Raw genomic sequence first — 72089 nt, 5'->3', positions numbered from 1 at the left:
TTTTGAGTTTATTCAACCTTTTTTTTTTTTAACAATGTAGCCTACATCAGAAGGATCTTTTTTTTTTTCTGCTCAATATTTTTGCCAACGAATCACTCGTATTATAATAAAGTAACAAGAATATTTCACACATGACACGATCCATTTGATGGATCTGGTGGGCCACTGCCCCACTTGCCCCTATAATGCTAAATATCCACTGATGGGGATGAACATGCACTAAATGTCGGCATCATCGCTCAAGGGCATTTTCATGTCTCATTATGAGGTCTGTTAAGGCCGATGTTATATCTGCTTGACTGAGCTGCTTTAATAAGGAAAGTGACCCAACACCAATTTGAGCAGCAATATTTTACTCTCCTACTTTCAATATGCTGCTACTTCTGTCCACGCTCATATCCCCCCCCCCCCCTTGTCACTTTTGCCCCACACCCCCACTCTCATTTCTCATTAAACCATAGCACCCCATTACCCACTACAACACCCCCCTCTGTGTGCTTGGCAGTCACACAGTCAGTCATGTGTGCGCCCAAGACGTTACATAATGCTCGCTTTCCTGCACTACAGATCAAAGAGAACAATCCTGCATAGGATTGCTCCTTGCTAGCTTTCCTTCTTTTCCACTATCCCATTGTTGAAACACATCCTGGTGCTCAGAGCTGTTATAGTACGAGGCAAACTTCAAATCTGCTTGGCTTTTCCACTTCAATTTGGAAGCCCAGTGCGAATTATCACAGGTTCAGTGTAGAAGATTTGATGCCTCAAGTGCAGTGACTTTGGACTTCACTATTGATAAGCTCTGCTTCTTTTATTTGTGCCCCAACATACAAATGTATGTCAAGTCAGTCTTGAGAGGAATCGAGCAGGTGGTGGGTAGAGGCTGATTTTAATACATGAATATCAAATTCTCCCTCTTGAGTAAAGCGACAATCTCAACTTTGAGTTTTCATCTTTGATGTGCTGTCTCTCCTGAAACTGCTATTGAATAACTGATGCAATCATGATGAATTTTTTTTTTTCTCCACAGGGTTTCCGCTCAGTAGTTTTCACACAAGAAGGCCAAAAGATTGAGTGAAAACAGTAGCACAGTTGAAAGCTTTTTTTTTTGTAGCAGGCAAAGACAAAGGTCTCTATAACTGGGAGAAATAGTGACATAGAAAAGGGAGGAAGGCATTATAAAAAGAGAGAAAGAGTATCAAATGCTGTCAGAGGGGCTGGGCCTGTCGACTGCAGAGTGAGGATTGAAATAATGAGTTTGTGCTGGAGGAAAATGCACCTCCAATGTCAAACGCACAGCGGAGGACCAAAGGGTACAGATGACAAAATAAAGAACAACAAATTGTTAAAGCCTTTGTAGTGTGCAAATGTACAGTGGGCAAATAAGTATTTAGTCAACCACTAATTGTGCAAGTTCTCCCACTTGAAAATATTAGAGAGGCCTGTAATTGTCAACATAGGTAAACCTCAACCATGAGAGACAGAATGTGGGGAAAAAAAACAGAAAATCAAATTGTTCGATTTTTAAAGAATTTATTTGCAAATCATAGTGGAAAATAAGTATTTGGTCAATGTCAAAAGTTCATCTCAATACTTTGTTATGTACGCTTTGTTGGCAATAACGGAGGCCAAACGTTTTCTGTAACTCTTCACAAGCTTTTCACACACTGTTTCTGGTATTTTGGCCCATTCCTCCATGCAGATCTCCTCAAGAGCAGAGATGTTTTGGGGCTGTCGTTGGGCAACGCGGACTTTCAACTCCCTCCACAGATTTTCAATGGGGTTGAGATCTGGAGACTGGCTAGGCCACTCCAGGACCTTGAAATGCTTCTTACAAAGCCACTCCTTTGTTGCCCTGGCTGTGTGTTTGGGATCATTGTCATGCTGAAAGACCCAGCCACGTCTCATCTTCAATGCCCTTGCTGATGGAAGGAGATTTTCACTCAAAATCTCTCGATACATGGCGCCATTCATTCTTTCCTTTACACAGATCAGTCGTCCTGGTCCCTTTGCAGAAAAACAGCCCCAAAGCATGATATTTCCACCCCCATGCTTCACAGTGGGTATGGTGTTCTTCGGATGCAATTCAGTATATTTTCTCCTCCAAACACGAGAATCTGTGTTTCTACCAAAAACCTCTATTTTGGTTTCATCTGACCATAACACATTCTCCCAGTCCTCTTCTGGATCATCCAAATGCTCTCTAGCAAACCGCAGACGGCCCTGGACGTGTACTTTCTTCAGCAGAGGGACACGTCTGGCAGTGCAGGATCTGAGTCCCTGGCGGCACATTGTGTTACTGATAGTAGCCTTTGTTACTGTGGACCCAGCTCTCTGTAGGTCATTCACTAGGTCCCCCCGTGTGGTTCTGGGGTTTTTGCTCACCGTTCTTGTTATCATTTTGATGCCACGTGGTGAGATCTTGCATGGAGCCCCAGATCGGGGGAGATTATCAGTGGTCTTGTATGGCTTCCATTTTCTAATAATTGCTTCCACAGTTGATTTCTTTACACCAAGCGTTTTACCTATTGCAGATTCAGTCTTCCCAGCCTGGTGCAGGTCTACAATTTTGTCTCTGGTGTCCTTCGACAGCTCTTTGGTCTTGGCCATAGTGGAGTTTGGAGTGTGACTGACAGAGATTGTGGGCAGGTGTCTTTTATACCGATGATGAGTTAAAACAGGTGCCATTAATACAGGTAACGAGGGAAGCCTCGTTAGACCTCGTTAGAAGAAGTTAGACCTCTTTGGCAGCCAGAAGTCTTGCTTGTTTGTAGGTGACCAAATACTTATTTTCCACTCTAATTTGGAAATAAATTCTTTAAAAATCAAACAATGTGATTTTCTTCTTCTTTTTTTTTTTTTTTCGACATTCTGTCTCTCATGGTTGAGGTTTACCCATGTTGACAATTACAGGCCTCTCTAATCTTTTCAAGTAGAACTTGCACAATTGGTGGTTAACTAAATACTTATTTGCTCCACTGTATACTACAGCTAGGGAAAGAAGAAAACCATTAGTGGTATTGTAAAAGCTATCATTCGGCGTACCATTCCATATCTTATGTTCGTTGCACTTAAGGCTAAACACGACATTGCCTTGGCCTAACAAAGTGCACTCAAAGGAGAGATGTCTTTGAATCTCTTGAACAAGCTTTGCTACTATCTCTGTTCAACGCTCAGTGATAATGATCACTTCACTGCTCCAAGGAGACAAGTGGCTGCAGTATCAGTAGTGCCCTGTTTGGGTGAATGCAGGTAAACCAAGAGGAAAAAGCATCTTACAGTGATGGTGCACAACCAAACTGAGACTGCGGCCTCAGAGTAATTGTTTAGGGGTGGGGGTTCAGACGCTTCAGAGAAGGTTTGCCTCTTGTGCTGTTATCACACCTGACAGTGTCTGGTTTGGGATCCAGCAGTGCATGCGGCATACGTAAGCGCTGGTCATCTGTGAGGCAGAGTGATAGGGTGTGATGTGTCACACGCGATATAGCCCCCTCACACACTTTCACACACTTCATCTCAACCTGCCCTTGGCAGTTTGCAGGAACTTTGAGCGCATAGATTTGTCCCAAAAAAATAAATGTAGTGAGAAATAACAGAAGATCATGAGCATTTTTAAAATCCCTATCTTTTCAAGTTTCACTTGAAATAGATAGACCCATGAGAAATTACACAGAGAATTGTTAAATTGAGTGGAAATTTTCTTGACCAGTAGAACCTGTTCAATGAAAGGCACATGGCAAACGTTTTGATTCAACTAAATTGATTCTTAAGTATGGGCTATCAAACACACCTCTAAAATAAATTACAAGTTACAATATTAAATTTCATGTTTGTCTCAGGGCTGATGAATTAGATTAGTTACACGCTACACGTCACTTCCGCTCATTAATATTTTTGACGTTAGCGACTGTGGCTCTGCTGTTAGCTAAGGGGGGGACAAACGAGAGCTTGTCCTCAATAGTAAATAAATGGAAATAGTGTACGAAGGAGATGTTTATAGAGCTAAACATACCAATTCTGTCTGAAAATGATGTCTCTGGTGCCAAATTCACTCGTAAAGATGTGGAAGAACATACAAATGTTCAGTTAAAGAAATGGCTTGAGTGTCGAGGGCTGAAAAAACGTTCTTACACCACTGACAATGACATTCTCCTGTTTCAACAATCTATCCTCTACCACCAAAGCCCTGTCTTTCTTAGATATTATATCCTCTGGTTGTATTACGTCTCTGACCGTTCTTTTGGGCAATTTACATTGCTATTTTTGTGTAGCGGTCGCAAATGCTACTCGTTGACAGCCAACGAACAGTTTTAATTTTTTCATTAATAACAAATCTTAATTCTATTAATTTATTTACACTTCCCCCTTACTAAAGTTGTTTCTTTACAACAGAAAAGGTAACAACAGTGGCAGTCAGATACCACTTTAATTTTTTTTTTCAGGTCATTCATTGTCAGACAGAAGCAGCACAGCAAAACGTCATGTCTAAAAAATAAGTCAAAATATCAAAATGGCTTACCTCTTGGCCCAAACAAAATGTTTACTGCATATGAAATGTGAATGGCTTCACCTTGCTGGCATGAAACTGGTCTTTTAGACGTCCGCGCCATAGAAGCGCCTAGTATTATAGCTCCATTCTTAACATTTTTTCCTCTGAGTTTTTGCTTCCAGGAAATGTATGAAGAAAACATCCTTTATATGTCGAAATGTCTAGAATCGTTTCTTTAAGTCCCATAGTAGCAGTGAATAATCGGGATGTAATTTTTTGAAAGATTACCGGAGAAAGAACGCCGAAATATAATGGTTTGCATGCGAAGGCGTGTATATAATGTCCCACTTCCGCTTTACGATGCGACATCACGGTCTAAAAATAGCCTGCGTGCGGTACGCCATTGCAGACTAATTGTTGCCTGTAAGTTCCGAGTTTGGCAGTAGAAGGCATGCACACTCTTCGATTGTGCTTTCATGTTTCTAGGCTGATGAAACGTTCAGGGAGCGAGCCCTGCGATGGTAGCTCGTTTTGAACTTGATCAACATTTTAGCCCGAAATGCTACCGTACAGTTTATTATTGTGGGCCATTATCTGGAAGGCCATGCATTTTTTTGAGGTGGTACTTTGTGTGAAGTATTTGAGAAGCTTATTTGAATTTAAATGACTAGATCAATGGCTATACAGTGATCCCTTGCTACTTGGCGCTTCAGTTTCTGCAGCTTCAGTGCATCGCAGGTTCTTCAAAAATATTCATCCTAAAATAAAAAACATAGAGATTAAGAAAAAATAGGGAAAAGGTTCAGCAAAATTCCGTGAGGTTACTACTGCCTCGGGATTGGTACTCAGGTCGATATGGCTCTAAAATCTTGCAAGCTGATTGGTCGGGACAAATTTCTCAGCATCCCTTCTTGTGGAACATAGCTAGTGTGTGGACGTACCTCTGTGGTTTATTACTATGATATTAATTTGTGCGAAATAAGTAATTGTGACATCCTTGAAAATGGCTCCTAAATAACATCCTTCAATATCTTCCGCTGAACCGAAGAAGCGGAAGATGATGACAATGAAGGAGCAAGTCAAATTATTCGATCTGATTAAGGAATGCCATTGCTATGCGGCCGTAGCACACCATTGCAGTTTAAATGAACCCACATCGCGCTACATCAAGAATGATGACGCATAGATCTGCAAAATAGCTTCGATATCTTTTAATAGAGATACAAAGTGTGTTGTGACACTGCAGAACCAGACAATTGTGAAAAAGGAAAACACGTTATCATTATGGATCATGGATTCCAGCCAAAGAAGACGACGACGGAATGGACTTACCTTGGAGAACCTGCAAGAGCTATGCAGCATGGTACAGTCTTTTCAACAAAAGGTCCTAGAGCAGTGGTTCTTAACGTGGGTTCGGTCGAACCCCAGGGGTTTGGTGAGTAAGTCTAAGGGGTTCGGCGAAGGTAAAGAAATTTAGAGCCCTATTTTCATATGCTAATTAAATTTAGGCAAAGTAGGTTTTTAGACCAGATTTTGGACTGGTTTGCTCCCAATTTACAGGCTTAATCTATTTCCTTTAACTACTGGTACTCGATTTGATGGGAGGAGGAACTGGTTTGCTCAATGGGAGGTTGACTCGCACTTAGTAAGAGGGAATACAACAGACCAATTGGCAGGTTTAAAAGTTTGACCTGTTTATGAAACATACTTTCAAAATGACAAGAATTTTGAACAGGAATTTGCTAAATTATTAGCTTTCTAGCTTAGATATATCGGTTTTGAATTAAAGAAAAAAAAAAAATTATTATCTAATTCCGAAAGGTTCGGTGAATCCATATGTTAAACTAATGGGGTTTGGTAGCTTTAGCAAGGTTAAGAACCACTGCCCTAGAGATTGACAACATGGTCTGAGCTGTTGAGTTAAGTAACCATATTGAGTAGGACATGGCATTATACAAGAGCATCTTGACTCAAAGAACAGCAACTACTCCCCATCACAATGTTCCACATCCGTCGGAAACATTTGTCAGAGCCTCCTGCAGAAGCATCAGCTAGTCAAGATAACCCCGCGACTCTACCACAGTAAATTTACAGTACTTACATATTTACATCTTATGTGTTATTTTGGAATGTTTGTTATTATAAGGATTTGTAGCATTGAATATGCATTAATGTTATATGTATAGACATCCAGTACGTACAGTATACGGTATGTCAGTCGGGGGGCCGATCCTTTTTAAAAAAACATTTATATTTTAATAGGGCTGTCAAATTGATCGCGTTAACGGGCGGTTATTAATTTTTTAAATTAATCGCGTTTAAATATTTGGCGCAATTAACCCATGCACGGAATGACCCGTTCATGCGTTGCCTCAAACAGTTTACAATGACGCTGTTTCAGCACATTGAGAGTATAAAGGCAGAGAAATGCGAGTGGACACAAGTGTTCATTAGACCGCGCCTTTTATTGGCTTAAGCTTTGGCAGCCACTACTAACAGTCATAGTTGCCCAACTCCCCATCATGCATTTGTGCGGAACAACAAACGATCTTCTTCTTAACACGCTTAATTGAACACAACGCAAAACATATTGTATACCATTTGCAGCCACTACTGACAGTCATGGTTGCTCAACTCCCCATCATGCATTTGGGTGGGCAGGAGACGTTCTTTTTCTCAACACACCTAATTGAACACAACGCAGCACATACTGTATACCATTTGCAGGCACCACTGACAGTCATGGTTGCCCAACTTCCCATCATGCATTTGGGCGGAACAGTTAAGTGCTACAGTATCATTTAGTGAAAGCACAACAAAAATAGTATTCCTATGTCTCAAAAAATATAAAATTACTATAACTTGTACTCATATTTATCTTTTAAGAAGTGCAAGTCTTTCTATCCGTGGATCCCTTTAACAGAAAGAATGTTAATAATGTTAATGCCATCGTGTGGATTTATTGTTATAATAAACAAATACAGTACTTGTGTACAGTATGTTGAATGTTTATGTCTGTCTTGTGTCTTATCTTTCCATTCCAACAATAATTTACAGAAAAATATGGCATATTTTAGAGATGTTTTGAAATGCGATTAATTATGATTAATTAATTTTTAAGCTGTGATTAACTCGATTAAAAAATGTAATCGTTTGACAGCCCTATTTTTTAATGAGATCAATCCTACTTTGCAGAAATTCAATATTTGCAGAGGGTTTCATCCCCATAAACCATGAAAAGTAAGGGTTCACTGTACTTTTAAAAAAAAAATCCTCAGAGGAAAATGTGTACTTTGTCCTTGTTAGCATCTCAGCTGTGTGCCCACTGTCACAGCCCAGTGAGTGTCTCACCTGTAAGCTCTGGGTAACGGGGACAGTCTCTGAAGCCTGTCGTGGCCCTAATTGGCCCTGCTCACTCATAAGTGAACACTGAACATGGCTCCCAAACTTCCCTGACAGATCCGAATAGAAAGCATGCGCCACATCATAGCTATGATTCACAGCAGCCTGGAGTCTGAGTCTCCCCCGGGGGCCTTCAGACCTCTTAATCATCATATGCATGTTTGTGCGCCGTTCAAGGAAGAGAGTGAGCCAGACGCAGAAATGAATGAGCTTGTTTGCATATGACAGTGCCTCTCTAACAGCAGCCTGTGTGCGTACCATGTGTCAGGCAGTGTAAACTCCATCTTATCAGAGATTCAGAACATTTTCCAGAACACAGAACTACATCACGGTATGCTTCATGTGTTGCCATTTTCAAATGTTTTTTTTTTTTCTTTCTCATCTGTGTTTGTGCCATTATATATCACTGATGTGATTTACTAGCAGTGAGCGTTGTGCACAATTGGAATTCTTATGGCTGCAAAGAAATACATTGTTAGATGTTGCTCTATGGTCAAGTTAAAGTACATTTGGTTAAACCTCTGCTACATTTCTGGTTATTATTTTCTGTCTGATAGAATATAAGCAATTCAGGACCCTTGGACAGGAACTCCAGTAGGAGGCCATTCAGGAGGTCCACTGCAGACTTTGGTTCCTCTTACAGCCTTGATATGACATAAAACTTGGGCAAAAGACTGGAATTTTTAAGCCTTCACAGACATTTTGGCTCAGATTAATTTAACGTAATAAGGGGGTTGCACAAACCGGATTGCTCGTACAAAGTGAGGTTGAAGCGAATATACTAGGTTGGCGCACCAAGGATTGTGTCTGTCAAACACTTAAAATTGCAGAGCTTTGGGAGGACTGTATGTGAAAAGATGTTTTTGTAATGCTCAATGTATTGTCATGCCAGAGATAAATTGAGATGGCTGATTTTGCGTCTTTAAAAATGACATCTGAATGGAAAGTGCATCTTTTAATGAATGAGGAAACAAAAATGATCATCTATGTAGCAGCCATCGAAAGATTTGTAATTGACTCAGAGCCAATCACAATAAGGGGTCATGCTGTAAAAATGATAAAACATTTTATTTCTAAAGGGGCTGTATTGACACCCAAGGTCACAACATATGTAAAATACAACACAATAGCCACTTTGACTCCAACCAGCTCTGCATCCTTGCGTCATGGCCTTTTCGGTGCCTGGTGACAATCGGTGCTGGCCTCTACTAGAGCAGTTTTTCAGGTGGGCTGTCAATGTTAAGATGTAATCTTTTGCTGGATGGAGTCATAAATCCAATTTCTATGCATTCAAAAACAACTTATTTTTGTCTTTGCCGTTTTTCTCTCAATATACCATTAAAGAAAACCATCTGTGCTACCTAAAGTGTAGAGCTCTCCAATGTTGCTCTCAACCAGTTTTACACCTGTTGCTAACAAGGGTCCCTAGTGAGCATTCAATTTAGCACCATCTGTTTAAGGTTTTAATAAATTAGGCCTTTATGAATTAAATGATTTATCTACATACGTTTTACATAAGGGATCCATCCAATAAGAAAATGGACACTGTACACAACCACATTCCTCTCTTTGCATAATACTTTGCCTGTACCTCAATTTTAGGCTAGGTTCATACTGCAGGTCTTAATGCACAATTCCGATTTTTTGTCATATCTGTTTTTGGGGTGTGCCCGTTTAGACTGCCTTTGTCCATTGAGCCCATTCAAGTATTACGAATGCACACTAATTCGCAGTCTGACACACGCTGAACAAACTGACCCGCATGCGCAGAAGCATAAAAACAAATAACTACTCACTGTGCGTGGATGACGCACACCCATAAGCCTTATGTGTGTGCGTCACTTTGCCCCGACTCGGCCGTGTAAGCAAGACTAAAATATTGCTCATTTGGCGCTCAGTAAGAAACCGAGCATTATCAGGTTTATCCTTTTTTTCATTGTTAACAGTAACTAATAGAAGAGAGCACATTACCCCTGTACTCCAGGCCCTTCACTGGCTTCCAGTCGAGTTTAGAATTAAATTTAAAATCCTCCTTTCTTTTAAGACCATTGATGGGTTGGGGCCATCGTATCTCACCGATGCTCTGGTTCCATACTTCCCCAACAGAACATTCCGCTCTCAGAATGCAGGTCTACTGGTAGTTCCCAGGGTTTCTAAAAGTACTGTCGGAGCTAGAGCCTTTAGTTACCAAGCCGCTGTTTTATGGAATCAGCTTCCAGCTAGTATTAAAGAAGCCGAGATAGTCTGTACATTTAAGATTAGACTAAAAACGTTCCTATTCGACAAAGTTTATGGTCAGGCTAGTTGAAGTCGGACTAGACTCACAGTTCAGTCTAAGCTGCACTAGCTGGGGGAAGTACAGCCACTGAGTTCTATCTCCTTTTTCTCACTCTACCTACCACTTGTCTTACTTTATTTCTATTTTTCAATGTTAATAACTAGTTGACTAGTCTGTTCATCACTAGTCACCCGGTGTCCCCTTTTTCTCCTCTGGGGAGGGGCTATTTTTCAGCTGCAGCCTCCTGACTATCCAGACCCCTGGCTGGATGGACGTCCTCGTCGCCACCACCGTCTGATGTGGCTAGATGGACCTCTTCTTGTTTCTTTACTCTATTGCATCTTTACAAACTGTAACTCTGTCTGCTAATTCCCATTGGCAGTCCGGATGCATCCTGTCTATCCATCCTGGGAGTGGATCTCTCCTGACTGTGGTACTCCCCAAAGTTTCTCATTTCTCCCAGAGAGTTTTGGAGTTTTTCCTTGCCGACATTGAGGGTCGAAGGATGGGGGATGCCCAGGACTTGACCTTTATTTATTTCATCTCTATTTATTTCATCTGCTGTTTCTGACTGTGTATCATATTGCCTCTGCAAAGCCCTTTGAGACAACATTGTTGTGATTAAGGGCTATACAAATGAAATTGAATTGAATTGAATTGTATTTTTTTATGACCGTGGTCAAGCCAGCCTCCTGCTTATTATAGGCAGAGTTCAAGCTAGGCACTAACACTAATGAAGAGCTACATCGCAGCTTGCGTGCTGCTCTCGCTTTCACTTTCCTCACTTTCGTATGTGGTTTAAATCTGATCTGGGCCACATTTTTCCAGAATGCGGTTGCGGTCTGAACTGTCAAGTCTTCCAAATCAGAATTCATGCAGCAATTACGTCAGCAAAGAGTGAGAACGGCAGGCAGGACGGCTGCGATCAGCGATGTAGCTGTGCTTTAGCGTTAGTGCCTAGCTTGAACTCGACTTTTACGCAAGAGGCGGACTTGACCATGGTCATAAAAATATAAAATGAAATTCTTTCAGTGCGCCAAATAAGCAAAATTTCAATATTGCTATTGCAAGTCTGGGCAAACTGGCGCGCACACGTAAGGCTTATATGCATGCGTCATGCACGAACAGTGCGTGCATGGGTTGTATGAATCAAAAATCGGAATTGTGCATTAAGACCTGTAGTATGAACCTAGCCCAGTGTTTCTTAACTGGGGTTCGGTGAGTAAGCCGAGTAAGCCTCAGGGGTTCAATGACGGTTAAGAAACGCAGAGCCCTGTTTTGTATGCTGACTAAATCTAGGCAAAGTGGTGTTTTATACCAGGTTTTGGACTGGTTTGCCCTCAATTTATAGGCTTTATTCCATTTCTTTTAAATGCTAGCCCTCTGTCTAATTGGCATGAGGAAGTACAGTATAACAGACCTACAGACAGCATGAACGGCGTAGATAAAAAAAAAAAAAATTTACGACATGAAAATAGTATGCAATAATATGCAAGGTTGCGGCAATAAAATGAGAATGTAGACATGAAAACAAAAAAAAGAAACAGTGTGTAACGAAACAAGTTTAATTTCATTTACCAACATGAAAATCAACAGCAAAAGGCAAAATTATTTGTAGTAAATTAGAAATTGAAGAAATTTAAACAGGAATTCACTTAGATCAGGGGTCCCCAACGACCGGGCCGCGGACCGGTACCGGTCTGTGGCATATTTGTTACCGGGCCGCGCAGAAATAATAAATAATTGATTGACGACTGCATTCTGGCCAATTGACTTTGGCCTGTGCTGCTTAACACACCAATATCCCTGTCTACTCTTTATATACAACTACAGGATAGGAGGTTGTCATAGAAATGCATTGATTGGACTGTTAGCAATAGATCTTGTTTTGTATATCTATGTGCGCTTGGTCTCTATAATAACGTAGGGCGGGCACATCACATTTGTTCCCGGAAATAATTAGCCCCCACACTAGAATGACTGAAAAACAGACGTCTTTGGACAGATTTTTTACTGGGAAAAGGGCACCTGACGAGCCAGAAGATGAGCCTAAAACCTCGAAGAAAACAAAATCTATGCTACTTCCCAATCACTAAACCCACGAACTACAAAGGCGTGGATTCGTGACCTGTACGTGAATAAACCAAGTGATTTTAGCATGTCTGTGCAACAGGAATATCTGCTTGTAGTGATCACAAATCACGGCGAATTTAAACGTACATTTGAGAAAACAACTCTACCGAGGTTCTGGATTAAAGTCATTTCGGAATATCCTGACATCGCTAGACTGTGCTACAATTTCCAACATCGTATCTTTGTAAAGCTAGCTTCTCTCACTCTCACATCTCGGGACCATCTCGTCTCAACAAAACAAGTTCAGGCCTCCCACTGACTCAGCGGGTGAGTTGTATTTTCCCTGCACTTAACACGACGGGGCTAAAAACAAATGTTATTTTATATTTGCTGTATTTTTCTGCCGGTGTTCTGACAAATTTGGCATGCGCGCAACGTTAAAAATGGAGTGGAATGGAATTGGAATGGAATGGAATTTTTATTCATCGGTATCATTGGCAATCATTGACAATTACAAAATGTGATATGATTTGCCCGAAAGAACCGAAGAAGAAGACAAAGGCGGACGGGATGAAGCATATGCTTATCAGTTTCCCGTCCCCCATACAACTAAAGACGCACATTCAGGCATGGAACATACATCAAAACTGTACAATTACACAATCAACAATCTGAATTTAGTAACTTGGCGTCCAGTCAAGCAGCTCGATTAATTTCAGGGTGTACAAGGTTATGGCTTAGTCATGTCCCTGACATTTTTGCATCTGTTTGAATCAAGCCAGTCAAGGAGACCTCCAACCTCTGTATGGAGGATTTTATTTCATCCAAGTCTCCAGGTTTCAAATTCTTTGGAGCCATACTGGGAGTCGAGCTTGCTGGCCCTGAGCGCTTATCGGTTAAGATAAGAGAGTGCTTCAGGAGCTCAGAGAGTGCGTCTGTACGCGGTGAAGGCTGAGCAGCGAATGACCGCGAAATGGCCGCGAATGCAGCGATTCCAAAGTACACACTACCAGTGTTGTTAATAACGGCGTTACAATATAACGGCGTTACTAACGGCGTTATTTTTTTCAGTAGTGGGTAATCTAATTAATTACTTTTCTCATCTTGGCAACGCCGTTACCGTTACTGAGGACGGAAAGGCATGCGTTACTATGCGTTACTATATTGGTCGAAAAGTCTGAGGGAGACTGACTCACCGAGACGACAGAGCAGAGCAGGAGTGTGGAGGAGGCAAGAAAGTTGTGACGCCGAACAAACGCGATGCTAGGTAGCTCCAATAATACATGTTGTTGCCGATAGCCTTCAAACTACGCCCGCATGTTATGGTAGATATGGTAGACATGGTAGATATCACATGTACTGTATATAGATATAACTAGATGCATAATGACAGACACTAAATGCGTTAGTAGACAGCCGCCATCTTGAAGCAGTAGACTTTTTAGGATGGCTCTGTTGTAGAGAACCTTCCTAGCAAACCTAAGAAACTTCTTATATAAAATACTTCTAAATCGGCAAAATCTTGACTTGAATCCATCTTTAAATGATGAAACAGTTTTAAAACTTTCATATGTCGAAAGTAGAGAGAAGGGAACTAATGCAATAATGGGAGCAATTCTAACAACTTTTAACAGTTGATTCAGGGTAAAGAGTAAATTAGGGTAAAGAATTGGGCTCGGGCCAATTGTACCAAAAACCTTCACAAAAAACTTCACATAGGGTGGCCAATGTTTTTTTTGTTTTGTTTTTTTTTGAGGGGAAAAAAAAAAAAAAAAAAGTAATTATCACCAATTACTTTGCCAAGTAACTAATTACTCTTACATTCAGGTAATTGAGTTACTAACGCAATTACTTTTTGGGAGAAGTAATTTGTAACTATAATTAATTACTTTTTTTCAGTAAGATTAACAACACTGCACACTACAAACTTTGTTTAAAGAAAGGAATATGAACTTACATTTGCCATGTTGACTGCACACAACAACTGCTCGCAGCTGTCTCACTTAACGACTTCGCCGTGTCGTTAAGCATTAATTTACACCATTTTCGTGTTGCACATGCATGTTTATGATGTAAATAGTTTTATAGCACCGTTGGATAACATTGAGAGTCCAACTGAATATAAAAGAGGGCTTTTTTTCACCACCATAAAAGCTTTGGGAGCAAAATTTTATAAGGGGGCAAAATTTGACAGAACACCGGTCCGTGGAAAAAAAAGATTTAAATCGCACCGGTCCGTGGTGCAAAAAAGGTTGGGGACCCCTGACTTAGATGTTAGCTTGCTCGATTTTGAATTCGTAAAAAAATGGTTTTGTTATGAAATTCCGAAGAGTTCAGTGAATGCGCCCGTGAAACTCGTTGGGTTGGATAGCATTACCAACCACTGACCTAGCCGAAGTGACATTAGACAAATCATCACAGTGAGCTAAAGTTGTAGGGGACATCCTCCCTGTTTGCTCATATTTGCCCGATTGGCTCATATTTGCTGTGACTCAGAATATGCTTGCATTTACATTGACTGAATAATGGCCAAGTTGCACCACTTTTTATCGTCACATGCATCCGTTATTAGAAATGAACGATAAATGCATATTAAGTAGTGTGTTTGTGTTTTCTGTCACAGCTTTCGAAGGTGTTGTATATCCAAGACCACCAGGATAGATTTTTTGGCTTCACAATCTGATGTTACCATCTGCACATGAGAATCCACTCAGCATGCCTTTGCTGTGCTCGATGGCCAGGAGTAACAGCATGTTTTGCTATGTCACAAAATCCACACAAGCAACAAACTCTCTGAAGGAGGTCTGTGGTGTCACATGTCCTAACATGCACCCATCAATTTTAGTGATGCATGCGCATATCGCGACAATAAATACATCAAAAGAGATGTTTATATGAGCAAAATTTATCTTCACATTGGAAAACGCTGCCCCATTACCATGTATGCAGAGAGGCTTTGCATGCTTGACATCCTCTCAGCCTTGCTGCTGGAAATAGCCACGCACACAACATCCTCTGATTACATTGATATGGAGATTCATGCATCTGCAAAGATGAGTTATTCATTAATGTATTTGCTTTGAATTCTCGGTTGAACCTACCTCAGACAGAAGTCTAGGCCAAATTGAACGCATGAGAGGAAAAATGTCACAAACGATAACGCGAAAAGATATATGCAGGTTCATCGACCCACAACATGGCACCAATAAAGCATTAAAATGAGGAAGAAAAAAACAGTTGGCATTGGTGCAAAAACTGAGGTAGAAACCAGAAATGATTATCTGTCTTTCAACTTTGCAGCGGAATGAGTTCCTTTTACTCAAAGTGGGCTAGGAGGATTAATCACTGCAGCCTGTGTGACTTCATAAGCGGTGCTGTTCTGTCATCCTTTCATAAAGGCATCATGGATCACCAGTTTGTTTCCTCAGCGTCCTCTCTTACGGCCACACTGTGAGCACTTTTTAAATTTAAAAATAGGGTTGCAGCACAGTGCCAAGAAATTTCAAACAATGTCCCCTCACTGGGATCTGGACACAAAATGGACCTAGGCAGCCCAGAAAGAAAACACTGAGTCACATTGATTAATGGTGTTTTGTGTCAATTAACCAGTCATATTGTGCATTGGTGATGCTCATTTAGGCTCAGTGAAATGTTTTTTAGTGCGAGTCACTGGGTAAACATCATTAATAATCTTAATACATATTTTTATTCAAGTTAAGAACTGTATAAAACAGAATTAGCCCGAATTGGTCAACATATAAAAGAGAATGTTTATGTAATACTGCTAAATATAACAAATAAATAACTTTAATCCTCATTTCAAATAGTGCTTTACAGCACATTTACATGTTTATACCATGCCCAAAGCACTTTACATTGGCTCACAATCTCCCATTTACACACCAATGGTGCTGCGGTCATGCAGGGCGCTGTCAACCTACTGGAGGCAAACTTGGGTTCCGTGTCTTGCCCAAGAACACTTCAGCAGTGGACTTTCGTACCCAGGAATCAAAATGTTTATCCTTTGGTTGCAGGATGAATTGTGACACTAAGGCTACGTTCATACTAGCACTCTTAATGCACGAATCCGATTTTTTGTCATATCTGTTTTTTTGGCGTGCTCGTTCAGACTGCCTTTGTCCATAGAGACCATTCAAGTATTACGCATGCGCACTAATTCGCAGTCCGACAAGTGCTGAGCAAGACGACCTGCTTGCGCAGAAGCATCAAAACAAATGACCACACATGTTGGCTGTCATCCGTCATTCCAGGGATATCATATTTTGCTTTTTAAAAAGAGGACACAAATAACAGACATAAATAATCCCAGTTTAGGCTTATATTCAAAGTATATGGATCGATAGCATGCACGCACTGTCCGTGCATGTCACACACACATACGCGCAGTTTGCCCCGACTCTCGGCCATGTAAGCAATGTTGAAATATTGCTTATATGGAGCAGACAGAAAACCGATCATTCTCATCCTCAACCCATTTTTATTTTTTTATGACTTGTCCAACCCTTCCTAAAAAGCCATGTTCAAGACAAGCTAGGCGCTAATAACGCACAGCTGCACCACTACCGTGGCGTCTCTCTCGCTTTTTGATGATGTAATTGCTGCATGAATTCCGATTTGAGAGACTGGACAGTACAGACCGCCGCGACAGTCTGGAAAAATGTGGCCCAGATCGGATTTGAACCACACACGAAAGTGACCCAGATCGGATTTGAAATGGTCCAGGTCTATGCGACTTGTCACGTTCAGACCGTCAAGTTAATGCCTCACCCGAGTCGGAAAAACACGAATAAATCGGATTCGTGCATTAAGGCCTGTAGGTTCATACCGCAGGTCTTAATGCACAAATCCGATTTTTTTGCCATATCTGTTTTGTCTGGCGTGTCCGTTCAGAGTGCCTTTGATCATTGAGACCGTTCAAGTATTACGCATGCGCACTAATTCGAAGTACGACACAAGCTCAGCAAGATGACCCGCATGCGCAGAAGCATCAAAGCAATTATGACTACACAGAAGAATCAAAACAAATTACACATTCCAATTTGGGAGACTTGACAGTACAGACCGCCGCGACTTTCTGGGAAAATGTGGCCCAGATCGGATTTAAACCACATACGAAAGTGACCCAGATCCGATTTGAAATGGTCCACTTCTATGCGACTTGTCTCGTTCAGACTGTTACGTTAATGACTCACTCAAGTTGGAAAATCACGAAAAAATTGGATTCGTGCATTAAGACCTGCAGTAGGAGTGGGAACCTCAGGGCACCTCACGATACGATACGATTCGCGATACAAGGCTCACGATAACGATTATATCACGATACAGCGATTATCGATATATTGGTCAGAAATTGGATACATGACATTCTACGATACAACTATTGAAACGAAAAAAAAAAAAAGATATTTAAAAATAGAAAAAATACTGTTTAAGTCATTTATTAAACAGTGACACCTTTTCTGCGCAACATTGCTGTAAAATATAAATCTACTGCAAATTGTGCCCCTGCACATATAGAGGAAACCAACCACGACCACTGATATCGCTTGGAGAGATCATGATGAATGGCACCCTTAATTTCTTTAAAGTTTTAAATCTTTAAATAAATAAATAAATAAAAAGTGCTGTAGGTGTCAGCAGTTGAGCTTGGAGTGGGGCAATGATAAAATTGGTGGGTCTTTTCTTCGTATATGACCTTTGTTGCTTGGTTTGAGCACTTCCGCTATCTGCTTCAGCATTTAAGATGTCAGACTTGCTCAGTCACAGTCTTCCTCACCTTAAAAACAACAAAATAAAACAAAAAATATTAGCTACTTCATAGCGTTTGAGTTGAAATCCTGATTTTTTTTGTGTTGGAAGTATTGAATTTAAAAAATATATGAATTGAATGTATAGAAATTAAAAATTCAATAATTACCTATTTTTAATATGTAGGCTACATTAATTATCATGCACATCACTTTATATATCTTGGAACCTATTCAAACCATTTTTATAGCTTATTGTATCAAAATGACAGTAATAACAGTTTGTGTAGTAAACTAGATGGAAATTGGTTCTCAAATAAATCGGTAAATTCATGTGGGCTTGTTCGATATTCATTTTCATCCAGTTTAGGGTCCTGGTTTATTTTATATCATTCAACACCAAATGTCATCAAAATAATACATGTAAATTAAAAAGTCAATTACACTGCAAAACTTTCTTACCTCAAGTGATGAAAGCGAAGCTCACAAACTCCGGTGTCCACGACGTCACCAGCTCCCAGTGAAACTTATTTTTCTTAGACAATTCTTGCATACAGCAAAGTCCTTGTTCACCTTACTTCCTTTCTTGTTGGTGTAAAATCTAAAGTGTGTCCCCATGTGTGATTTGTAGCAATATTTTTCTCATTTTTTCCTCCACCGTTCTCACGGAGCTTTTTTATTTTTTCAACCCACTTGGAGCTTCCTCTCCTTCTCTAGACAACTTGTGCGCACTTTACCCTCACCGATACTCCCGAGCGCCCCTAGTGGACCGCCAAGGAATTGCTCAACAAACATTGAGCAGTTTACGGCATCCATACTCCATTGTATGGCCAATATGTTAAATAAAAGTATCGATTCTTGGCGGGAGCATATCGATAACCCATCGGGTCGCAAAATATCGCGATATATCGCTGTATCGAGATATTGTCACACTCTTAACCTGCAGTATGAACCTAGCCTAAATGTGCACGGCCGTTCCAATTTTTGTCCACAATTAATGACTGTCTACCACTCTGGGCTCAGCCATCACTGCCACCTGCTGGCTGACCTGACATGAACGAGCTTTGACTAGCGTCTCGTGCATTATTGACCCACGACTACTTTGAATTGCAGGACAGATTGATCATCGATACGTTAAACGTAATTCAGTGATCCCTCGCTACTTTGTGCTTTAAACTTCGCGCCTTCAGTCCATCGCGGATTTTTTTTTTCTATTAAAAAAAAAAATACAGATGAGCGTAGTCTTACTCTCGCTCCCTCCCTCTCCCTTGTTCGTCAGATAGGCAGGCAGAGCATTGGAGTGACTTATTAAAGTTAAAAATGATTGACAGATAAATGTGTTTGATCTTGCCAGAGTCATGAACTTCAAAAGCGCTGCATGCCTCAATCATTGTTTAACTTGTTAAACAGTTGCTGTGTGAGAGGAATTGAGTAGACTCCCGAAAATGAAGTATTTGATAAAGCCAAGCATTTTTCTACCACAGTGCTTTATTCTTGTTTAAAAATAATTCGGTTGGACTGTAACATGTTTACACTTATCATAATTACTTCATTTGAAGTGCTTAAAAAACATTTATTAAAATACATACAGTGTATACAGTATACATTTTTTTAAATTATACTTTGGGGAAAAATGAAAACATGTCTTATATGAATGGCTTTCCAATGCTAAATCTGAATAAATACATTGAACACACACACACACAGGAAAAAAAAAAAAAAATGGGAGCGGTGTTGCGCTACTTCGCAGTTTATCACTTATCGCGGCGGGTTCTCGTCCCGATTAACCACGAAAAAACGAGGGATCACTGAATGCGTAAATTTGGCTATCAGCAGGTTAATGTTTATCAATTTACGTTCTCACTCACTATGTTGCTTTCAACAGTCAAAAATGGAATTACGATTTAACGTCCCAAACTAAATTGTCCGCGATATGCTCCTATCTGATCTATTACCTTTATTCTTGTCAAAGATGATAAACTACTGTGATGCATACCTGTCAACCGGAGGCCAATAGCAATCTTACAAATAGTGACGTATGCCCTTACAAATTGGTGACTAATCTTACGTTGTATATAGCGTGCAATATGAAACAAAAATAAAACTCAAATTTCAAAATAATATGAATTTATTGATAATATTGTAACATATAACCTGGTGCAATCAAAGAACAATATCTTCTGCTCAGGGGTCGCGTTAACCGAATATTTTCGGTCGTTGACCGGTTTTTTACAAGAGTGACGGAAAAAACTGAAGTCCATCTGTCATCTTGACAGGTTGCAATTCACACCCCAGACCACAGGGTGGCGAGTGAGCATATTAATTAGCTATTGTCTCTCTTGATGCATGACATCGTTGGCCTTACTCGGAAAAATGTCGAGGCAACTGAGTGTCCGAAGTTTCTTCAAAAAGCCCCAAAACGACGATGGTGTTGATAAAAGAGGTGAAAAAAGAGGGACTGATGCAGTGAAGGATGACAACGAATCAAGTGAATCGCCGGTTCACTCCTCACTGCGGCGAGCAGTTGAAAACGCTGCCAATTACCAAGAAGGGCAGAATTGGTAACACGGTGAAAGCGGCATAAAGCCAAAAAAGCGGACCAGACTAGCCAGAGCCTGAAATTATTTCAAGGAAAATATGGAGGGTGCCACCACTGTGTGTACTCTTTTTGCTAAGCTGAGCGCGCATACCACGGTAGTACGTCGACTATGAACGAACACTTGACGGGCCGTCACCCAGGTGTATTTCGGAAGACAACAGGAAACAACAAGCTAGCGGATTGTAAGTCCATACAACTTTCTAACGATTTTTTAAAAAATTGGAAGTTGCCTTTATGTGCGTCGTATCAACGTGCATTTTTATTTAATAATAATAAATAAATAAATATATATATATAATGGAATTATATAACATTTTATTATTATTAAATGTATTAGGATCATGGAAGGTCCCACTTGGGGGGGAAAAAATATATATATATCCTGTATATACACAGTATAATAAAAATATATATGGAAACACAGCACTGGCCTGCTTACTGTAATCCATGACTGCACTAATGTTAGTTACTTTATATTATAAAGTATTATTGTATTATTGTGTATATACATATAGTGACTGCGTCAAGATATAGTCATTTTAAAAATTTAAGTGACGGGTAAAAATAGATTATGACCGGATTTTTATGACTCTGTCAGTCAAAATGACAGACAATGAAAAAGTCTAGCGCAACCTCTGCTTCAGCTACATCATGATAACTAAAATTTAACAGTGACTTTTGTTATAAATGTATAGCACTTTTGGCAATTTCTATCAAGTCTTGATGGCTGCACTTCATGGCGCTTCAGCTCGCAATTCAGTTTGACTTGAAGGTAGTTCGTTAGTGTATCCAATTATAAATTAAAAAGGTCAATTGATAAAATTAACTTACTGATGCAATCTTTGAGTCAGGGGCCATTTCTTTTGCTAATTCTGAGAAGTGATCAGCAATAGTTGCAAGCAAATTGTGTTTGGCAACAAATTGGCGGAATAAAATCTCCGCTTTCGTCACTTTTCATTTTGCTGAATTCATCTTTATGACCAGTGTTTTTAATCTTACTTTTAAAAAGTAATTAATTACAGTTACAAATGACTTCTCCCCAAAATTAATTGAGTTAGTAACTAGAGATGTCCCGATCGATCGGGATGCCGATGCTGATCGATCGGGTCCGATCACGTCATTTTCACAGTATCGAAATCGGCAAATAAATATCGGCCATGCCTTTTTTTTAATATATATATATTTTTCAATTAAATCGTTTCTTAATTGTATTTAACGTTACAGACATAATATGTTACACTCATCCAGAGTCTTTAGTTTAGGCTTAAGGTAGGGTTATCAAATTTATCCCGATAACGGCGGTAGTTAATTTTTTAAAAAATTTATCATGTTAAAATATTTAACGCAATTAATGCATGCGCTGCACGACCCACTCACGCAGTGTCGCGCTCAATCTGTAATGGCACCGTTTTACCTATATAGAGAGATAAAAGGCGGCGTAAAATGAGTAGAGTGAATTTTGGCAGCCTTTGGAGCCTTTTTTTAATTGGCTAAAGCCTTACAATCCCTCTCCCTACGATTAGAAATATCATGGGAAGCAATGTGGGGAAACGAGGTAGCAATTGATCTTTTTCTTAACACCTTATGGTATTTCTCAACGCAGAGAAGATATATCAATTGGTAGCACTACGCACAGTCATGGTTCCACTTCCCATCATGCATTTGGGCATGGCTACAGTATCATTTACTGAAAGCTCAACAAATACACTAGATGGCAATATTTAGTCACAATATACAAAGTCACAAGTCTTTCTGTCTGTGGATCCCTCTCACAGAAAGAATGTTAATAATGTAAAGGCCATCTTGAGGATGTATTGTCATAATAAACAAATACAGTACTTATGTACTGTATGTTGAATGTATGTGTTCGTCCAAGTTTTATTCATTTTTTTCTTAATGCATTGCCAAAATGTACATGATCGGGAAAAATTATCGGGAATGATTGGGATTGAATCGGGAGCAAAAAAAAAAAGCAATCGGATCGGGAAATATCGGGATTGGCAGATACTCAAACTAAAACGATCGGGATCGGATCGGGAGCAAAAAAACATGATCGGAACAACCCTATTAGTAACTCACTTACTCAGTACAGTAACAGTAACTCATTAACCTGAATGTAAGAGTAACTAGTTACTTGGCAAAGTAACTGGTGTTACCTTTCATGTTTTTTTTCCCATTCAAAAAAACAAAAAACAAAACATAGTAACCTTTGCCATGTTTGGAAGTCATTTAATGTTGTGAATCAACCGTTAAAGTTGTTAAAATTGCTCCTGTTTTTTCATTAGTTTCCTTCTGTCTACTTTCGACATGTGAAAGTTTTAAACCGGTTTCATCATTTAAAGATAGATTCAAGTCAAGATTTTGCCAATTTAGGAGTATTTTAGATAAAAAGTTACTTAGGATCGCTAGGAAGGTTCACTACAACAGAGCCTTTCTGAGAAGTCTACTGCTTTAAGATGGCGGCTTTTTACAAATGCCGCCTAATCTGTCATTTCGCATGAAGTTCTATATGCATGCGATATCTAGGCGTAGATTGTAAAATGTTGGCTACAGTCAGGAAATATTGGAGCCATCTAGCCTAGCATCGCGTTTGCTACAGCGTCACAACAAACACTCTTCTCCCTCCGTGTCTCTGACTTTTCTCGCGTCATTCAACCAACGTAGTTCCGTATAGTAACGCACATTGTCTCGTTGCCGAAACGGTGACAAAATCCGAACGGAGGAAAAAAAAACTTAGAGATTAGGAACGTACGGCTTACACATTTAAAAATTCAATACTCACTTGTACAAATCACGCCGAAACCATACAACTTGACAGGTATGGTTATGATTGACTTGGCACATTGGTTTGGCCTATATGATTGAATCCTGGTTAAAGAGTGATGATCGTAAATTATACGACTGGGAATAAATGCAGCAAACTATTCATCCATCAGACGCTAGTCTGGATGAGCTGCCATTAGGGGCTTTATTCAAACCCGGGTCAGTTTAAATTCATAGCTTTCTTTCCCTCTCCAGCTCCCTCTCACCCACGCACGCACAATTTGCCACAAGCAACTGGAGGGGACATCTCATTCTTTGATCCATGGCGAGTCATTGTGGTGGTGTCAGCTGGTAGCATCTCTTTTGTCACACTGGAAGCTAATGGGAGCAGCAACTGCAAGAGGTGGGGGAGAAGACTTGGGTGCCTGCACGTACGTACACACATGCACATAAGCACACATGGGGCTTAGTGAGCTCACCAGGGCCTGGGGGCAAGAGCTGTTTGGTGGTCATGTTTTTCTTGTTGGCCCAGGTCTCTCTATCAAACTTACTGCTGTACCAAAGCCAGTGTTGTCAGTAAGCGTTACTGTAATCTGATTACTTTCTTTCAGTAACGAGCAATCTAACGCGTTCATTTTTCCAAGCCAGTAATCTGATTAAAGTTAGTTTCCTCGGTGCCTGTGCGTTACTATTTTGTTGTTGCCTCATACTGTATGTAGAATGAAGAATATTGTAGTCATGTACGAAGAGCATTTGGAAAGAAAATACTGCGCTTGAGTTTGGGAGTGACATCACATCTCACGTTTTCTCATCGGGGGCAAAAAACGGGTCACGTGTATTACCATCCTGCCAGTGCGCGCGCCGTCTGCCACGGCGGTCAACAACATAGCTTGGCTAGTGGCTACCTATCAGGATGCTAACAGTAAAGGAGCCGGAGAGATACAACAAACAGCTGCATTTGCTCACTGGATATACAGCCATTACTTCACATATCAGTCCAGTTAAGATGACAAAAATATCTCCGTGTGTTGCAAACTCTGCGCAGGCTCAGAAAGACTGTCGACCGCTAAAAAGTCCACATCCAATTCAACAAGGAAGCACTTGGAATTACAGCACAACGCGAAAAAACTGCCAAAGCCGTCAGGTAACGAGACAGCCAGCACTTCTACAGTTTGTAACCAGCCTTTATAATATGTGTAATTTTGTACATTTTATACTTAGAGTTTGTAATCATTGGCGAAGTTTTACATTTGTGGGACTGGGGGAAAAACATGTTGAAGACTGAAACAAAAGTCAAAAGTTTGAACACACTTCATGATTTTTGCGTTTTATATATTTTCACTACTATTGTGTATTCTCACTGAAGACATCAAAACTATGAACGAACATGTGGAATGGCAAAAAAAAGTGAAATAACTGAAAACAGGTTTTGTGTTCTACATTTTTCAAAGTATCCACCTTTGAGGTGTCTCCAAACTTTTGGCCAATACTGTATATATATGTATATACACATCTTGACATTGTTCGAGTTCAATCAACTGTTCAAGTTGTTGTTCGCAACGTTTGAAAGCTTAGTTTTAAAGAAATTCTAATTATCCGTCTTGCCGCCTCTGGTGTAGTTTTGGCTTAGCAAAGCAAAGGATAGTCTCCGAGGTGCTAATCTCATGATCTGTTCGAAAAATAATTTTGACTCATTATGAAAACTTTACGTTGTAGGATTTTTGTTCATTTCATTAATTTTTATTGTTTGTTTTATTGCTTTACAACTTTTGGAGACAACATTTTAACGGATAGGTCTTTATTTCAAAGGGGAAGTTCAGAATTTTGCCTTATGTGAAAAACTCAATTACACGCGATTACATTTTTATTATTTTTATGTTGAGGCAGCAAAAGAAAAAACAAATGGTAAAAAGTAACTGATAAATTACTTTTAAAGTAACTTAGTTACTTTGATAATAAAGTAATCAGTAAAGTAACTAGATTACTTTTTTTAGGTGTAATCAGTAATCAGTAATTAAATTACTTTTTAAAGTAATCCGTGACAACACTGGCCAAAGCACACATTTTTCTCCTTTTGAGTTTTTTTCCCCATTGCCATATTTGCTACCAAGGTTAAATTAAGCTTGATTGGATTTCAAAACACAATTTCCTCGTTTCTACAAAAAAAGACCCATACTCAACAGATTTTGTTTTCATTTAATGCCTTATTGTGCTTTTATTTGTTTCACATTTCCTCAAATGTGATCACCTATGCAATAGAAAGACTTTCAACATCACGAGATGGAACATTGGCCAATTACTGCAGTATTCAGCAGTTCATTTGGCTTCCTGATAGCAGTGTTGAGAAATCACGGGACTGCTACTTAGCACACATTGTCCATATATTTTCTATAACTCTTTATTTTTTTCATTCTTTTTCTGTTTGTAGAACATAACAATCGTGCTTTATCATTTGACACCATTTAAATACATATCATGTCTATATAATGTTTTACATTAGGCAGTGAGACAGTTAAAAATATACAAAACAATATTGTTTTACTAGACATAGTTTCTATTTTCTTTTTTAATATAATCATCGGTATCTTCATTGTCATTTCGTCATTTCCTATATTTCTGTCAGATATGTGCTTTAGCTTCTGTGACCAAAATATTATTGCAGAAAACAGCAACTCCATTTTTTTTTTCAACATTTAGACAATAATTTCCAATGTATTACAGACATTCACAGTTACATGTTTACACAGTACGGATTTACAACAAAGTTCCAGAGAAAACTGTGGTAGAGTAACTTTTTACAAATAAATAAAAATTCACAGGACATGAACTGTAGCCATTTCACCTTTTCGCTCAGTTGTTTAGCTTTTCACTGTAAACCTGTTACTTTCCAGACCCGATACTTTTATCTCAGTAGCTGCCGCAGAAGCTAACTAGCATTGTGCTAACACGCTATGGTAAAAGTCTGGGCAAATTAAAGCTTTGTGCTTTTCACAAATAAAGCAAAGACAACATAAACAGAGACAGACCTCTTGCTTACTGGCCTGTACTTATACATCTACATATGTATTGCTGAATACATATTGATCAAACTATAATTGATCGATACACATACAGAAAAGTCATGACTCAAACACAGAGTTGGTCCAGGTTCTTGTGCTAGCGCACGATGTGGTCGTTTTTGTTGTTGTTGCGCCCAGTCATGTAAACAGACTATGGCAAGGTTGAAACTGTTGTTTTGGCTTAAGGCCATCATTTTTTTTTTTGTCAGGAATTTCAGACAATTTTCACGATTTTCCTGAGGAAAGCATGCAAATCGTAAACAGGACTGACCGTCAAGATTAAGGGATAGTCAATGTTCATAAATCACTTTCTTCTAACCCTGTGCTTTTTTTATCTGTAATTTTTTTGTACCTTTTCGTACCCTGTGCTTCTGCCAACCAGATACCGAAATGGCATATATATATATTTTTTTTGCTTGTGTCTGCCTATTGATTTTGGTCCTCCATCACATCGACAACATAGAGTATAAAACCTCCTAAAAATAATTCTAAAAATGTTTCCATCACATAAAAGATTTTTTTTTCTTTTTTTTACTGAAAAAAGGAAGGAAAAAAATAACAGTCTCTCTCACACAAGACATGACTGGATTGCACCAGCTGACTTCTAAACATTAACTTCTTATTGGCATTGTGCTTTCTCACAAACTTCTCAACTGCGCTCTGGTCTTCAGTTTGTCTTACAGAGTGCAACGTTTTGGAAAAGACACAACTGTGTGAGATTTAGTAAACATCCACGATAAAATTGACATTGCCCTTGCTGCTGTCAGCGATGTCAATTTTGTTCACTACTTCATCTACTATATTCACACAGGTATTTACTCGATTCATGAAGATATTCAACAAATTGCTAGTCTAAATCTCTATTTAGTTGTTTTCTTTTCTCACAGTATTACACAGTATGTTTATTTTATTTTTTTTAATACTCTGATTTATGGTAGTATCGGTGCACACTAACAGTCTTTGATATTTTCGGAATGTGAACCAACAGATCGATCGTTGGCTTGAAAATGCAAGAAAATGAAATATGTTTGGAAAATCTGTTTCGATCAGGTATTGCCCTCGGAGGTAGGTGAATCAATTAAAATCTTGGAAGTCCTTTGTAATGTTCTCTTTTGTCTACATGCTCCAAGAGGGTTTCTTTGATGTCTACACGTTGGCCTCGGCAGTGGTCAGGTTAGAGGTCACACTTGCTGGGTTTGGAGGGTTAACAGGCTCCATTGGAATAGGCGGGTTCGGTGGAGGACTTGTTAGACTGACTGTTGTTGTCGCAGGGTTGGCCAGACTGGCCACGGTGGTGGCGGTTGTGGTGATGGTGGTCACGATGGTGGGACTCGTTGCTGGGTTCACAGGACTAGCAGCAGCAGCCGGAGGATTGGTGGGTGGCGGAGCCGGGTTCGCGGGGGCTACTGGGCTGGTGGCATTCACTGGAGCCGGGTTTGCGGGGACCGGATCAGTCGGGCTGGTTGGGTTAGCTGGATTGGCGGGGCTGGATAGGTTGGCAGTGTTGGTTTCCACCTGCTGCTCAGGTCCGTTTTCCTGTGGTCGCCTAACAACGGCCGGAGGCTGAAGCATTATCCGAAGTCGCTGGCAGAGAAACGCACACTAGTTACAAACCGTAGTAGAACCGTTACATAAATAAACTCCAAAATCCTTATACCTCTTTGTAGGTGCCCTTGAGGCCAAGATACATATACAGCATGTATCCTGGAATGAGAACCATTGAGGACAGTGCCATGAGCCAGCCCACTCCCTGACCCCAGCCTGGGAACACATAGTCTCCCATTGTGAGAGGAACCATTTGTACGGCACTGAACAAGAACACCCCCTGTGGGAGACATGAGATGCTTTATGCATCACACACCAATGACTTCTGGCGGCGGGCAGCTAATATTGACTTTTTAGGTTGTTTCATTTGTCACATCAAGTGTACGGATCTCACGCACAGCAACAATGAGGGGGGTGAACACCACCCAGCAAAGCTTCCACCACAGACAAGGCTTGTAGCCGATCATCTCCTGGATGTTGTCATAGAACTTGTTCACACCTGCCAGACAAATAATTGGACAGTGAAAAATTGCCGTTCACAATCTTCCGGTAATTCAATTTGTTCCAGGTTTGCTGTGCATGATGATGAGGGTGACAAGGTGACAAATGAGCACTCATGACCTTGACTTTTAAGGGTGATGCTTCTTGGGGGTCAAATTTATTCTTTTCCATGTGTCCTTCAACTTAAAATGTTGCTGAATGAATGTCTTAAGCTGGGGGGGAAGTGGCTAGAATTTCTTGCCGGAACTCCCAGAAGTGAAGGTCGCCACTGAGCCAGAAATATTTATTTATTTATATATTTATTCTTTTGTGTGTGTGTGTGTGTGGAGGGGGGTCAAACCTCCTAAAACTACTGAAATGCAAAGAAAACTGTTTTGGCACAACTATTTCTACAAACACATACTGTACAAAAACTGACTTTCATTCAAAATGGTATTTTTTCAATGATTTGCAAAATAAAAGTTAACAAAAACAGCAAAATCCCCAACCTCCTAATTTTTATTTTCCCTTATTTCCTCACATAATAAATGACGAAATGGCAAATCTGAATTTTAACTACTTAAGAACATAAGATGTATATTAAAATAGAAGTTAATGTAAACATTTACTTTTACTTTTTTTTTTTTTTTTTTTTAAATAATAAAGACAAAAGTAACATACATTCAGGAAAAATAACTACAAATGACTTATTTTATTGAGAGTGAAATGGAATATATTTTGTAGATCGCGCAAACATTGACTTTTTTAAATCATAAGGAAATGAATAAGTAGCCTAACATAATGAACAAATATAAGTCAAAAGTGCACATTGACAGCTAAAATGTTCTGAACCTCCCCATCAGAGCAAATAAAACTAAATATGATAAATAAGCCTCAACTCTTTGCCTGCTCTTAAAGTTTGATCCATTTTCTGTTGCATTGCCCTTTTTTTTGTCGCATCAGTTCAACAAACTTTTTTTTTTGCTGTTCCAGAAAACATGCAGATTTGAACCAATCAGAGCTAACTATCTCTGCTGATCAAATGTCAGTATGTCAGCCAATTAAACGGATAAATGAGTCCAGACGTTTTGCTTTGCTGCGTGCATTCGCACATTGACGTGACTCATCATCGTCGGACTCAGATAACTGCAGCAGCTGGGAAAACCTCCATGCCGTCCGTGGAATAAAATAAGTAATAAATATCGGTGGAAACGGATTACGCTATTCAAGCACTTTATTATGCTTTTTGTTAACACTTCTGTATGCAAACCTGATGTTGGTAGATTGTTTTCTTCTTGGAGATGAAATGCATGTGTGGCAACTTAGCATTTTTTTTTTTTTACATAGCGTTTTGACAGTTGCCGTCATATTTTCTGAATCAAAGCACCGTGTACCAGAACAGCATTCCAGCCCTGAATCTTATACCGGAACTGTGTTCCTGACCGTTCCCGCCCACTTTCACCCTTGGTCTTAAGTGACTCAAGAGATACGCACCGTAGCACCAGGATATGGAGATGCATTCAAAAAAGACCAAGAAGAGCAGACACATTCCACTGGCAGAATAGTAGTCAAACAGTTTGAACACATAAATCCCACCCTGGCGACAGAGAAAGGTAGTTATACAATTTCAGTGTGATATCACATGATAGCGGTTTAGAGCGAAAGCAGCCTGCTGTACCTGTGTGATGTTTGAAAGGCCGATCACATAAGACACCAGGCAGACAACTGCGATGAAAATCTCTCGTCTACCTCGAAGCACTCTGGGAAATTCATCCACTAAAGCAGTAATGAAGCCCTCCACAGTGCAGAACTGAAGGACAAGAACAGAAGGCACAGAGATAAATGAGAAAGCCCACTATGTGAAATAATTCAACCTTGCTGTGTATTTGTACTGTACTGCTAATTGAGATTTGATTACCCTTTGCATCTACTAAATCCCATTCCAGTGTTTGTATTTCATTTGTAACATGGACCTTTTTCAAATCTGACATATTTGGTTTTCAGGCCTAGTAAAGACGACAAATGACAGTGACAAGTGCATAGCATAAGCGGATTTTAAGGGGGAGGGGCAGGAGGGCCAGGCCCTCCCTGGTGGCTGAAAAGTGTCATTGCATAAAATTGACTTTCTTATATATATATAAAAGTTGTAAAGCAATAAAACTGCAACAAAAATGAATGAAATGAACAAAAAAATATATTTTTTATTGGGTCAAAATTACTTTTCAAACAGATCATGTGACTAACACCTTAGATGGTCATTTGCCTTGCATAAAATTAAAAAATAAAATTAGGGGAGGGAAATTTCATTTTTCAAATGATTTTTTTCTTTGATTTTTTTTTTTTTTTATGAATGAAGCTTGAACTTTTTTGTCCATAAATGGCCCAAACACAAAAAGGATTGCTTCAATCAAAGAAAGCTTTTTCAATGAAAAATTAAGTGTTCAAATGCAAATTTTTCAATCTCAAATATTTTTTCTCATTCAAAAACGTTTTATATGATTTAAATTTGTCTTTTTTTTTATTGGTGATTTTTCTTTTTGAGAATAAATATATTTTTTGAAGCAACTTATTTTTTGATTGAATAATATAGACAAAAACGTCCTAGCCAAAATGTGTCCCAAACACATATTAACATTACTTCAGTCAAAAAAAGTTGCTCCAATCCCCCCAAAAAAATCCATCAAAGAAAAATAGCTTTCACATGCATTTTTTTGTGTTTCAAATTTATTTTTGCATTCAAACACATTTTTTTTGATTGAAGCGACTTTTTTTGATTGAAAATATATATTTTTATTGAAGCAACTTTTTTGTGGGTTGAATAATAAAGACACTAATCTACCTCCATATGGCTCCGCTGAGGGGATACAATTTTGACTGTGGTAACTACATTGGCACGACACTGGCGGGCGTACCCTATCCAATGGATGACGATCTTGGCGAAAAGTATTGCCGAAGCAGCCTGATTTAGAATTCCCCTCAAGAATGATGGGACACAAAATATGCTCATTGTTATTATTATTTTTATAAATATTCTTGTAAGTTAATTTTATTGCTAACACTACGTTTCGGGGTCCTAAACATGTTGCGCCCCCCCCCGCCCCAAAAGTCAAACTCCGCCAATGGTGCACAGTGCCGGAAACTGTCTCAGAGAAACCCTAATGCAATTTTGTAAATGATGCAAAAATTCACTTCTTGGAGCATGTTTATAGAATAGGCTTAGATATGCAATATCATCATTTCTATGCTATTCTGTTGCCTCATTTGAACTGTGAGATCACAAAAGGTGGAAAACCAAACAAACAAGGAAATCACGGGCAGTGAAACCCGCAGGCACGCAGAGGTGGGAAAGTTACATTAAAAGACCTTGACAACTAATGTGAAAACTCTGTTCTATCCATGCAAAAGCAAATGATATGCTTATCATGTAGCAAGCAGGAGGGTGCCGCCATGTGATACGGTACCTCTATTTGACTATTTAGGTCAGTCCATGAGCAGATTGCTGCTGAGCGCACTTACCTGACTGTCTATCCCCAGCATGAGCAGCATGGAGAAGAACAGAATAGCCCACAGTGGAGATACAGGCAACTGGGTTACAGCCTCTGGGTATGCCAGAAAAGCTAAGCCGGGACCTGGACACCAAAATGGCATAATTCCATCTCATCAATTCTCATGCAAAAAGTGATGATAAAAAGAACTTTTTAATAAAGTGGCACCATTGGTGGTGTACCTTTCCAACATGCTAGTTACCTGACGCTGCAACGTCTGCAATTTCCTTCTTTGTTACGTTTGCCATGAAGCCAACAATGGAAAAGATTACAAAGCCAGCAAACATGCTGGTGCATGAATTGATGCAGCACACAATAATGGAGTCTCTAGGGAAAGCAAGTAGAGAAAATTCACATTTTGTATGTGGACTGAATAGATTCCACACGTAATACATTCAAAAATGGAGCATCTGTTTGAAACCAACAAAATTGATTATTAATGTGACACACTGCCATGCTGTTCGGGGAGAGCACACATAGCAGTCCTGTTTTATTTTCCTTCGGTACACAAACTAACAGCCAGAAACTGTCTTGTATTGTTCTTATCCACTGACATCAAACCACACTTGTTGACATTTGCTTTCGCCAATGTTGCCGGTCTCACCTGTAAACATTATTATTGAAAGGGTTGTAGCTTCCGAGAGCTATCAGTGACCCCAATCCCAAGCCGTAGGAAAAAAAGATTTGGGTTGCTGCATCCAGCCATACCTAACAAGAAGAGCACAGATAGTGAGAACCAATAGCCACGTCCATTTGCGCAGTTATAGATGGCTCTAGCTTGTCATTACCTCAGATTCTTTGAGCTTTTCAAAATCTGGGGTGATGTAGAACAGAATTCCATCTACTGCCCCAGGAAGGGTCACTCCACGAATGAAGAGAATGAAGAGCATAAAGTAGGGATATGTAGCTGAGAAATAAACAACCTGAAAAATGCGAAGCAGTAATCAGCAGGGCTGGCCGCATCACATTCTCATCTCTTTTAAGATGGCTCAGAATTAGGCAGTTTCATTCAAACAGTAATCAGTTACTCTTCATTTACAATTTGATTTAATTCGTAACTGATTGTTGATGGATGACAAATGGCAGAAATTATGTTGATGCAGTTTCAATAGGTTTTGGCCCGGAGAGAAAAAACACCATTAACAATATAGAAGTGGAGGGGCTGGCACGTTATTCAGGTGTAGGGGAACTTTAAAAGCAAATGATAATTGCTTCTCTCCATTTTGGCCATATAATTAAAAAAAAAAAAAACAAGCTGCCAAAGTGGCTGGGGTAAAATACAATGACAGAAAAGCACAAGTATCCAGTTAATTAAATATTGAACAATTTCTGACGGCTAGACGAAGTCCGTGAAACACTAATTCCTACCAGAAAGCTTATTGACACAAAATGTAATTCCATATCCTCTGATTTCAGACTTTCAAATGTAAATAATTTTTGATTTCTTTGTTCTTCATGACGGCTGGCAAACTACGTTTTATAAGAAAAAGAAGAAATTCATAGACAGCAGCTAAGACTTAACAGTCTATATAGTTGGTCAAAAAACCCTAAAGTGCCCACCAAGAACCCCAACAATTAAAATTAATGTGAATAAATAATTTCCACATACATATTTTTCCATAACCATAATTAGCTAATGAAAACAAGATGACTTAAAAAAAACTTAATTAATTGGAGTGGATAATCAGTCCAATTCGTTGGTGCTGAACAGAATCTGTTGATATTAATTATACATTTTATTAATAGATATAGATTAAAAAAAAAAAAGATGAGTAGTCCTGCAACAATTAATTGATTAAGTCGAGTAATTCGATTAAAAATAGCTTTGAATCAAATTTTTCTGCTTGGAAGATTCGTTTGATTATCGTGGCGTTGTAATGGTATGTTTGAAAGTGTTTGCATTTAGTTGTATTGATTTGGGTGGATACACTGCCCTTTAGTGACAACAGTGAATATGACATAACTCATTTCACATAGCTGAATGTAGCTGCTCCCTGTTAAGAGCAATATCAGGTAAGTTTTTGTTTGAGGTAATGTTTTTTTTACGCATTTGTAATTTAGTTTGAAGGTAAATTTAGCAGTTTTTGTGTTTGAACGATTTAAGAGCTGCATTTTATATCATTTAAGCTAGCAGGCTTTTGCTATGCTAATTAGCCAATTGTTCTTTTGTTGCACTTCTGTTTGAGGCCAAGCTCAGATATTTTAATATGTTCATGAAAGTGCAATTCTGCATAATTTGAAGAAACATTTGGTAATTTTATTATTTTTTTAATAAATTTATGTATTCACATTTAATGCTCTTTTGAAAGTGCAATCTTGGCAAGCCTTTGTTTTAGATCTCCAAAAATGTATTTTTCAACACATTAAATGTTCCTAATCCGATTATTCGAGCTAACTAGTTGATAGATTAATCGATTACTATAATCGATAGCTGCAGCCCTAAACAAGAGTGCTTAAACTGGGACAATACTGTTAAATACACCGAAGCCATAACATTTTCCATGGCAAAGCACCTCCCCCACTGCAAGAATTTGTAGGGGGAAATATCCCAATAGGTCAACAAGAGCTGGATCTCGTGAAGACTGCCTTGCTTTTAGAAAGAGTGCCTTTAGTCAACGCACTTTTTCTGTACATGCATCCCTTACCCAGAATTCAATACTGAATACAATACGTGCAAATACGAGCCAATGCAAATTCCGGTCTCTGACCTATTTTACTAAACATCTTAAACCGTGGCTCCCGAAAGAACAATCCTGTTGCCACAACAATTCCTAAACTTCCTTATTTTCTGTCTTATTGAATTTTTGACGGCACATTTTACCCTTGTAACTTGATTTAAGCAACTCCTGATTTTACTGTTGCGTTACTGTTTTTACTGTTGTCTTATTGATCTTATCTTCAACCTTTTGAAAAGGCTAAAGACGGAAATTCACTAGCTATAATCTTGCATGTTTACATGTATATATCTTAAATGAATAAACTCAAAACACGTTCTTATCCATCTACATGAGGATGTTATTTGTTGAACAAGAAAACATGAACATTAAATCAGACTTCCTACATAAATTGTAAAACATGGATTTTATAGATTGCAATCAATGACACACAGCTTTTATGATTCATGGATACAAAATACGTAGCAAGCACAATGGTTCTTTAGAATGTGGTAAAAGCGGAGAGTACAAATAAAGAGAGTATTAACATATCTGTAGGTAAATGTAAAAGTGAGTACTGGCGTCAGGGCTCTTAAGGCCTTTTCACACTAGTGGCAGCCTAGCAACGTGCTTTCAGCGTGATCAAATTTAAATGTGCTGACATAGCAGCATTTCAGGAAGTAAAGAGCGCGGCTTTCTGTCGATGAGTTTGATAGCCCGCCTCATGAAGGGATGCATTTTTTATTCCCAGCCAAGCAAGCTACGGATTTGCTCATTTTAAAGTGGAAGGGGAGATTATAGCAACCATAAAACGGGCTGTACTTATAGAATTTAGAGAGTTTATTGTTGTTTGTGAGTTACAATTCCACCCAAACCACTTTGATTGATACCAGCCCAGGTCACAGAGTATGTGTTGTGGTAGTTATTAAAAGATATTGATATTAATGCCACCAATTAACGGTAATAGACGTTCAATCTATTTGGAATGGGGTTCCCAGTCCAAATGGATTGGATGTCTATTGCCAAAAATGGTAGCCAAAGAGTTAAAGAGCTGAATGAAAATAATTACGACACTATTGATACTCATTGTTTGTATGTTGTAGTTTGTTATAAAATTGTTATATAACCAAATTCTAACAGTTTTACTCCACTTATATTACTTGTTTAGACGGATCAGTGCAAGGTTGTTTACCCCTCCAAGGCTGGTTTGAACAATTCCCCCCCCCCCCACAATCATCTGTGTGATACACAACACACTGACGGGTTATTACCGTATTGGCCCGAATATAAGACGGTATTTTTTGCATTGAAATAACACTGAAAAAGAGGGTGTTGTCTTATATTCACGGTCTAGACATTATACCCATTCACGACGCTAGATGGCGCCAGATATCATTGAAGCGATGTTCTGTCATGACAGATTTCAGCTACTCTCCCCATTCACGACGCTAGATGGCGCCAGATATCATTGAGGGGATGTTCTGTCATGACAGATCTCAGCTACTCTTTTTAGTTTAACCAGTTTGCATTATATTATTGCAGTGTTTTTCCTTATTCAGATTTGTATCAAGACTACAGTAACAGTTAGACTTCACTTTGATGGTTAATGCAGTTTTTGCAATTTTGTAGTTTTATCACAATAGATTGGTTTATTTACATTTCAAAAACCAGCAGCCATTCATTTACGAATGTGATTGCACTTTAGTTTACATGTTTAAATGTTCAGATATTAAGATTTGAATGAGGCAAAATAACATGCTTTTTCTCTCAAATATATTGTTATAATCATTTGTTTCGGATTTACTTTAATTATTTTCTGTATAAAAATAATTTGGTGTTCAAATAGTCTTTTTTCAAACTTGAGTCTTGAAAAGGAGGGGGTCGTCTTATAATCAGGGCCGTCTTATATTCGGACCAATACGATATCTCTACAGAGGCAACGCCTGTTTGTATCATCTTTTCTGTTGTTGTTGCGTGTTTTCCACCCGCGATCGGACACTTAGAGCCACTTGTGTGGTTGTTTGAACGATGTGCTAATGCTATCGAACGCATGCTAACCAATTGTGTCATTGCTGTAATAGCAGCTAATTATCATTTATTTACCTTGATGCGAACCAGTTTGGTATCGAGGACGAAATTCATTTGTATTATTTCTATTTTTAGTTTCACTCTTGAAATTATGGTGTCATAATGACGGCCAAAATAAAGTCTGCAAATTATACGGAGGTCCAGCATCGTCATTTGGGAGTTTAGCTCACTATTTAGCTAGGACTGAGCCGTAGCGTCCTGTTTGAAAAAATTAATTTGGTGTTGAAAAAGTCTTTTTTTTCAAACTTGAGTCTTGAAAAAGAGGGGGTCGTCTTATAATCAGGGCTGTCTCATATTCGGGCCAATACGGTATTTGTTGAAGGACGAATGGTAAAAATGACTTAAATGGTTTTAATTAAAGATGTCGATGCCGATCGATCGGGTCCAATCACGTAATTTTCAAGGTATCGGAATTGGCAAAAAAATATCAGACATGTCTTTTTATAATATATATATATATATATTTTTTTTTTTAATTAAATCGTTTTCTAATTGTATTTAACGTTACAGACAAAATGTCTTACACTCATCCAGAGTCTTTAGTTTTGACTTAAAGTAGGGCTATCGAATTTATCGCGTTAACGGCGGTAATTAATTTTTTAAAATTAATCTCGTTAAAATATTTGATGCAATTAACGCATGTGCTGCACGACCCACTCACGCATTGTCGCGTTCAATCTATAATGGCGCCGTTTTACCTATATATATACAGCTAAAAGGCAGCGTAATATGAGTAGAGTGGATTTTGGCAGTCTTTGGAGCCTTTTTTTAATTGGCTAAAGCAGTACAATCCCTCTCTGAACAATTAAAAAATATCGTGGGAAGCAATGTGGAGAAGAAAGGTAGCAGTTGATCTTTTTCTTAACACACAGTCATGGTTGCACTTCCCATCATGCATTTGGGCAGAACAGGTAAATGGCTACAGTATCATTTTCTGAAAGCTCAACAAATACACTAGATGGCAATATTTAGTCACAATATACAAAGTCACATTTATCCTTTAAGAATTAGAATTAGTCTTTCTATCCGTGGCTCCGTCTCACAGAAAGAATGTTAATAATGTAAATGCCATCTTGAGGATTTATTGTCAAGATAAACAAATACAGTACTTACAGTGCCTTGCAAAAGTATTCGGCCCCCTTGAACCTTGCAACCTTTCGCCACATTTCAGGCTTCAAACATAAAGATATAAAATTTTAATTTTTTGTCAAGAATCAACAACAAGTGGGACACAATCGTGAAGTGGAACAAAATTTATTGGATAATTTAAACTTTTTTAACAAATAAAAAACTGAAAAGTGGGGCGTGCAATATTATTCGGCCCCCTTGCGTTAATACTTTGTAGCGCCACCTTTTGCTCCAATTACAGCTGCAAGTCGCTTGGGGTATGTTTCTATCAGTTTTGCACATCGAGAGACTGACATTCTTGCCCATTCTTCCTTGCAAAACAGCTCGAGCTCAGTGAGGTTGGATGGAGAGTGTTTGTGAACAGCAGTCTTCAGCTCTTTCCACATATTCTCGATTGGATTCAGGTCTGGACTTTGACTTGGCCATTCTAACACCTGGATACGTTTATTTTTTAACCATTCCATTGTAGATTTGGCTTTATGTTTTGGATCATTGTCCTGTTGGAAGATAAATCTCTGTCCCAGTCTCAGGTCTTGTGCAGATACCAACAGGTTTGTTCCTGTATTTGGCTGCATCCATCTTCCCGTGAATTTTAACCATCTTCCCTGTCCCTGCTGAAGAAAAGCAGGCCCAAACCATGATGCTGCCACCACCATGTTTGACAGTGGGGATGGTGTGTTCAGGGTGATGAGCTGTGTTGCTTTTACGCCAAACATATCGTTTTGCATTGTGGCCAAAAAGTTCAATTTTGGTTTCATCTGACCAGAGCACCTTCTTCCACATGTTTGGTGTGTCTCCCAGGTGGCTTGTGGCAAACTTTAAACGAGACTTTTTATGGATATCTTTGAGAAATGGCTTTCTTCTTGCCACTCTTCCATAAAGGCCAGATTTGTGCAGTGTACGACTGATTGTTGTCCTATGGACAGACTCTCCTACCTCAGCTGTAGATCTCTGCAGTTCATCCAGAGTGATCATGGGCCTCTTGGCTGCATCTCTGATCAGTTTTCTCCTTGTTTGAGAAGAAAGTTTGGAAGGACGGCCGGGTCTTGGTAGATTTGCAGTGGTCTGATGTTCCTTCCATTTCAATATGATGGCTTGCACAGTGCTCCTTGAGATGTTTAAAGCTTGGCAAATCTTTTTGTATCCAAATCCGGCTTTAAACTTCTCCACAACAGTATCTCGGACCTGCCTGGTGTGTTCCTTGATTTTCATAATGCTCTCTGCACTTTAAACAGAACCCTGAGACTATCACAGAGCAGGTGCATTTATACGGAGACTTGATTACACACAGGTGGATTGTATTTATCATCATCGGTCATTTAGGACAACATTGGATCATTCAGAGATCCTCACTGAACTTCTGGAGTGAGTTTGCTGCACTGAAAGTAAAGGGGCCGAATAATATTGCACGCCCCACTTTTCAGTTTTTTATTTGTTAAAAAAGTTTAAATTATCCAATAAATGTTGTTCCACTTCACGATTGTGTCCCACTTGTTGTTGATTCTTGACAAAAATTTTTAATTTCATATCTTTATGTTTGAAGCCTGAAATGTGGCGAAAGGTTGCAAGATTCAAGGGGGCCGAATACTTTTGCAAGGCACTGTATGTACTGTATGTTGAATATATATATTCGTCCGAGATTTATTCATTTTTTTCTTAATGCATTGCCAAAATGTATATGATCGGGAAAAATTATCGGGAATGATTGGAAATGAATCGGGAGGGGAAAAAAAGCTATCCGATCGGGAAATATCGGGATCAGCAGATACTCAAACTAAAACGATCGGGATCAGATCGGGAACAAAAAAACATGATCGGAACAACCCTAGTTTTAATGGTTGTAAAAGTGTGCGGAAGGGGACAAATTAAATCTCCCTCAACAACTACAGTCTGGACAAAATCAATAAGAGGTTTAGCTACGAAGTCAGCATTGCCTTTGTGCAACAGTTTTGTAGTCTAAATGGCCAAAAATGTTCTGGGCTCCTGTTTCATATCAGAGAGATTCAACCATTCCTTTGAAAATAACCGTCATCCATCCATTTCTGACCTAACCATCAATTATATACAGTAAATCTAGTTTCGTAATATGTTTCAAGAGCAAGCAAAGCATCCAGAAAGCAAACAAAGCTGCTGCAGCCTCACTGTGCTCATCATCTCTTCTCCATGTGGATTCAAGATAGCGTGCAAGCTATTTATTTGCTAAACATGCGGAGGAAATATGATGTTTTGTGAGCAAGGCTAATTTAATTCGCCGTAATCATGTGACATTGGCTTTGTGGGCCCATGAGGGGAAGCGAACCGCTTTGAGAGAAAGGGCACGACAAACCCAGATTGTGGCCAATGGCTGATTGTTGCTCCTCCTATCATGGATCCACACGCACTGCTAATAGTGTCAGGAGGCTTGGAATTAGACGAGCCTCTGTAGGGCACACTTGACTCCGAATCGTTTCTACCCGTTTTTTATTTTGAAATCCATCCTGACAATACTTACTACATTCTAAATCATGTATGAGGCAATATTAGACTGATTAATAATGCATTCTGGTCACGTATCCCTCCTCATTGAAATTTCGCACGGCGCACAAGCTCTTTATATCCCCATTTTCGAACACCTTACCTTCCCTGTCCAGCCGACTCCTTTCCAGATGCAGAAGTAGACCAGGACCCAAGCAATGGCCAACGTTATTGCCAGTGGCACTCGAAGTTGGCCTGGTTTTTCCAAGCCATCGGTCATTTCATGCACATTGCGCCTATAAATCAGAGTGAGCGACAGGATGATTGTTAGACAGCCTGTCGGCCTATTGTTCGTGTCAGGGTTTCGTGGAGCGCTACAAGAGGACGCTATCTTACTCCCAAAACTCCACCACTGCACTGGTGAGATTAGTAGTGTCTGGAATGGAGTAATTTGTATAACACTTCTCAGTGTTCCAAGGATTGTTGCATGAGCTCCACGGCAATTCCTAGAAAACACACACACACAAAATTGTGCCTGTCACGTGTAAAGCTTTCTTGACCTGATACGATCTTTTCCCCATTTTGTGTACTTACAGCGGTGAATGAGTTGTACAGGTAATATATAGCCCAGGAAATGATTACAATGTAGTAAATGTTAAGCCAGAAGGAAAGGACTGCAGCAGCAAGGCCCACACCTGTCACACACACTTGCACGTGAATATGAATATGAACTACACCACGAGTGTAAGTGTGTCAGTGAGTATGAAGGTTTAATTGTAAATCTTTGCCCAGCACTGTGCAATCATGCACACGCACTAGGAGAGGAGCAATACCTTTAAACATAGGAGCCAGTTTCCACACACCAAGCCCCCCAATTGAGGTGTATTGACCCAGGGAGCATTCCAGTAGAAACAAGGGCATTCCAGCAAATATTAAAGTCAAAAAATAGGGAATCAAGAAGGCCCCTGAATGGAGATGGAAGAGTTCATTAAGTCAAGCATCGGTGCATGTCAATGAAAGTGAAATCATGAGGTGGAAGTTTGCTATACAGTCCCTGACAAAAGTCTTGTCGCTTATCCATTTTGTAGAAACAATTGCTAATAACCTGACTTTTAATTATTCAATTAGCTTTCATATGAGCCATTTCTGAAACCAAGACCCTCCAAAATGATGTCGAATGTACAAAAATATATTTATTTCACTGAAAAAAGATTGATCATTTAATGAAGACATAAAGGTCAAATAGTGTGAAAAATTGAACAAAAATGCACTGCAAATTAGGGTTGTTCCGATCATGTTTTTTTGCTCCCGATCCGATCCCGATCGTTTTAGATTGAGTATCTGCCGATCCCGATATTTCCCCATCCGATTGCTTTTTTTCCCCCTCCCGGTTCAATTCCAATCATTCCCGATAATTTTTCCCGATCATATACATTTTGGCAATGCATTAAGAAAAAAAATGAATAAAACTCACGCTTAACGCTTAACCCCGTCCGCTTAAAATCAAGTTACATGATGTCACTTCGATGTTCCAAGTTTTTTTCGGTGCCACACTTTGTGAGTGCGACAATAAATGGCAGGGGAGGATGTTTGTTGTTATAATGTACCTATCTTTAAACCAAAACTAAAGACTCTGGATGAGTGTAAGACATTTTGTCTGTAACGTTAAATACAATTAAAAAACTATTTAATAAAAAAAAAAAAATATATACAGTATATTAAAAAAAGGCATGTCCAATATTTTTTGCCGATTCCGATACTTTGAAAATGATGTGATCGGATCCGATCGATCGGCATCCAAATACAAAAACATGTTACATAACAAAGGCGAATTAAGTAGTGGTGCTGTAAGATCCAAATTTAATATTTTGTATGACTTCCATGGGCTTCGGCAAGGATTTACACAATTTATTGATGAAGTCATCAGGAACGTCAAAGAAAGTCTCGCATGCATCCCAGAGTTCATCAACATTCTTGGGTTTCGTCTTCCATGCTTCCTCTTTCAGACATGCTCAATGATGTTCATGTCTGGTGACTGGGCTGACCAGTCCTGGACGATCTTGATCTTGTTTGCCTTGAGGAACTTTGATGTAGAGATTGAAGTATGCGATGGAGCACCATCCTGTTGCAGAATTTCAGACTATGTATGTCTCAGGGTGCAGACAATCAAAAAACCGTGTGGCATTTGCCAAGGCCGACAGCCCATCAAAAGGATGGACGCTGGAAAAATGGCAAAAGGTTGATTTTTCAGATGAATCTTCCATTGAATTACACCACAGTCGCCGCAGATATTGCAGGAGACCTACTGGAGCCCACATGGACCTGAGATTCACTCAGAAAACAGTGAAGTTTGGTGGTGGCAAAATCATGGTCTGGGGTTACATCCAGTATGGGGGTGTGCAAGAGATCAGTAGGGTGGAAGGCAACATAAATAGTCTGAAATATCAACAAATCTTAGCTGCCTCTTAACATTCCTAACCATTAAAAAGGGACAATTTTTGCAACAGGATGGTGCTCCATCGCATACTTCAATCTCTACCTCGAAGTTCATCAAGGCAAAGAAAATCAAGATCGTCATGGACTGGCCAGCCCAGTCACCAGACATGAACAGGATGAAAGAGGAAGCATGGAAGACGAAACCCAACAATGTTGATGAACTCTGGGAGGCATGCAAGACTGCTTTCTTTGATGTTCCTGATGACTTCATCAATAAATTGTTTGAATCCTTGCCGAACCGCATGGATGCAGTCCTTCAAGCCCATGGAAGTCATACAAAATATTAAATTTGGATCTCACATCACCACTACTTAATTCGCTTATGTTATGTAACATATTTGTGTATTTGAAGTACATTTTTTGTTCAATTTTCACACTACTTTCTGAAGGCGACAAAACTTTTGTCTTGCCAAAATTTGACATTTATGTCTTCATTAAATGATAAATCTTTTTTCAGTGAAACAAATATATTTTTCTACATTCAACATCATTTGGGAGGGTCTTACCGTTCATATGAGCCATTTCTGAAACCAACTGAATAATTAAAAGTCAGGTTATTAGCAATTGTTTCTACAAAATGGATAAGCGGCAAGACTTTTGTCAGGGACTGTAGTATAGGACCACCGGAAAAGTATTGTTTACCTCCGCCGTTTTTGCCACAGAGATATGGAAACCTCCACACGTTGCCCAGTCCAATTGCATAACCCACACATGACAGGAGAAAATCAAATTTTCCCGCCCATGTTTCTCTATCTGGCAACTCCTTTTTCTTAGTTTCAGGTTTGACGTCCAGCGATTTAGGCTTGTCATTATTGGCGGCCACCTCATTCAGTTCTGTTACTTGGCCATCGGTTTTGGTGCCGTTTGTCGCCATGTCTCTTGCTTTGGCACAGGCCCTGGCAGTCGGACGGGAGGCTTCGGCACCGGTCCACGTAGACAACAGCTTCGCGGTTTTCGCGCCAAATCTTTGGAGCGAGCGTGTGGAGAAGAAGCCCGCGTATACACGGATCGTCAGTCACCGTTAACCTGCAGATATGGTATAGAGCAGTCGGTCCAATTTTTCAGGCAGGCTTAAACGACTTCACGTGACGCATACGTAGACTACCGGATGCACATTTTGCACCTGCGCTTTTGGGCAAAGAGACTGTTTTTGGGAATAAAAAAACTTAACTACGTGAACATCATATCTTGGGCCATGTAGGCCGCAATATTATGATTTGTTATATAAGTGTGGCCTACATGACCCAAAATGTGATGTGACATATGTGGACGCCAGATCTAAACAGTGTTGTAATGGCATTATTTTTGTCAGGAGTGAGTAATCTAATTAATTAATTTTCCCATCTTTGCAGCGCCGTTACCGTTCCTGACAATGTGAAGGCGTGCGTTACTACAATTTGTTTGAATGGTGAGCGATGTCTGAGAGACACAGAGAGAGCAGAGGGGAGGAGGGAAGGGAGTTGTGACGCCGTTGGAAACGCGATGGTAGGTGGCTCGAAGCGTTAGCATAGCATTCGCATTCTTGCTAGCATTAGCATTTAGAGTGGTGAGGGTCATCTTAAACTCTCGGGCACCTTTTTTTTTTTTTTTTTTTTCTTCACATACAGTTCGTGGCCTTCAGGTGGGTACAATTAATTGAAAATACTGGACCGTTTTCCTGTTCAGTATGCATTATCATCACCAAGTGGGTTTTGTCCTTGTAGATGCTACAATATACCGTATTGGCCCGAATATAAGATGGTGTTTTTTGCATTTAAATAAGACTGAAAAAGAAGGGGTCGTCTTATCTTCGCGGTCTAGACATTATACCCATTCACGACGCTAGATGGCGCCAGATATCATTGAAGCAATGTTCTGTCATGAGAGATCTCAGCTACTTTCAAGTTTAACCAGTTTGCATTTATTTTATTGCAATGTTTTTCCTTATTCAGATTTGTTTCAAGACTACAGTTACAGTTCATGCAGTTATTGCAATTTTGTTGTTTTATCACAATAGATTGGTTTATTTACATTTCAAAAACCAGAAGCAATTCATTTACGAATGTGATTGCACTTTAGTTTACATATTTATATGTTCGGATATTAAGATTTGAATGAGGCAAAATAACATGCTTTTTTTCTCTCAAATTTATTGTTATAATAATTTGTTTCGGATGTACTGTAAATATTTTCTGGATAAAAAATAATTTGGTGTTCAAAAAGTCTTTTTTTCAAACTTGAGTCTTGAAAAAGAGAGGGTCGTCTTGAAATCAGGGCAGTCTTATATTCGGGCCAATACGGTAATAGTAATTAGTTTGTTTTTTTTATTACCCAAATTAGCCACTTGCCCTAAACCTTTCTTGAATGAAATATCCATAAACCTTGCGATAGATAGAAGACATAAGAGGGAACCTATTCAGAGCCTCACCTGTATATTGAAAAATATATCTATATATTAGGTGTGTGACGATACACAAAAGTCACGGTTCAGTATACGTGCCTCGGTACGGGGGTCACGGTTTTGTGCGGGTTCAGTACAACAGGAGAAACAAAAAGGCTTTTTTTCCCCTCACATCATTTAAAATTTAAAGTATACCATTACACTCTTATATAGGTGAAATTTATGAAAATGTAAAAAGTGTGACATGTTTTTTTCAATGAAAAAGACAGTTGAATTCAATCAGTTAATATAAAATACATGATATGAAAGACGTTATAGAATGGATCATGTAATCACGTGTAGAACATGAAATATCAAGTTACTTTGCTGAGTAACTAATTACGCTTATGTTGAGGTAACTGAGCTACTAACTCAGTTACTTTTTGGAAGAAGTAATTTGTACCTGTAACTAGTTACTACTTTAAAGTGAGATTAACAACACGATCTGAATTATTAATATATGGCGGAAAACACCCAGGTGACTTGAAGTTCTGCTCTGAGACCCTCAGTTTGGCCAAATTTCAAAACTGTCCGGTATGCATGTGTGATACATCATTAGAAAGGTTAAAATCTCAATTTTCTGCGGAAGGAAAAATTTTGAACAGGAGGGTATTTAAAGAAAAAAAATATATATACATTTTAACAGCGAAACCCTACCTGGAGATGAGAGCACGCGAGAGCAGAATTACAGACATCATTACTTTAACAAGATATTATCGCGTTCCTACCTTGTTCCGATCCAAAAATTCCATATAGCATGTATCACCGAGTGTCAAGACACAGCTGTGAATGGCCACAGCTGGATTTTTTGGGGATTTTATGGGTGAAACATGGTAATATAACAAGGGTCGCGATGCAGAAATCGCAGACATCAAGGAGTGGTCGTGATTTTCTTTTTCATATATTTACCCTTTTAAACTTTTTTTTTTTCAATTTTCCTTTGGATCAATTATTTATCATCTAACATAATGGAGAAAATGCGACAGTAACCAAAAAAAAAAAAAAAAATGCAATTAAGCGATAGTTATGAGGTAGATATCCTTGACTTTTTACAGACACCATTTTTTTCATTGTGACGTCATTTATTTAAAAGTTTAAAATATGCGAGTGAATAATTTTTTTAAAGTTTGTTTTTTTAAAAACGAAATATGAGACAATTAATGATTCCAAACTAAAAATGACAGACATTTTGAATAATAAATATAATTAATTACCTTCGTTTTATGGCTGAGTTGAAACAAAAGCGGTTGCGCGACGTCTGTAAACGGAGGTTTCCAGGGTAAAACGGACTAATTGAAAATAGTTCGGGGGCTAAATGCGCCATGAATCTGCTATGGCAGGATATAGACATATTGTTCTATAAAACACAACAGTTCTTTTGGCTTAAAATACAGCAGTTTATTTTAAAGAGGGCTGCAAGAACAGAAACTGCTTTTTCAGTCTTGTCTGTGTTTTCCGCATGATATATTTGGGATATGACGGTACACACAAGTCATGGTTCAGAACGTACCTTGGTACGGGAGTCACAGTTTTGTGCGGGTTCAGTACAACAGGAGAAACAAAAAGGTTTTTTTGCTCACAGCATTTAAAAATTAAAGTTTGGATACCATTACACTCTTATAAGGTGAAATTTAAGAAAATGTAGAATGGGGGGCGACCTGTTTTTTTTTTTTTTTTAGGAATGAAAAAGACACAGCTGTGAATGGCCACAGCTGGATTTTTGGGGGGATTTTATGGGTGAAACAAGGTAATATAACAAGGGTCGCGATCCAGAAATCGCAGACATCAAGGAGTGGTCGAGATTTTATTTTTCATGTATTTACCCCTTTAAACGTTTTTTTTTTTTTTTTCCAATTTTTTTGTTTGGATCGATTATTTATCATCTAACATATCGGAGAAAATGCGACAGTAACAAAAAAAAAAATACAAATAAGCGATAGTTATGAGGTAGATATCCGTGACTTATTTACAGACGTCATTTTTTTCATTGTGACATAATTTGTTTAAAAGTTTATGTGAGTGAATAATTTTTTATAGTCGTTTTTTTTTTTTTTTTTTTAACCAAAATATGAGACATCAATTAATGATTCTAAGCTAAAAACGATAGACATTTTGAATAATTAATATAATTAATTACCTTCGTTTTATGGCTGGGTTGAAACAAAAACGGTTGCGCGACGTCTGTAAACGGAGGTTTCCAGGGTAAAACGGACAAATTAAAAATAGATTGGGGGCTTCATGCGCCATGAATCTGCTATGGCAGCATATAGGCATATTGTTCTATAACACACAACAGTTGTTATGGCTTAAAATTAGGGCTGTCAAAATTATCGCGTTAACGGGCGGTAATTAATTTTTTAAAATTGATCACGTTAAAATATTTGACGCAATTAACGCACATGCCCCGCTCAAACAGATTAAAATGACAGCAGGTCATGTCCACTTGTTACTTGTGTTTTTTGGAGTTTTGTCGCCCTCTGCTGGTGCTTTGGTGCGACTGATTTTATGCACCATGAGCATTGTGTAATTATTGACATCAACAATGGTGAGCTACTAGTTTATTTTTTGATTGAAAATTTTACAAATTATATTAAAACGAAAACATTAAGAGGAGTTTTAATATAAAATTTCTATAACTTGTACTAACATTTATCTTTTAAGGCCTAATGCCATCTTGTTGATTTATTGTTATAATAAACAAATACAGTACTTATGTACAGTATGTTGAATGTATATATCCGTCTTGTGTCTTATTTTTCCATTCCAACAATAATTTACAGAGAAATATGGCATATTTTATAGATGGTTTGAATTGCGATTAATTACGATGATTAATTTTTAAGCTGTGATTAACTCGATTAAAAATTTTAATCGTTTGACAGCCCTATAAAATACAAGTTTCTTTTAAAGAGGAGTGCAAGAGCAGAAACTGCTTTTTCAGTCTTGTTTGTGTTTTCCGCCATATGCATTTTTTAATTAGTAATCATTACAGTATTTTTATACTGTTTTAAATTATGAATCAATACATCTATACATTGGCAAAATGTTAATAAAAACAAATGAAAAAAAAAAAAGCACTTTGGTCATGGCACATAAAAACACTCTAACGTAGATTTAAAATAATAATAATAATGATAATTTAAATGTATTTACCGCATTGCCTGCTATTGACAACGATAGACCTCCACTTCATTGAAACTGGGAATATTGACTGTGAGTGCTCATCTTTCAGTGCCATTGACGGCGCTAGACATCCAATCCATTTTGATTGGGAGGGCTGGCAGTGATCATCCGCTGTCCCAGGCGAAATGGATTGGCCGTCTAGCTCCGTCAAAGGCAGCCACTGTGTTAAACGAGTGCCCTATAAAGGGTTAATTCACTTTTGCTTTGGCGCAATCAAACCAATTAATTAAGCCAACCTGCTTTGCCTTGATATGCGCATTTCAAACACACATTAAACAAGCCGGCGTGAATTAAGAGCCACGACAAGAAAATCTATTCATATCGAAATCGAACACACACACACAAAAAAAAGTCATATTGGACTGAGCGCAGACAACATGCGCGAATACGAGCGACGGTCAAAGCCTAATTATTTTCACAGTGCACAACAAATATACAAAAAAATGAATGAATGCATAAATAAATAAAAATTTAGAAAATTGATGGGAGGAAAAACTTTAACGATTATCATTCATTCCATGCGCAACGCGCCGAAACAAACCCCTCTGATATAGCAATCATAATAAAGACGTTTCCACCAATTACCACCTGCAGATTCTCCTGACGCTTCCTCCAAAAGTGTGCACGCAGAGAGGTCTCACACCAGCTGGGAGACACAACACCGTGGAGACAAAAGGATGTCCAATGCGTAAAAGCCTTACGCATCGGTCCAAGCCGTCCACCTCGACTTATTACCACAATGACAGGACTGTCCATTTGACAAGATTATGTCTGCACATTTCCAACAGACGCAAAAACGAGACATACTGCTCTTTTTTCCCCTAATTTTTTTTGCATTTAGCGTGGAGACGCACAGTAGGCTACTCACATGCACGCGCGCAGACACACGCACACATCCACACGCACATATCCGCCACAAAACCCCCGCATTTTTTGCAAGCCAACCGCAAAAGCAAGAAAACAATCTTACATTGAGACATTTGACGTTTCAAAACATACGCGCGCACGGACACATGCACGCGCACGCACACGCAGACACACATACCAGCACCTGGCGTGTATACTCACAGTGGACGTGTTGTGAATGTGCAGGAGGATGCGCAGTCTGCCCCGAATCTGCGTGGATATCTCCTTCTGTGGATGAAGTTGTAAACTCCCAATATGTCTTAGAACATCAATAGGTTTTACTTCCATTAAAAGCCTTAAAGGGACCATGCAGCGTCCAAGGGGTCCAAAGCGCAAGAGCTGTCCAGCCGGGAAGCGGTGCTGAAAAAACCAAGAGGAGGGAGAAAAAGAAGAGGAGGATGAAGAAGAAGAGGAGGTTGAATCAACACGGCCAACAGCCGCCTTGCCTTCTTGTGCGACTGTCTAACATCAACAAGCAGAGACTCAACTCCCATCTACACAGCCTCAATGTCATCTCAAAGTCGACCCCCCCTTCCTCTTCATCTTCATCCATAGGCTGCACTGACGTCAAACTTGCACCCTTTATATTTGTCACATTGTTGTTTTGCTAATTCCAATCACAATTGGATTGTTAGCATTTAACGTTATTTTTAGCATTATGGGGAAATATGATATTATTAAGCCACCCACAATACAAAGGCTCTTATACCGCACAGTATTTGCCTTCATATTCGTTTTGGATGAATGACTTAGTATCTATCTATGTGTGTTATCACAAAATATGCATCCAGCAATGAAATGGATTCTGTCGAAGTACACACTTTAGGGGCAACGCAAGCCCCAATATTTGGACGGGGAGGCCAGTTTGCGGCTGCAGATTGAGATAAAGGTAGCAGGTCAATAAAAGGAGGAGACACAACAAAACACCGCCCTCCACAAATGAGGCGATGATGAGGAAAAAAGTCTTGGAAACAGCTTCATACCGTAGAAAGAAGATTACGCTGATCTTCAACCACATTTACCGTAATTTCCTGAATATAAGGCGCACCCGTGTATAATGCGCACCCCAAATTTACTTGTAAAATCTAGGGGAAATTATTGTACCCGTTTATAACGCGCACCCTAATTTTAGCACCAATAAATAGAAGAATACAAGAAAACAGAGCTCGTGTACAGATACAGAAATGTCATTTCACTGACTGGTGCACAAGCATAGCACATTGGTAGTTCAAAACATTACCATAAACTGACAATATTTACGGTAATAATATGATTTGACAACTTGTCCAACTTACCAGAATCAAGGAGAAAAAAAAGATGTGACTTTTCTTTTAAAGGCTGCTGTATAACTTGCTCATTTCATCATGATGAATAAATGTTTCTTCCATGGATTGATACGGTCAAATGAAAGTGAGAACGTTTAAGTCGGAAATCCTTGAGAGCTCATCACTGTCAATACGACAGTAACAATAGGAACTATTGTTATTTGGGTTTGAGTTTCCCGACAGACAGATATAGTTGACGGACACACAGGAAGTGTGTTGTTACGTTTGTTATGGTCCGAGTTGCGGAGCTGCAATAAACGTTGACTCAAATGAGTTCAAGAAACTAAATTCTGTGCTTTATGAAGAGTGAAAAAAGCAGAATTTAACACAGACGAAATCATTCGGCCGATTAGAGTGAAGTATTACCGAAACAAAATGGTGACGTCACGTACCGTAATGGTCGGCAACGGGTCGCCACATACGTTTCTTCAACACAACGTGGCCGTGTCAATTAAAAAAAATCGGTTTATATATATATATATATATATATATATATATATTTCTGTCTCCATCCATGTACCCGTTTATAATGCGCACCATGATTTTACAAGTTGATTTTGGGGAAAAAAAGTGCGCGTTATATTCGGGAAATTACGGTAGTAATAATAATAATTTTAAAAAAAAATCAACACAAAATCAAAACACTGAATTTTAAAGGAAAAATGTGTACATTTAATTGGATAATAGCATGTAAAAAATAACTTTGCACGCACTTTTTTAGCTCATTTAGTAATTTCCCTCCATATTTGTAGTTCTTTTCTGCAAACCTGTTGCCTGAATATCTTGCTAACCCCTTAATAATTGCCTAAATTGAAGTGTCAATGTTGACTGAGTTGCAAAGATCTTGGCAGTAAGATCAAAAGTGTTTCCTGCATCACAAGCTGAGGGGAGCACCAGATGGTGAAAGCAATGAGGGGTGAACTAACCTACTAAATGATACCACGTGAAATGCAGCATTTAAAATCCCATCTGGGGTGGCCGGCGGCCCCGCGGACATGCAGTGTGAAACATGACACATATTTACACACCTGCTGATGGAGCGCACAAGCATGTCCAATAGGCTGGTGACATGTGACCTCTTCACCCTGCAGTCCTCTACCCTTCCCACCGGCTGCTCTGACTCTCTACTGAGCGGGAAATGTTCGTTGGCCTTCCATGGGTGTAAACTTCAATTGCCAAGTTGACTTGCTCTGTCATGTGTTGGCTTTTCGGGACCGTAAAGCATCATGACCTCCTCATCTAAGCCTATCTTCTGCATCCTCCTTTCTAGCATCAGGTCTTCTCTTACTACATTTTTAACTACGCATGTGCCGGTATGATATTCTGTTGGTAGTATAGCCTTAAGCCAAAACATCATTGTATCACGGTATTGCAATTACAGCTCTAAAATGTGTTACTTCTAGATTTAAAAAAAAAAAAAAAATTTTTTTTTTCTATGAAACAAGATTTTTATTTTTCAAAACATATTTGCAAATTGGAACATACCGTATTGCCCCGAATATAAGACGGCCCTGATTATAAGACGATCCCCTCTTTTTCAAAACTCAAGTTTGAAAAAAGACATTTTGAACACCAAATTAATTTTTATACAGACAATAATTACAGTACATCTGAAACAAAGGATTATAACAATTAGGGTTGTTCCGATAATGTTTTTTTGCTCCCGATCCGGTCCCGATCGTTTTAGTTTGAGTATCTGCCGATCCCCATATTTCCCGATCCGATTGCTTTTTTTTTTGCTCCCGATTCAATTCCAATCATTCCCGATAATTTTTCCCGATCATATACATTTTGGCAATGCATTAAGAAAAAAAATGAATCAAATATATATATATACATTCAATATATATTCAATATATACATTCAACATACAGTACATAAGTACTGTATTTGTTTATTATGACAATAAATCCTTAAGATGGCATTTACATTGTTAACATTCTTTCTGTGAGAGGTATCCACGGATAGAAAGACTTGTAATTCTAAAAGGATAAATGTGACTTTGTATATTGTGACTAAATATTGCCATCTAGTGTATTTGTTGAGTTTTCAGTAAATGATACTGTAGCCATTTAACTGTTCTGCCCAAATGCATGATGGGAAGTGCAACCATGACTGTGCATAGTGGCACCAATTGATATATCTTCTCTGCGTTGGGAAATAACATAAGGCGTTAAGAAAAAGATTAACTACTACCTTTCTTCCCCACATTGCTTCCCACGATATTTCTAATTGTTGAGAGAGGGATTGTCAGGCTTTAGCCATTTAAAAGAAGGCTCCAAAGACTGCCAAAATCCACTCTACTCATTTTACGCTGCCTTTTAGCTCTATATATAGGTAAAAAGGCACCATTATAGATTGAACGCGACAATGCGTCAGTGGGTCATGCAGAGCATGCGTTAATTGCGTTAAATATTTTAATGTGATTAATTTAAAAAAAAATTTACCGCCGTTAACGCGATAAATTTGATAGCCCTACTTTAAGCCAAAACTAAAGACTCTGGATGAATGTACGACAATTTGTCTGTAACGTTAAATATAATTATAAAACGATTTAATTAAAAAATATATATATATTAAAAAAAGGCATGTCCGTTATTTTTTTGCCGATTCCGATACTTTGAAAATGACGTGATCGGACCCGATCGATCGGGACATTTTTAATAACAATGTATTTGAGAGAAAAAGCATGTTATTTTGCCTCATTCAAATCTTAATATCGGAACATTTAAATATGTAAACTAAAGTGCAATCACGTTCGTAAATGAATGGCTTCTGTTTTTGAAATGTAAATAAACCAATCTATTTTGATAAAACAACAAAATTGCAATAAATGACTTAACCATCAAAGTGAAGTCTAACTGTAACTGTAGTCGTGAAACAAATCTGAATAAGGAAAAACATTGCAATAAAATAATGCAAACTGGTTAAACTAAAAAGAGTAGCTGAGATCTGTGATTACAAAATATCGCTTCAATGGTATCTGGCGTCATCTAGCGTCGTTAATGGGTATAACGTCTAGACCGCGAATATAAGACAACCCCACTTTTTCAGTATTATTTCAATGCAAAAAACACCGTCTTATATTCGGGCCAATACGGTAAGTGTAATACTAAAACAATGACAAAATTTTCTATTCTATTCTAAATAAAGTTAAAATAAATACAGTCCTTTAGGTTAGCCTAAACCCACAGCCACAGCTCAACATTATTACCATCAGAACAAAAATAATTGAATTATTTTCCATTAAAAGCACGTGTGTATGACTCGTATCATGTTTGCATTATACACACACTCATTCTCAACACCGACAGTTGCCAGATAGAAAAAAAAAGCCACCACGTTTTACTACCGCTAGACACGCTAAACACGCTGGAGTGAAGTATCCTATATGGTGTGACACGTTCATGACAGTGTTTATGAACCTTTAATTCTGTATAAATGCGAAATCATATTGGAGATGTTGCCTCCTCGGCAGCCACCCCCGCAAACATGTTTTACATGTTGGTTGGCCCTCCTCCTCGAAGTTGCGGCCTCCTGTAACTTTTCCCATACCAGCGATTTCCTTTTTTTCGATGGGGGTAAAAAGTTCAGGAGTTTCACCTCCTCCGGTCACCCAGTAGCACAGCTAACACACTGACACGAAGCAACAACTAGTGGGGGAGGGTTAACCCGTACAGCTGCAAGCGAGGGATTTCTCTATGCATTTTTGGGACATAAAAAATAGTGAATTCCTTAGGGACAGTATGACGAAAAATTTTAGCGGTTTGAAACCTTGATGTTTTCATACCACGGAATACCTTGAAACCGGTAATCAGCACATGTCTACTTTTAACCTCTCATTAGCCACGTTTACATGCTGACTTTTATTCATACCGATTCAAATCATTCCGAATGGAAATTTCACATCAGCTGTTTACATGTCACTTCATCTATTCCGATCCAGCGTTTACATGTGTCTGCGTTTATTCCGAAAAGACGTTTGACAACTGCCGTCTGACATGCGCAGATTAATCAAAACAAAGATCATGGAGATCGATCGTCAGATCAGCTGCTGTTCTAACTTTTCGAGTGGAAACAAAACTTCAGAATGACACGCCGTTCATTTAAAAAGTTGTGTGGGTGCGCTGTGCGTGTGCTTGGAAGCCATGTTGCATGTGACGTTACTTACGTCACCAAGTGACGTCACCATGTCAGTACACAGCATGTGCAGAAAGAACGCAACCAGACACCATTCCGCTTCCCTGTTTACATGATATAATTTTACTTCTAATCGGTTTGGGAAAAGGAATATTCCACCCCTGTGAATCGGAATGAAATTCCATTCGGTTTGGGCCTGTTCATTCCGAATGAGGTGTTTATATGGAACACATTTATTCGGTTTGAACAAATATTCCGATTGTAATTGGAATATTTGGCTCCATGTAAACGTGGCGATTGAGAGCTCAATTAGGTAGACAAAATATCACCTGCTCATCTCAGCCTATCTTCTTCATTCTCCTCTCTAAAATCAGGTTTTCCCTCGTTACATCATTTAACCTTCACATTTCAAGCTCAATTAGTGATACATCCTGTAGTATCAGAAGAACCACTCAGTGTTTCCGACACCAATACTACAACACTGCAAATTACAACGCCATTAATATACTGTATTTTTTGGACTGTCAAATGCACCAGATAATAATGCATAATCAGTGGAAGAGTTTATTTTGATTCATAAGGCGCACCTGATTACAAGGCGCATCCCTATTTGTCATTAGTTCATCATTTAACATTGTAATTATTATTTTATTTTTTGTTTATTTTACTGTTTTATTTATGAGTTTCATGAATCATCAATGGGTGTCTTCTTGACAACCAAAATTTATGTAAAGTGCAAGGACTGGATTGTGAGGCGTATTGTCAAATCTTGAGAAGAATAAAGGCTTGTAAGTGCGACTGAGTCTGAAAATGACAATACTTACTGCTAAGTTTACATCTCACAGATAGTGCCAATAAAATGCTATGATTTTTTTTTTTTTTTAGGACACAGTAGTTATGCACTTTGAATATCATCGCATTTCGCAAGCGAACATTTTACACACTTTGAACACTGTGGTTTGTATAGTCCAGTATGGTTAATTTGTGGGTTTTTACAAGCGATTGAGTTGTAAGTTTTTGGTGTAAAATTTCATAATACAATGTGCACACCTGATACTGATAGTCTAGTGTGTATCATATATGAATAAATACAGTTTTCTTTTCAAATTTAGTGGGTGCGGTCAGGGGTGTCTTAAATTAAAAAAACATATGGTAAATAGCATTTGAACAATCTAGTGCTGTCAAATTTATCGCTTTAACGGGCAGTATTTAAATTTTTAAATTAATCACGTTAAACTGTTTGACGCATTTAACGCATGCGCGGAATGACCCGCTCATGCATTGCCTCAAACAGATTACAATGACACCGTTTTTTTTTTTTGCACATTGAGAGCTAAGAGGCAGTGAAATGCGAGTGGACACAGGCGTTCATTGGACCGCGCCATTTACTGGCATAAGCTTTGACAACTCTTTCTCAACAGACATAACTATTGTGGCGAGCGACGTGAGGAAGAATGACAGGAGATATTTTTCTTAATATGCTTCAATGAACACAACGCAGAACATATAACATTTGCAGCCGCCACTGACAGTCATGGTTGCCCAACTTCCCATCATGCATTTGGGTGGAACAGTTAAGTCGCTACAGTATAATTTAGTGAAAGCACAAAAAAGATAATATTCCTGTCTCTCAAAAAAAAATAATGTTCACAAAAAAGCGCTCAATGCAAAGGGAACTGGCATTCCCAATCAAAATAGCTATGCAAAATACACATAAAACTTACTCAGACTTTGGTCAAACTCTATTCAAACATTTCATTTAGCTCAACAAATACACTAGATGGAAATATTTAGTCACAATATACAAACTATCAGAGGTCTCGTACGTTGTGAAGTCAACACTCAAATAAAATAAACCCGGAAACCTCTGCGTCAGTCGAGGGGCAAAATGCACTCGTTGGCTAGATCTCTAATTAATTTAAAACTCGCCTTTGACACCTTGTGGTGTATTTCAATCACTACGTTACGTAGTTAAAGACACTGTGGAAGAACGGCAGGAAGCCCATGTGACGTCCCGCTATTAGTTTAATTTTTGATTGAAAATTTTACAAATGTGATTAAAACGAAAACATTAAGAGGGGTTTTAATACAAAATTATTATAACACGTACTCACATTTATGTTTTAAGATCTACAAGTCTTTCTGTCCGTGGATCCCTTTAACAGAAAGAATGTTAATAATGTTAATGCCATCTTGTGGATTTATTGTTATAATAAACAAATACAGTACTTATGTACAGTATGTTGAATGTATATATCCGTCTTGTGTCTTATTTTTCCATTCCAACAATAATTTACAGAAAAAACGGCATATTTTAGAGATGGTTTGAATTGCGATTAATTACGATTAATTAATTTTCAAGCTGTGATTAACTCGATTAAAAATTTTAATGGTTTGACAGCCCTAGAATAAACATCATATTATAAAGTATCATGACATTTAGTGTAAGAGCTAGTTGCCTACAGTATTTGACTAAAATTAACGACAGAAAGGATAGTATAATATCAAACTTTTTCAGTTAATGTAGCACATTTTGAACAGTTTTGTGTTTACAGATTTTGTAATATAACTATGGATATGAATGCTGCTACAGTCACTGACGATTGAATCAGTTTCTGCAAATTAACTTTATAATGAGATAAGCGACAGCTGTAGAATTATTATAATACGCTTGTACAATGGTGCATCTACATATGAAGTAAAGTAATTCCAGGACCTTGTTTGTAAGTCGAAATGGTCGTATGTTGAGCAGGATTTTCTCATGAGAATACCTTATAATTCCATTAATTGGTTCCACAGCCCGAAAACCTACACTAAATCCTTAATAAATACTGCTGGTACTATTAAAAATAGCAATTAAACATAGGAAAACAAATAAATTATAAATGAAAATCCCAATAATGAAATAGTATAATAATAATTCCTGTAATGTAACGAATCGGGTTCTAATTTGGCTGATGTGTTTTGCGTGCTGTCCCTAAACGCACCGCGTGAGTGAGAAAGAGTGCAGTAGAGATTTTAATTTCTCTTTTAATGTTTGTTGTTGTTGGCGTCAACTGTGGCGGACAGTAGTAAGTTAAATGAGTAAAAACCTGACAAAGCTGGCGATTGTTTTGGCAATGTTACCACTATAATAATTGTCACCTTAACTTGCAGTCCCTGACAAAAGTCTTGTCGCTTATCCATTTTGTAGAAACAATTGCTAATAACCTGACTTTTAATTATTCAATTGGTTTCAGAAATGGCTCATATGAAAGCTAAGACCCTCCCAAATGATGTTGAGTGTACTTGTTTCATTGAAAAAAGGTTTATCATATAATGAAGACATAAAGGTCAAATTTTGGCAAGACGAAAGTTCTGTCGCCTACAAAAAGTAGTGTGAAAATTGAACAAAAAATGTACTTCAAATACAAAAATATGTTACATAACTTAAGTGAATTAAGTAGTGGTGCTGTGAGATCCAAATTTAATATTTTGTATGACTTCCATGGGCTTGAAGGACTGCATCCATGCGGTTCGGCAAGGATTCATACAATTTATTGATGAAGTCATTAGGAACATCAGAGAAAGCAGTCTTGCATGCCTCCCAGAGTTCATCAACATTCTTGGGTCTTCCATGCTTCCTCTTTCATCATGTTCATGTCTGGTGACTGGGCTGGCCAGTCCTGGAGGATCTTGATCTTCTTTGCCTTGAAGAACTTTGAGGTGGAGATTTAAGTATGTGATGGAGCAGAATTTGTCCCTTTTTATGGTTAGGAATGTAAGAGGCAGCTAAGATTTGTCGATATTTCAGATATTTATGTTGCCTTCCACCCTGCAGATCTCTCTCACACCCCTATACTGGATGTAACCCCAGACCATGATTTTGCCACTGTTTTCTGAGTGAATCTCAGATCCATGCGGGCTCCAGTAGGTCTCCTGCAATATTTGTGGTGACTGTGGTGTAAATCAATGGAAGATTCATCTGAAAAATCCACCTTTTGCCACTTTTCCAGCGTCCATCCTTTTGACAGGCTGTGGACCTTGGCAAATGCCACACGGTTTTTTAGCTGAAAGATCTGCAGGGTGAAAGTTTTTTGATTTGAGCAACACTGCGTTACACAGTCAACTTTTTAAAAACGGACAATTCATTACTACCTATAAAATGTTGCTGCGCAAACATAAATGCATAAACATAAACATTTTCTTTGATGACAGGTACACTTTTATGGGGGGAAAAAAAAAAAAAAAGCATTTCCGTGCAGTCAGAGCTCTGTAATACACTGCACATTGCATTTGGGTAGAGTAGCATCTCTCAACGCCACCGTGCAATTTGAGGCCAAAGATGAGCTAATTAGCATGATGATGAGCTATTAGTATGCTGATCAAAAGCAATTCGCATATTTTATTCATTATTGTCACAAAGTTGTTTTCCTCTTGCCAAAAATCTGTACACTCCTCTTGATTTTTCTCTGTTCTTTTCATACACAATCCACATGGAAACAAGTAAATGTTTAACGTTAGTTTCCAACAGTCACCCAGAATTGTCATTGTAAAGGAAATGCATTTTAAAAAGGATTACATACAAAACACAACAAAAAATATTTACAAAGGCCTACCCTTCAGCAGGGTATTGAGACTAAAAATAAGGCTAATGAAGTGATCCCACGTAGAATAATACCAGCCGATGTGTGGCCCCTTTTTCTCCTTCCCATCAGCCTCACACTGCCATTGCTGCAGTGCATGAGCGTATAATAACAACCGAAGTGGCCCACTTGCATTTTCAAAACACACATTTTTCATAAGGGAAAGGATGCATAGCTCACACTTGCATGTGCTGAGCGGCGAGTCCTGGCGTCGTTGTGACGTGCGTACGGCATCCGTGATTGGATGAGGCTCAAATCGTCATGTGCACATTGTATAGCATGCTCTTACGTGCCCGCTCTTCTTTAGTGTAGCATTTGTTTAGCATGACCTAAATTGCTGTGAAGTGAGTGTCCCAGCAGCTCTGTCTCGCCTTTTTCCTTGTACGCCTCCTCCTTTCTCTTGTGTATCCACGCACACATAATTTGCAAGTAAAGCAAACAAGCTGAGAGGACAGTTTTTTGATAACAAACAGCCAGACATACTTTTCATACATGGTTAAGTATTTTGGGGTTCATTTCATTTTTTTTTTTTAGGAATCATTAGTTAAACACCAGCCAAATTTGTTTTAAAAAATGCCCTAAATTTTTTTCCCCCTTGTACAAAAAAATACTGAAACTCAATGTTAAAAAATACAAGGTCCTTCCTCTTTGGGAGCATAGCATTTGCTGATGACTAAAAAATACACAAATCCATAGAATTATGCAGTATTGATTTCAGAGTGTTTGCATGTTTGGTATCACCACGCAACTATGATACACCTGCTCATCCAAAAACACTAACAGTACACACAGTGTGCGTTTAGTAAACATAAACATCTGACCTCAATGATGAACAGTATGGGGGCACTAAATCGCTTCAAATTTTGTGCATGCGTTGCTAGGCAACAGCTTAAACCGATCTCTTTCCCCGTCCCCTCGACCCCCCCAATGTAGCGCTCCTCTGGGATCGCTCCGCTGCTATCATTGAAAATGGTAATTAACTCCTACAAAAAGTCTATTAACGATGCAAATTAGGTTTCTAGGGGTTAAAAAGCACAGTGAAAGACTCAGGAGCGCACAGCAAACTACGGATGCATGTCCGAGTCTGTAGAGTTCATTGTGAAAAGTTTTTATCTTAACTATGAGTCATTCAGGATTATTATGTGTATGACAAATTATTATGTGTGTGACAAATTCAATTCACTAATAATTTGAACTGAATTGTACTGAGGTGTTCAACTTGAATGAATTTGGCATGTTTTTAAAAGGGTTTGGGATTAAACACATCAAAACCACTTCCTGGGGAATGCCAGTGCAAAGAAATTCAAACAAAACTCAAAAATGGGCTAACGAAGCAGAAGGCCTACCGCTGTCTGTTGCACTGCAGGGACTCTAATGCAACTGAGTTGCATTACAGAACTATGCCAGATGCCTCAATGGATGTCTAACACTCCTCAAACTGCAATGTGAATTACAGCTTCCTTTAGATATCCTACATGCTCCAACTGGGTTAACTCCAGGGTCAGAGCAGGGTGGCATTGGAGCAATGCCATTTAAAGCAGTGTTTTTCAACCGGTGTGCTGCGGCACACTCGTGTGCCGTGAGAGATCGTCAGGTGTGCCGCGAGAAATGATCTAGTGTCGCATTTACATTGGGGCAAATAAAGTATTTAGTCAACCACTAATTGTGCAAGTTCTCCCACTTGAAAATATTAGAGAGGCCTGTAATTGTCAACATGGGTAAACCTGAACCATGAGAGACAGAATGTGGAAAAAAAAAAAACAGAAAAACACATTGATTTTTAAAGAATTTGTTTGCAAATCATAGTGGAAAATAAGTATTTTATCTATACCAAAAGTTCATCTCAATAATTTGTTATGTACCCTTTGTTGGCAATAACGGAGGCCAAACGTTTTCTGTAACTCTTTTCACACACTGTTGCTGGTATTTTGGCCCATACCTCCATGCAGATCTCCCCTAGAGCAGAGATGTTTTTGCGCTGTCGTTGGGCAACACGGACTTTCAACTCCCTCCACAGATTTTCTATGGGGTTGAGATCTGGTGACTGGCAAGGCCACTCCAGGAACTTGGAATGCTTCTTACGAAGCCACTCCTTTGTTGACCTGACTGTGTGTTTGGGATCATTGTCATGCTGAAAGACCCAGCCATGCCTCATCTTCAATGCACTGAAAAAAGCGATTTTGGAGAGTGGTAAATATAATCTATCCAAACTGTATAAAATTTGCCTAATCTTCCTTGTCACCCAAGGAATTATAAAATAATGGGTAAATTTCACACATACTACCTCTTCGTTAACAGTAACAACTATCACATGGAAAAATAGGGTAACATATACCCCAAAGAACTGTGGTCGATAGGTGTCAGGTGAAATGCAATGTCCAAAACCTTTTCAACTAGAAAAAAATAGCACAATTCCCAATTGTAACACCAGATGCATTTTTTAAATGAAAATTATGTAAATCGTTTGTGCTACAATGGTTTTTTTTAAAGATACACGATAATATCGGTCACCGATAATTATCGGCCGATAATGGCAATTATGACGTCACACAGATAATCCAGATAATAAAAAAATTCAACCGATAATGCAATCCGATAATTATATACTTGATTTTGCCTCCAAATGTGCGCAACCAAAGAATTCAGCACGCCGCCTCCTCAACCCCTCCCCTCTCTGAAGCCCCTGAGGGAGGAGGGGTTGAGGAGGCGGAGTTACAAGACAAGTAGTAGTTAAATATTATGGCGGCTGTTACTAAAAAAACGACGCTCTCGCCATCTGCGTAACATGGACCGTAGAAGTTCCACGAGGCAGAAAGAACGCGTCCTCATTCAAAACCACTAACCCAGCAGCCATTTAAAACTGCATCACAAAGAATTTTGGAACAAATACGAGGCTGCTGCTAGCAGGAATGCTAAAGCTATTGTAAACACTAAGTTAAACTACAGGGCTTGTGACGATACTGAGTCGGGCTGTTTGGGAATGCAGCCCAAGGCGGGTGGTAAATTCGCATCTAAGGCTAAACACCGGCACTACTGGCGACCGATAGTCGGCAAGTAGCCGTCTTCCGACGGAGCCCGCCGCTCTGGCCAGTCCGGCAGGCCGCGGCGGGGCGGGCCGAGCCCGGTTCCCCGGCCTCTGGACCTCCGGCGAACACCCCGGTTTCTCGAGCGTTCCCCCACGGCGTGCGAGCAGAGCCAGGACCCGAATATGCCGCGGCGAACCGGCCGGGGCGGGCGGATTATCCGGTACGAATGTAGCTGCCGCCGCCGCCGAGACAAGACACGTTTTTTTTATTTATTTATTTTTTTTTTACCTTAATGACCCGAGAACCAAAACCCTGGATAAAAGAAATAATGCAGTTTATACGACCACCATTCTTCATGAAAAAGTGATGTCCGGTAAGCAAGCTTATTATGACGGCACAGTGGTTATAAGATAATTTAAACATGGAGAAAACGAAGTCAGCCAGTCAATAATGCATTCAGAATGTGAAATGACGAGCGGTCAGATGATTTTGTAACGCTGCCTTTATTTTCGGCTTAATAAAACTCAGGCACAAAACAACACGCACGCGGATGCGAGCTCCAACTCCGTCCAAATAGTACTGCCGTGTAGCAGTTTAGCTGCTGTAAAGCAAATGTCGTGAAAGCCGCAAATGTAAACAAAGCGCTGCAGAATGGGTACATGACATCTCGCTCTTTTGAGTTCATCACTTTCACAGTGTGCAACAAAGCACATAACATTAGCAATCACTTTTCAAATTATTTAACTTATTTCTCTGATCAATTACAGTCACAGTAGATAATCAAATTCTTAAATCAATATTCTGTAGCCACAAATATTATTCAAAATCTTTCCTTCTTCCAAGTTTTTGTTTTTTTTAGGATTAAGTATAATAATGTATTGCTTAAAACAAGGCTGTTAAGATTATTTTCAGCTAGCTATTTTTCTTCCAAGAAATCTGAGAGAAATACACTTGAAGCGATCGCAGATAATTTCACTTATTGCCAATAGATTTACACTTAAAACTGACTAGTTTTAAGGAGGTGTGTTTTGCAGTGGATTAATGTTATATATGTTAGAAATGGCTTACTTTTAAACGCATTTTTGTGCAACTTAGGTATTTACTCTGAAAGTAATTGTTGCCAAAAGTTTACCATTACACAATGTCAGACAATCTGTCATTATTTAGATGTTTGAATTGACGACTTGTTCATACTTTATGTCGAAAAAAAGAGCAATAAATTATATTTTTGCACAGTAATATTTTCTTTTGTGTATACTTTAAAATTTTACATAAATCTTTTAATAGAATTATCGGCTTGACATTATTGGTTATCGGTTGGAATGAGGAGGAAATTATCGGTTATCGGTATCGGTTGAAAAATGCATTATCGTGCACCACTAGTTTTTTTAGATATAGTATTATGGTTTTTATTGAGATATTAGTTTCCTTAGCTTAGCTCTCGCGGCTAATGGAGCGTACCAACCCTCTCAATAACAGAGGGTTGTCTTAACAACTAGCACAATTAAAACACAAATTCGTGTCAGTTTTGCAGTAAATTGGGGGCGTGGGGTTCAGATATTAATATCGAATGATGACGTTCCTCTAAGCCCCTCATTTACTGCAAAATGGTTCTGAAGTGGTGCCATTCATGTTCGTCTGTGCTAGTTTTTAGGACACCCCTCTGTTAATGAGAGGGTTGGTAAGATTTATATAGTAATATAATCTTATAAATCAACTATTAGTAATTATCAGGTATGGCGGCACAGTGGCTTAGTGGTTAGCACATCTGCCTCACAGTTCTGAGATCAAGGGTTCAATCCCTGGCTTCGGCCTTCCTGTGTGGAGTTTGCATGTTCTCCCCGTGCCTGCGTGGGTTTACTCCGGTTTCCTCCAACATCCCAAAGACATGCATGGTAGGCTGATTGAACACTCTAAATTGTCCGTACGTATGAGTGTGTGTGTGAATGGTTGTATGTCTCCTTGTGTCCCTGCGATTGGCTGGCAACCACTTCAGGGTGTCCCCTGCCTACTGCCCGTAGTTGGCTGGGATAGGCTCCAGCACCTCCGCGACCCTCGTGAGGAAAAGCGGCATGGAAAATGAATGAATGAATGAATTATCAGCTATTACCTACTAGCAAATAAATTTTACCCAATTTCATTGAGTAAGTATCTGTTGAATATACACATAAATATTAGGTAATTTTACCCAATTTTTTGAGTAGGTATGTGTTGAATATATACATACACATTAGGTAAATTTTACCCAATTTCTTTAAGTATTTCATAGCTTTTTATTTCAATTACTTTATACTCAGTATATGGAATTAAATCTACCCCAAAAAAAGTAGATGCAAATTGTTACCTCAACTTTATTGGGTAAATTCTATAGGTTAATTTTTACAGTGTGCCCTTGCTGATGTAAGGAGATTTTCACTCAAAATCTCTCGATACATGGGCCCATTCATTCTTTCCTTTACACAGATTAGTCATCCTGGTCCCTTTGCAAAAAAACAGCCCCAAAGCATGATGTTTCCACCCCCATGCTTCACAGTGGGTATAGTGTTCTTCGGATGCAATTCAGTATTCTTTCTCCTCCAAACACGCGAACTCGTGTTTCTACCAAAAAGTTATATTATGGTTTGATCTGACCATAACACATTCTCCCAGTCTTCTTCTGGATCATCCAAATGCTCTCTAGTGAACCGCAGACGGGCCTGGACGTGTGCTTTCTTCAGCAGGGGGACACGTCTGGCAATGCAGGATTTGAGTCCCTGGTGGCGCATTGTGTTACTGATAGTAGCCTTTGTTACTGTGGTCCCAGCTCTCTGTAGGTCATTCACTAGGTCCCCCCGTGTGGTTCTGGGATTTTTGCTCACCGTTCTTGTTATCATTTTGACGCCACGGGGTGAGATCTTGCATGGAGGCCCAGATCGAGGTAGATTATCAGTGGTCTTGTATATCTTCCATTTTCTAATAATTGCTTCCACAGTTGATTTCTTTACACCAAGCGTTTTACCTATTGCAGATTCAGTCTTCCCAGCCTGGTGCAGGTCTACAATTTTGTCTATGGTGTCCTTGGACAGCTCTTTGGTCTTGGCAATAGTGGAGTTTGGAGTGTGACTGGCTGAGGTTGTGGACAGGTGTCTTTTATACCGATAATGAGTTAAAACAGGTGCCATTAATACAGGTAACGAGTGGAGCCTCGTTAGACCTCATTAGACCTCGTTAGAAGAAGTTAGACCTCTTTGACAGCCAGAAATCTCTCTTGTTTGTAGGTGATCAAATACTGTAAAAACATGCCGTTAGTCAAAAAAGGTTGAAATGTGGGGCCAGAACCAGCAACGATAAGTGAAAAACTGTGAAGTTGCGTTCCCCCCAAATTGTGTGTGTGTGTGTGTGTGTGGGGGGGGGGTGCGTGTGTGTTGATTCATAGACTTCGTAATGATATTGACGGGACACGGAGCCGATTAATAGGAGGCCTATCTCCGTCAAAGCCGATTGAGTGGAAACACAGACAAAGAGCTTTTTACGTTGAAAATTCTTGTGAATAAATGCTGTAATCCCTGAATTGTTTATAGATATGGACTTAAAACAGTCTCGATTGTTGGTGAAAAGCAAAAAAAAAAAAAACGGGCAGTTAGCATTAATTTTACGTAAATATTGCGAATTATGATGCTAATGCCATCTCTGTTAATTTCTCCCATTGATTTATTTCACAAGGTTTAAAAATGCATGCATGATACGAAAAATATAATAGTTACCTTGAATCCTCGAACAAATCACTCCTGACACAATCCTTCCTGTTTGTATGTGGTACAGCTTTCGTGCTTTTTCAACCTAAATTTGGCATTGGATCGCTGCATGTGTTCAATAACTGCGACCGACTTGAACCGACTGAAGCACAGTGGAGAACGGCCCCCTACTTGAAGGCGTGGCGCAGTGTCTAGCGAATGTAACCCGTCAATATCATTATGAAATCTATGGTTCAATATATTTATTCAGCTTTAGCATTGGAAAGAGATAAACATATGACATGTTTTTTCACTTTTTTTACTAAAGCATAAAAAAAAAAATAAAAAATAAAAAACTTTATGTGTGTGTATATATATATATATATATATATATATATATTAATAAATGGGTTTTAAGCACTTCAAATGTAATAATTATGACAAGTTTTAAACATATTACTGTCCCACCGAATTATTTTTAAACAACAATAAAGCAGAAAATTGTTTGGCTTTATTAAATGCTTCATTGAGTGAGTCCACTCAAATCCGCTCAGCTGTTCACTTACACACAATGAGTTGTCGCAGCAACTGTTTAACAAGTAAAATGATGATTGACGCATGCGGTGCTTTGATTTTGCCAGAGAACCGAAGTTCAAACATTAAACATCTGTAAATCATCTTTTACCTTAATAAGCAACTCCAGTGCATGTGTACTGCCTGCCTAGGGAACAAAGAGCAGGGAGAAGAAGGGAGGGAGGGAGAGTGAGACTACGCGATCGGATCATTGAGTAAAATCTTTCTCGCTGCTCTCCCCACTTCTTTATCAGGCCATAAACCATGGCGCTAAAAGTCTGACTTCTGTGTAAAGTGACACTGACGTCATATTTGCTGAAACTGTCATGATGTTAATATGCGTTGAAGATATATAAAGTTATTAAAACACTGTATATGGCTGTGTATTGTTTGACATAATAGAATCATACAGTGCATGCAGTACACGGGGGTAATATACAGTATATTGTGGAAAACATAGACAAGGCTGAAAAAGCAGTGTCTGCTCTTTAAGATAAACTCCTGTATTATAAGCCAAAAGAACTGTTGTGCTTGATAAAACAATATGTCTATATGCTACAATAGCAGTTACATGGCGCATTATGCCCCCAGACTATTTTTAATTCATCCGTTTTACACTGGAGACCCCGTTTACAGGCACTGTGCAACCACTTTTGTTTCAACCCAGCCATAAAATGAAGGTAATTATATTCATTATTTGAAATGTCTATCATTTTTAGCTTTGAATCATTGATTTATGTCTAATGTTTAGTTTAAAAAATGACTTTAAAATATGCGAGTAAATAATTTTTTAACTTTTTAAACAAATTACCTCACAATGCAAAAATAGTGTCTATAAATAGGTCACAGATATCTACCTCATAACTATCGCTTAATTAGGGCCCGAGCACTAAGCGTGCGAAGGCCCTATTGTTTTGCAAAGGATTTTTTTTTTTTTTTTAATTATTTTTATTTTTCAGGGCAAATGAAAACGGCCAATTTGGAGGCCTGAACATGCACGAAAAGTCACCAAAATTTGCACATACGTCCGGAAAATTGTAAATTTCGATAATTTTGCAACGTTGCAAAAAAATATAACAAAATGGCTCAGTGGCGCCCCCTTGAAATTTTAAAATTGGCCTATAACATTAGGGTCTGTCAGCGTAGAGCAATGAAATTTGGGGGGTCTATACCTTGTCCAAAACCGCTCCAAAAAAGCATTGACACGCATATTCCAAACCCAACAGGAAATCGGTTATTTTGGATCAAATATGAAATTTTTATCGATTTACAGGGTGCACATTTGAGACCTTTTCGCCGAGGGAGTTAGTTGGATCATCTTCAAAATTGGTGAGACTGTTCAGGAGACATATGAGATCTTAAGTTTCTAAAATGGTGTGTTTTCATTCACGGGTCTGACCTGGGCGTGGTGCCAAAGTCGGCCATTTTTTCGGCAAAACACCGAATTCAGTAAATGGCTAATAATTCCTTGACACAACTTTCAATCTTTTTCATATCTGCCATGTATATGCGGTATCCCACCCTTAACACGAGTGCATTGAAATATTACCCATTAGGTCTAGCGCCCCCTAGTGAGAACAGGAAATGCCTTTTTTTACGAGACAGGTTCCTCCTCCAAGGGAAAAAAATCTGTTGACCTCAAACCTGCATCAGGGGAGCCTTAAGACCTGTGTTCAGATGCCTGATGAAAAATATTGAGGTTTCGTTGAGGCGGAGGGGTCCAAACAGGAAAGTGAAAATGAACGTCAACAATTTGTCACGCAAAAAACTTTGAACAGTCATAACTCGGCAGATATACAACATATCTGCGCCAAACTTCCCGTGTTTGTTGAGAGTCATACCCTGAAGGTTCTTGTAGGGGTCATTTGCATCAACTCTACAGTGCCAACTAGTGGCGACAGAAAGAAGTTTTAAAAAAGGCCTTTCCTATTGGGTTTTTTCAACATAGAGCAAGGAAATTTGGGGAGTAGATACCTTATGCAAAACTGCTCCAAAAAGTCTCTTGCACCCATATTCCAAATCCAACAGGAAATCGGGTATTTTGGATCGAATGTGAAATTTTCATGGGTTCACAGTAGTTTACATTTGGAGGCTTGAATATGCACAAAAACTCGTAAAAATTTACACATACATGCGGCTTTAGATAACGTTCAATAATCTTGCAATGTTACGAAAAAATGTAGCAAAATGCCTCAGTGGCGCCCCCTTGAATTTTTCAAAAAGGCGTTTCCTATTAGGTTTTTTTAACAGAGAGTGATGAAATTTGGGGAGTCGATACCTTGTGCAAAACTGCTCCAAAAAGTCTCTTGCACCCGTATTCCAAATCCAACAGGAAATCGGGTATTTTGGATCGAATGTGAAATTTTTATCGGTTCACAGTAGGAGTTTACATTTGGAGGCTTGAACATGCATAAAAACTCACCAAAATTTGCACATACATGCAACTTGGCGTAAATTTTGATAATCTACAAAAAATTTTAACAAAATCGCTCAGTGGCGCCCCCTTGAAATTTTCAAAAAGGCCTCTCCTATTAGGTTTTTTCAACGTAGAACAATGAAATTTGGCGAGTCGATACATTGTGCAAAACTGCTCCAAAAAGTCTCTTGCACCCATATTCCAAACCAAACAGGAAGCCGGAAATTTTGGATCAAATGTGAAATTTTATCGATTTACATTTGAGACCTTGTCGCTGAAGAAAATAGTTGGATCATCTTCAAAATTGGTCAGACTATTCAGGAGACATATGAGATCTTAAGTTTTCAAAATGGTGAGTTTTCACTCAAGGGTCTGACCTGGGCGTGGTTCCAAAGTCGGCCATTTTTGGGCAAAACACCAAATTCAGAAAATGATTAAAAACTCCGTGATACAACGTTCAATCTTTTTCATTTCTAGCATGTATATGAGATATCCTAGCCTGAACACGACTGCATTGAAATATTACCCATTAGGCCTGGCGCCCCCTAGTGGGAACAGGAAATGGACTTCTTTACGAGACAGGCTCCTCCTCCAAGGGAAAAAAATCTGTTGACCTCAAACCTGTTTCAGGGGAGCCTCAAGACATGTGTTCAGGTGCCTGATGAAAAATATTGAGGTTTCGTTGAAGCGGAGAGGTCCAAACTGGAAGTGAAAATGACCGTCAACAATTTGTCACGCAAAAAACTTTGAACAGTCATAACTCTGCAGATATACAACATATCTGCGCCAAACTTCCCGTGTTTGTTGAGAGTCATACCCTGAAGGTTCTTGTAGGGGTCATTTGCATCAACTCTACAGTGCCAACTAGTGGCGACAGAAAGAAGTTTTAAAAAAGGCCTTTCCTATTGGGTTTTTTCAACATAGAGCAAGGAAATTTGGGGAGTAGATACCTTATGCAAAACTGCTCCAAAAAGTCTCTTGCACCCGTATTCCAAATCCAACAGGAAATCGGGTATTTTGGATCGAATGTGAAATTTTTATCGGTTCACAGTAGGAGTTTACATTTGGAGGCTTCAACATGCACGAAAACTCACAAAAATTTGGACATACATGCAGCTTTGCATAACGTTCAATAATCTTGCAACGTTACGAAAGCATGTAACAAAATGGCTCAGTGGCGCCCCCTTGAATTTTTCAAAAAGGCCTCTCCATTTAGGTTTTTTCAACGTAGAGGGATGAAATTCGGAGAGTCGATACCTTGCACAAAACTGCTCCAAAAAGTCTCTTGCATGCATATTCCAAACCCAACAGGAAATCGGGTATTTTGGATTGAATGTGAAATTTTTATCGATTTACAGTGTGCACATTTTACACCTTGGCACCTAGGGAATTAGTTTGATCATTCTCAAAATTGGCGAGACTGTTCATGAGGCATATGAAATCTTAAGTTATCAAAATGGTGTGTTTTCATTCAAGGGCCTGACCTAGGCGGGGTGCCAAAGTCGGCCATTTTTTCGCCAAAACACCGAATTCGGAAAATTACTGATAACTCCATCATACAACGTTCAATCTATTTTAAATCTGGCATGTGTGTGAGGTATACCAGCCTGAGCAGGACTGGATTGAAAATTTACCATTTGTGCCTGGCGCCTCCTAGTGGGAACAGGAAATGCCCTTTTTTACGGGACACACTCCTCCTCTAAAGGGAAAAAATCAATCTACCTCAAACATGCTTAAGGGAAGCCTCAAGACCTGTCTTCAGGTGCCTGATGAAAAATATTGAAGTTTCGTTGAAGCGGAGGGGTCCAAACAGGAAAGTGAAAATGACTGTCAACAATTTTTCTCTCCAAAAACTTTGAACAGTCATAACACGGCAGATATACAACATATCTGCGCCAAACTTCCCGTGCTTGTTGAGAGTCATACCCTGAAGGGCCTTGTAGGTGTCATTTGCATCAACCCTACAGCGCCAACTAGTGGCAATAGAAAGTCACTCGTTTTTCCAATACATGTCCAGTTCTCTTCAGGTTGGTCATTGTAGTTTCAAGACCTATTAAAATACGAATTTACGGCCCATGTCCACGTGTCTCTGTCTGTTGCCGTGACGACCCTTTGTTCGCCATTTAAAGGAAATATTTTTTTTCAGAGACTCAGGCAGTTTATAGAGCCACAATATTTGGCACGCTTGGTCAAATTGGCCCAGTTAGAAGATTAATTTTGGTTTCGAATAAGGGCTTGGCTGCACAGCTCAGTAGTGGCTCCTTTTTTGTAGTACTCTCTCCAATAGGGGTTTTTATCTCTTGGGTGTGTGAATGTAAATAGGCGACTTTCGAGCATGTTAGGTTCTAATGAGATGATTAGAGAGGAGGATCTGCCACCACCCTGACCTGCACACAGTCCGAGTTGCGTGACGTCCGAGTTGCGCTAGATTGCGAGGGCCCGTTCAGTCCTGCTTGCAGGCCTAGTTATATATATTTTTTGTTACTGTCGAGTTTTCACCGATATTTTAGAGATAATCGCTCCTAACACAGAAAAAAAAATGTTTAAAGGGGTATATATTTGAAAAAGAAAATCTCGACCACTCCTTGTTGTCTGTGACTTCTGCATCGCGACCCTTGTTATATTACCATGTTTCACCCATAAAATCCCCACAAAGTGGGGTTTCACAGCTGTGTCATGACACTCGGTGATACATGCTACGCATAGTTTTTGGATCGAAACAAGGTAAGCACGCGATAATCTACTAATAATATCTATAATCAGGGGTGCACATATTTTTTTTGCCCAGGTTCTCAGAGGAGGACCTGGAGATGTGACTTGGTCCTCATTGAGCTTGAGAGCCGACCCACCTGATGCGATAAAATTATGACAAGCTTTACTTAGAGCCAATTAACTTTAATTAATTATATTAACAATTAATGTTTGATCAACATCAACTGACACAA

The 72089-nt window shown here is 39.0% G+C and overlaps 1 protein-coding gene across 2 annotated transcripts; it reads right to left on the bottom strand.

Moving 5' to 3' along the window:
- Positions 1–25553: 25553 nt before the first annotated feature.
- Positions 25554–49866, bottom strand: LOC130908232 (sodium- and chloride-dependent GABA transporter 1-like). 2 transcript variants are annotated; one of them, XM_057823712.1, is made up of 15 exons: positions 49489–49866; positions 43461–43844; positions 41156–41287; positions 40917–41017; positions 40719–40828; positions 40486–40618; positions 32787–32921; positions 32603–32706; positions 32201–32325; positions 31970–32082; positions 30132–30263; positions 29948–30050; positions 28372–28472; positions 28086–28253; positions 25554–28012 (listed from the first exon to the last, which is right to left on the bottom strand). In XM_057823712.1, the coding sequence occupies exons 2-15, from the start codon at positions 43690–43692 to the stop codon at positions 27575–27577; spliced, it is 2127 nt and encodes a 708-aa protein (XP_057679695.1). In that variant the 5' UTR covers positions 43693–43844; positions 49489–49866; the 3' UTR covers positions 25554–27574. The 2 variants fall into 2 exon arrangements, with proteins under 2 accessions (XP_057679695.1, XP_057679696.1); XM_057823713.1 differs by lacking the exon at positions 49489–49866 and adding an exon at positions 49009–49428.
- Between the last annotated feature and the right edge of the window lie 22223 nt (positions 49867–72089).

This window comes from Corythoichthys intestinalis, chromosome 2 (assembly GCF_030265065.1).
Source record: "Corythoichthys intestinalis isolate RoL2023-P3 chromosome 2, ASM3026506v1, whole genome shotgun sequence".
In the NCBI taxonomy this organism is placed as follows: domain Eukaryota; kingdom Metazoa; phylum Chordata; class Actinopteri; order Syngnathiformes; family Syngnathidae; genus Corythoichthys; species Corythoichthys intestinalis.
Note: the sequence above shows the minus strand (reverse complement) of the source record. Positions and strands in the feature narration are given on the sequence as shown.

What these genes read in the sequence shown, in the direction of transcription:
- LOC130908232 (XM_057823712.1), bottom strand. Translation starts at nt 43,692, where the DNA reads ATGGCGACAAACGGCACCAAAACCGATGGCCAAGTAACAGAACTGAAT. An exon ending in ACTGGCTCCTATGTTTAAAG is followed by an intron (nt 41,018 to 41,155) that starts GTATTGCTCCTC and finishes TGTGTGTGACAG; the next exon opens with GTGTGGGCCTTGCTGCTGCA. An exon ending in GCAGTGGTGGAGTTTTGGGA is followed by an intron (nt 40,619 to 40,718) that starts GTAAGATAGCGT and finishes TCTGATTTATAG; the next exon opens with GCGCAATGTGCATGAAATGA.